The 72,089-nt window shown below is 42.5% G+C and overlaps 2 protein-coding genes and 1 non-coding gene across 3 annotated transcripts; 2 read left to right on the forward strand and 1 right to left on the reverse strand.

Annotated features, from left to right (window-relative positions):
- The first annotated feature begins 17,137 nt into the window (after positions 1 to 17,137).
- LOC132225009 (182 kDa tankyrase-1-binding protein-like) lies at positions 17,138 to 22,504 on the forward strand. The gene has a single exon (XM_059680212.1). The coding sequence runs from the start codon at positions 17,169 to 17,171 to the stop codon at positions 22,407 to 22,409; it is 5,241 nt and encodes a 1,746-aa protein (XP_059536195.1). The 5' UTR covers positions 17,138 to 17,168; the 3' UTR covers positions 22,410 to 22,504.
- A 3,777-nt stretch (positions 22,505 to 26,281) lies between these two features.
- LOC132223475 (ADP-ribosylation factor-like protein 13A) lies at positions 26,282 to 33,340 on the forward strand. The gene is made up of 5 exons (XM_059678645.1): positions 26,282 to 26,298; positions 26,504 to 26,574; positions 31,320 to 31,569; positions 32,450 to 32,549; positions 33,059 to 33,340. The coding sequence occupies exons 1-5, from the start codon at positions 26,282 to 26,284 to the stop codon at positions 33,254 to 33,256; spliced, it is 636 nt and encodes a 211-aa protein (XP_059534628.1). The 3' UTR covers positions 33,257 to 33,340.
- An 8,716-nt stretch (positions 33,341 to 42,056) lies between these two features.
- On the reverse strand, positions 42,057 to 42,190 carry LOC132225382 (small nucleolar RNA SNORA16B/SNORA16A family). The gene has a single exon (XR_009450896.1). It is a non-coding gene; the product is annotated as a small nucleolar RNA SNORA16B/SNORA16A family (small nucleolar RNA).
- Between the last annotated feature and the right edge of the window lie 29,899 nt (positions 42,191 to 72,089).

Consider the following 72,089-nt stretch of genomic DNA (forward strand, 5'->3'; position numbering starts at 1 on the left):
CCTAGTCTCAAGCAGCTCTGTTTCCCAAGATGGCGTGGTCGCCGTGCCTGTGCTGGCCGCCCAGGAGTGTCCGCCCAGGGAGCGGGACTCCCACGCCTAAGACTGCTCAGTTTAGCAGCCCCTTAGAAGACCTGCACAATCTAACTGTCCCTAGCTCATACACACACACCACACGCGTCCACACACTCCTCTATCACTTCCTTGTGCTCTCACACTCTCTCCCTCCCTACCTTCCTGCTGGTCGCCATTTTGGAAGTCTCTCCTATTATAATCGATCTATATTTTTTTTAGTTAAAATTTCTATAATTGAGGCGTCCCAGAGTAGAAACTTTAGATAATTCTTTAGAGATTTTATAGCTTGTTTCCCTTTTGGATTCCACTGAATTAGATCGGGTCAATTTGATTTTAATAAATCATATAGAAGCTGAGTCATTAATGAAAAAATTGGAACCCAGTTGTAACAATATACAGTCAAACCAAGAATCTTCTAAGCTGCTTTCTTGTTTGTTTGTTTGTTTTTTGTTTTGTTTTTTAAGAGGAAAAAATAGGATTCCTCAGAGTTTTTCAGGGTTACTTAGTACCCTATCTTTAGATATTAGATAGCCAAAGTATCGTATTTTTCTGTGTATAAGACACTATTTTTTTCTAAAATTGTTAGACTGAAAATCAAGGGGCATCTTATACACGGAAGTCAGCCTAGGAGTGAGCCCAGCGGGTGTGTAGCTGCCCATAGCTTGTCAAACAGGCTTCCTCCAATCATGAGCCTTATTGTTACTGATTGTCAGCTGATGCCGTGATTGGAGGAGAAAGTGGAGAGTGCACAGATGCAACAGGGACTGGTGTGTTCTGAGCCCATAAAGATGTCAAAAAATAGAAAGATAAATACCGGTAAGTGATTGTCTTACTCTGCAAAATTCAAACTGAATGTAATCAGCTATGCAAAAGAGCATGGAAATAGAGCTGCAGAGAAACAATTTGGACCTCCTCCCACTGAGTGTATGATCAGACAGTGGAGAAAACAGGAAGAACAACTCCTTAAGGTGCCAAAGAAGAAGGAGGACTTAAGAGCAAAACCAGCAAAATGGGCAAACTTGGAGCAGAGGCTTAAGACTTGGATCATGGAGCAGCACCAGAGCGCCTTATGTGTGTCAACCAAGCTTATTCAATGTCAGGCAAGAATGTTTGCAAGCAAAATGAACATTGTTGATTTTACTGGAAAGGCATGGTGCTTCAAGTTCATGAGGAGAGAAGGGTTGGCCATGAGAACAGGAACAAAGTTAGGTCAGAAAATGCTATCAACTTATGAGGGTGATCTCACATATATAGACAGTGAGTGACTCAGAAGACAGCAGTAACAATAAAAGTTGATGAAGAAGAGAGTAGTGATGCAACAGAGGCTGAATAAGGTGTTATGCTACATAAAATCATAGGACTGGTATGTAGACATTACCTGCCATAATTACTAAACAAAAATGTGTTCTCTTTTATATTTAAAATATTGATTTCCTAATTTTGGGTTGGAAAAGTGGGGGGCGTCTTATACATGGAGGCATCTTATACATGAAAAAAATACATTGTTTTACCTGAGGTAAACATAATCAGAACTTGTTCTTTGATATCCATGCCCCTTTATAGCTAGCTGTTGTAATAGGTGTATTGTGTTCTTTTGGGAGTCTAGTAATTTTCTAGAGTCTAAAACTAAATCACCCACATATAGGGTTAGAGTGGAATCTCTAGGAAATTTAACATCATTTAAACCAGCTTTTAGTATCTAAGACAATAGGTGGGACTCTATATCCCTGAGACATTGCTGTCCAAATAAACTTGTAATCTTCTAAGGTGAATGGGTATGCTGAAAAGGCACTGCAGGTATGTATTGCTGAAAAATATTGTCAGTCACAGTAATAGCTAATAATAAGGTATGTGGATTTGGAACCATAGGATGTCTGGGAATAACTAGCTTATTTATAGCTCTGAGACCTTGTACAAATCTCCATCTTTTTCCATTTGGTTTCTTTACTGAAAGGACAGGAAAATTACAGGGGCTCATACATGTAATTTAAGATCTCCCTTTTATATGTTATTTTATTTCTCCTAAACTATCAATAAGAAGTAGGGGAAGTACCTTCTCCTAGTCCTAAGAGCAGCCCTATACTTGTTCCTATTTTTGTTTTTCTAAATCTGATTTGTTTCCTATAATCCTTAAAGTGGACAGACGTCTTTACAGGAGTTTTCCTGTGAACCTTATTTACTAATTCTGTTGGTTTTAGATAAATTAATTGGAATAGGTTAAAATAGTCAGGATTACATGTTCTAACAGTTAAATTTCTTTGTGAACCCGTAGAGTCCTAGAGAAAATTGGGAACAGTTGCTGGTTCTTCTCTGCCTGACACCAGCTTTTTTCCAAAAGGAGCTGTTAGAATTCCTATTCTCAATTTCCCTTAAATTATTAGGGAGTGGTAGGGGAGGAGATAGAAGAGGAAAGAAGAAGGGAGGGGAAGTGAAAGTACAGACAAGGAAGTTCAGAGAGCAAAGGATATAGTGGAGGAAGTTTAGAAGGCAGAGGATTGGGGTGTAGGCATTTATTAGTTTCAGAAGAGTTCAGAGACAGTCTCTAAAATCTTATTAATTTCTTTTTTAAAAAAGATTTTATCTGTGCTTCTCCTAGGAACTTTTAATTTCCAAAGAAATATGCACTTCCCATTCATTCAGTTTAATTTTATAGCCAGAATTTTTCTAATTTTTGCATGCAAAAATTTAATTTATCCAGGCCAGCATGGCTCAATGGTACAGTGTCAATCTATGAACCAGAAGGTCACAGTTTGATTCTGGGCCAGGGCACATGCCTGGGTTTTGGATTAAATACCTGGTGTGGGGCATGCAGGAGGCAGCCAATCAGTGATTCTCTCTCATCATTGATGTTTCTATCTCCCTGTCTCTCTCCATTCCTCCCTTAAGTCAATAAAAGTATATTAAAAATTAATTTAGTCACCCAAAGACAACTATATTTTGGCCGTTTTAAGTTGATATCATTTTAAATTAAATCTTCAGCTTTAATTTATACAATGAAGGATTTGTTCTGTCCCTATGAAACCAATTCCAATGAAAAAGCCTAAGTTAAAAACCAGCCACTCATTTTTCCTCCTGTCTCACTTTAGCCTGGGTTCTTTCAACCTATAACCTGCTGGAGGCTGGTCCATCCTGTTCTTAATATGTTTGCTCCCCTTCTTAGCGCTATGAGGGCCACCTCCCTGAGAAAGGTTGTTTCCCCAGGTGGGGATTTTTCCCTGGAGTTAGGGATTAACAGGACTAAGGAAGGGAATAAATCAGTAAAACCCCTTAACTAAGTGCCAGGCAGGTAGATAATCACCTTAACTACGAACAATCATGCTTAAACTACATAATCTTTACTTAGGGATAATCTCCTTCAATTACTTCCTTGTAGCTTAACATAACAGTAGAGTAGTGACCTTGGAATGGCGATAACTAGCCCTAACCTTTGGAATAGAAAGGATAGGATTAAACTCAACAGAACTAGATGGAGATGGGATTTTTGGCAAAGGTCAGATAAGAAACTATGGACATGAAACAAGGAACTGTAAGAGGTCAAAGGAGGACCCAAAATATACCATGATGTGATTATAGAGGCATGCTTATAGGATCAAATGGTATAAATACAGATGTAACAGGAGAATAAAGAGAGAATCTGGCTATGCTGATCAACTGAACACTGTCTCTGTGTCCTTCATTCTTCGCGAACTCCGTCCACACCTTTGGGAATCCCTGGATCCACTGGGGTTGGACCCCAATGCTGGACCCCAAAAATAACTTTAGTTCCACCTTGGTGATTTAAAAAACAAAACAGCTCAAATAAACTCAGACCCTCTACCACAAGCACGGGAAGGTCCTGGATCCCAGAGACAACTCACCCAAGTTCACCAAATGTGGCAGCATCTGGCGGGCTCGATGAGCCCTTTGCTGCATCCCAGGACCAGGTCTGGCTCTGAGGGGTGGTCCTGAGTGAGCTTCTTTGCAATCCTGTTGCACTACACTAAGTAAATGTCAATGTATGAAACATTTAATACTGTAAAGAATTTTTGTTGAGAACCTGGGATTACGGAAGATGGCGGCGATATAGGCAGATGCGTCCCAGGTCGTGTCCCAGAGCAAATGGAGTGAACAGCTGAAACTAATAACACCCACCCCGAATTGGCGAAATTTCTCAGCTGGTGAGATGGTTTGCAGCCAGGAAGGGCAGAACTCCCCTGGAAAGTGCATAGTACATGGTGCCTTGTTGTGTTGTATTTTGTGCCTTTAAATCAACGCAGCAGATGCAAGCAACAGCAGCCTCCTGAGCACCAAACCCTCTGTCTGAGGAACAGCAGCTGTATGTGAAGCCTCCCCCCACCAGCCAGAAGAGCCACCACAGCTGTGAACAGCACCCGACAGAGGAGCTGCTGCCAACTGAGGAGCAGCTGCCACCGCAACCACCCGAGGAGCAATCACAGTCCAAGGAGACACTGCCACCCAGGGAGCAGTCACTGAACTACTCAACCTCTAGATATGTCAGTGAGATCAAACATGGGTAGACAAAGAAACCCCCAAAGGAAAGAGAAGGAAGACTCTCCAGAAAAGCAGCTAAGTAATACAGAGGCATGCAACATGACAGAAAAAGAATTCAGAATAAGGGTCCTAGAGTGCATAAACTGGATGGAGGAAAAAATCAAAAACTTCTGCAAGAAGCTAGAAGAAACAGATGAAAAAGTCAACTACCTATATAAGAAGCAAGAAGAAACAGATGACAAAATCAACAACTTAAGTAAGACCCAAGAAGAAATGAAGAGTGATTTAGCTGCAATAAAAACACCATTGAAAGTATCAACAGTAGACTAGGAGAAGCGGAGGACAAAGTTAGTGAATTAGAAGACAAGGAAGCAAAACACACCCAAAATGTACTGCAATTGGAGAAAAAAATTAAAAGACAAGAGGAGAGCCTAAGGGAGCTTTGGGACAACATGAAACAAAACAACATACGAATAATAGGGGTGCCAGAACAACAGAAAGATGAGCAAGGATTAGAAAACCTATTCGAAGAAATAATATCAGAAAACTTCCCTGAGGTGGGGAAGAAAAAAGTCACACAAGCCCAGAGAGTCCCAAACAAGGTGAACCCGAAAAGACCCACACCCAGACACATCATAATTACCATGGCAAATGTTCAGGACAAAGAGAGAACCTTACAGGCTGCAAGAGAGAGACGGAATGTTACATACAAGGGATCTCCCATTAGATTATCAAATGGTTTCTCAACAGAAACACATCAGGCCAGAAAAGAATGGACGGAAATTTACAAAGTGATGCAAAGCAAAGGACTGAATCCAAGAATACTCTATCCAGCAAGGCTATCATTCAAAATTAAAGGGGAAATAAGAAGCTCCACACACAAAAAAAGGCTAAGGGAGTTTATCACCACCAAGCCAGCAATGCAAGGAATGCTAAAGGGACTGGTGTAAAAAGAAGAAATAAAAAGCTCAGAAAGAAAACAGCCACACAAGAAAAGAAATGGCTACAAACAAGTACCTTTCAATAATAACTTTAAACGTAAACGGACTAAATGCTCCAACCAAAAGACATCTAGTGGCTGACTGGATAAAAAAACATGACCCATACATCTGCTATCTACAAGAGACCCACCTCATTAGAAGGGACTCACACAGACTGAAAGTGAAAGGATGGAAAAATATCTTTCAGGCAAAAGGAAAGGAAAAGAAAGCTGGGGTAGCAATACTTATATCGGACAAAATAGACCTCAAAGTGAAGGCCATAACAAGACATAAGGAAGGCGACTTCATAATACTAAAGGGATCAATACAACAAGAAGATATGACCCTGGTAAACATATATGCACCCAATGCAGGAGCACCCAAATTCATAAAAAAAAAAACTCCTGGAAGATATCAAAGGAGAGATCAACAACAATACAATCAGAGTAGGGGACTTTAATACACCACTGACAGAACTGGATAAGTCCTCTAGACAAACAATCAGCAAAGAAACAGCAATCCTAAATGACTCACTAGATGAGATGGACTTAATAGACATCTTCATAACACTTCACCCCAAAGCCAGGGAATATACATCTACTCAAGTGCTCATAAGACATATTCAAAAATAGACCATATATTGGGTCACAAGCAAAGTATCCCCAAATTCAAGAAGATTGAAATCATAAAAAGCATCTCCTCAGACCACGATGACATAATATTCGAAATAAACTACAATAAGAAGAACCCAAAATACTCAAACACCTGGAAGCTGAATAGCATGCAATTAAATATTGATTGGGTAACCAGTGAGATCAGTGAAGAAATTAAAAACATCCTGGAAACTAATGACAATGAAAACACAACAATCCAAAACCTATGGGACACAATGAAAGCAGTCCTGAGAGGGAAGTTTATAGCTCTACAGGCCTATCTGAAAAAACAAGAAAAAATGGTAGTAAATCATCTAACTCTACAACTCAAAGAATTAGAAAGACAGCAACAAGAAAACCCCAGAGTGAGCAGAAGGAAGGAGATAATAAAGATTAGAGCAGAAATAAGTGACATAGAGACCAAAAAAACAATACAGAAAATCAATGAAACCAAGAGCTGCTTCTTTGAAAGGATAAACAAGATTGACAAACCTCTAGCCAGACTCACCAAGAAGCAAAGAGAGAGGACCCAAATAAACAAAATCAGAAACGATAGAGGCGAAATAACAACAGACCCCACAGAAATACAAATGATTGTTAAAAAATACTATGGAAAACTCTACTCCAACAAACTAGACAACCTGGAGGAAATGGACAAGTCCCTAGAAAAATACAACATTCCAAAACTCAATCAGGAAGAATCTAAAAATCTCAACAGGCCAATAACTATGGAAGAAATTGAAGCAGTCATCAAAAAGCTTCCATCAAACAAAAGTCCAGGACCAGACGGCTTCACAGGGGAGTTTTACCAAACATTCAAGGAAGAATTAAAACCTATCCTCCTCAGACTACTACAAAAAATTCAAGAGGAAGGAACACTTCCAAGCTCATTCTATGAAGCCAACATCACCCTCATACCAAAACTAGGTAAAGACAAAACAATGAAAGAGAATTAGAGGCCAATATCCCTGATGAACATAGATGCCAAAATCCTCAACAAAATCTTAGGAAATCAGATCCAGCAGTACATCAGAGAGATCATACACCATGACCAAGTAGGATTTATCCCAGGGATGCAAGGATGGTACAATATCCGCAAATCAATAAACGTGATACATCACATAAACAAATTGAAAGAAAAAAAACACATGGTCATATCAATTGATGCAGAAAAAGCATTCGACAAAATTCAACACCCATTTTTGATAAAAACTCTCAGTAAGGCCGGAGTAGAAGGAAATAATAAAAGCCATATATGACAGGCCCACAGCCAACATCATACTCAATGGACAAAAACTAACACCATTTCCCCTGAGAAAAGGAACAAGACAGGGATGCCCCCTCTCACCATTCCTGTTCAACATAGTACTGGAAGTGGTAGCCATTGCAATTCGGCAAGAAGAAGAAATAAAAGGCATCCAAATTGGCAAAGAGGAAGTAAAACTGTCCTTATTTGCAGACGACATGATATTATACATACAAAACCCTAGAGACTCCATCAAAAAGCTACTAGACTTAATACATGAATTTGGCAATGGAGCTGGATACAAAATTAACCCCAAGAAATCTGAGGCATTTCTATACACCAATAGTGAACTTTCAGAAAGAGAGATTATAAAAACAATCCCATTTACCATCGCACGAAAAAAATTAAACTAACTAGGAATAAACTTTTTTTTAATTTTTTTTTTATTTATTGCTTAAAGTATTACAAAGGGTATTACATCTGTGTCCATTTTATCCCCCCGCCCTAGACAGTCCCCTAGCCTCCCCTATCCCCCAGTGTCTTATGTCCATTGGTTATGCTTATATGCATGCATACAAGTCCTTTAGTTGATCTCTTACCCCCCTACCTCCTGCCCCCCAACCCTCCCCGGCCTTCCCGCTGCAGTTTGACAATCTGTTTGAGGCAGCTCTGCCTCTGTATCTATTATTGTTCAAAAGTTTATAATGGTCTCTATTATCCATGAATGAGTGAGATCATGTGGTATTTTTCCTTTATTGACTGGCTTATTTCACTTAGCATAATGCTGTCCAGTTCCATCCATGCTGTTGCAAATGGTAAGAGTTCCTTCCTTTATACAGCAGCATAGTATTCCATCGTGTAGATGTACCACAGTTTTCTAATCCATTCATCTGCTGATGGGCACTTAGGCTGTTTCCAGATCTTAGCTATGGTGAATTGTGTTGATATGAACATAGGGGTGCATATATCCTTTCTGATTGGTGTTTCTGGTTTCTTGGGATCTATTCCTAGAAGTGGGATCACAGGGTCAAATGGGAGTTCCATTTTCAGTTTTTTAAGGAAACTCCATACTGTCTTCCATAGTGGCTGCACCAGTCTGCATTCCCACCAGCAGTGCACAAGTGTTCCTTTTTCTCCACATCCTCTCCAGCACTTGTCGTTTGTTGATTTGTTGATGATAGCCAGTCTGACAGGTGTGAGATGGTACCTCATTTCTGTTTTGATTTGCATCTCTCGGATGATTAGTGACTTTGAGCATGTTTTCATATGTCTCTTGGCTTTCTGAATGTCCTCTTTTGAAAGGTGTCTATTTAGGTCCTTTGCCCATTTTTTGATTGGATTGTTTATCTTCCTTTTGTTAAGTTGTATGAGTTCCCTATAAATTTTGGAGATTAGGCCCTTATCAGATATGACATTGGCAAATATGTTTTCCCACACAGTGGGTTTTCTCGTTGTTTTGTTGATGGTTTCTTTTGCTGTGCAGAAGCTTTTTATTTTGATGTAGTCCCATTTGTTCATTTTCTCTTTAGTTTCAAGTGCCCTAGGAGCTGTATCAGTGAAGAAATTGCCTCGGCATATGTCTCAGATTTTGTTGCCTTTGGATTCTTCTAGAATTTTTATGGTTTCCTGTCGTACATTTAAGTCCTTTATCCAGTTTGAGTTTATTTTTGTGTATGGTGTAAGTTGGTGGTCTAGTTTCATTTTCTTGCATATATCTGTCCAATTTTCCCAACACCATTTATTGAAGAGACTATCTTGGCTCCATTTATGTTCTTGCCTCTTTTGTCAAATATTAATTGAGCATATAGGTTCGGGCCGATTTCTGGGCTCTCTATTCTATTCCATTGATCTATATGCCTATTCTTATGCCAGTACCAGGCAGTTTTGAGAAGAGTGGCTTTGTAATACAACTTGATATCTGGTATTGAGATCCCACCTACTTTGTTCTTTTTCAGGATTGCTGCAGCTATTCGGGGTCTTTTTTTATTCCAGATGAATTTTTGTAAAGTTCATTCAAGATCTCTGAAGTATGCCGTTGGTATTTTAATGGGAAGTGCGTTGAATTTATAGATTGCTTTGGGTAGTATGGACATTTTCATGATGTTTAGTCTACCAATCCACGAAAATGGAATGTTCTTCCATCTGTTTATGTTTCCTCTATATCTTTTTTCAATGTCCTGTAGTTTTCTGAGTAGAGGTCTTTTACCTCTTTAGTTAAGTTTATTCCTAGGTAGCATAATTTTTTGGGTGCGATGGTAAATGGGATTGTTTTTATAATCTCTCTTTCTGAAAGTTCACTATTGGTGTATAGAAATGCCTCAGATTTCTTGGGGTTAATTTTGTATCCTGCTACATTGCCAAATTCATGTATTAAGTCTAGTAGCTTTTTGATGGAGTCTCTAGGGTTTTGTATGTATAATATCATGTCATCTGCAAATAAGGACAGTTTTACTTCCTCTTTGCCAATTTGGATGCCTTTTATTTCTTCTTCTTACCGAATTGCAATGGCTAATATTTCCAGTACTATGTTGAACAGGAGTGGTGAGAGGGGGCATCCTTGTCTTGTTCCTGTTCTTAGGGGAAATGGTGTTAGTTTTTGCCCATTGAGTATGATGTTGGCTGTGGGCCTGTCATATATGGCTTTTATTATGTTGAGGTATGATCCTTCTACTCCCACCTTGCTGAGGGTTTTTATCAAAAATAGGTGTTGAATTTTGTCAAATGTTTTTTCTGCATCAATTGATATGACCATGTGGTTTTTTTCTTTCAATTTGTTTATGTGATGTATCACGTTTATTGATTTGCAGATATTGTACCATCCTTGCATCCCTGGGATAAATCCTACTTGGTCATGGTGTATGATCTTTCTGATGTACTGCTGGATCCGATTTGCTAAGATTTTGTTGAGGATTTTGGCATCTATGTTCATGAGAGATATTGGCCTGTAATTCTCTTTCATTGTTTTGTCTTTACCTGGTTTTGGTATGAGGGTGATGTTGGCTTCATAGAATGAGCTTGGAAGTGTTCCTTCCTCTTGGATTTTTTGTAGTAGTCTGAGGAGGATAGGTTTTAATTCTTCCTTGAATGTTTGGTAAAACTCCCCTGTGAAGCCGTCTGGTCCTGGGCTTTTGTTTGATGGAAGCTTTTTGATGACTGTTTCAATTTCTTCCATAGTTATTGGACTGTTGAGATTTTTAGATTCTTCCTGATTGAGTTTTGGAATATTGTATTTTTCTATGAATTTGTCCATTTCATCCAGGTTGTCTAGTTTGTTGGAGTAGAGTTTTCCATAGTATTTTTTAACAATCATTTGTATTTCTGTGGGGTCTGTTGTTATTTCGCCTCTATTGTTTCTGATTTTGTTTATTTGGGTTCGCTCTCTCTGCTTCTTGGTGAGTTTGGCTAGAGGTTTGTCAATCTTGTTTATCCTTTCAAAGAACCAGCTCTTGGTTTCATTGATTTTCTGTATTGTTTTTTTGGTCTCTATGTCATTTATTTCTGCTCTAATCTTTATTATCTCCTTCCTTCTGCTCACTCTGGGGTTTTCTTGTTGCTGTCTTTCTAATTCTTTGAGTTGTAGAGTTAGATGATTTACTACCATTTTTTCTTGTTTTTTGAGATAGGCCTGTAGAGCTATAAACTTCCCTCTCAGGACTGCTTTCATTGTGTCCCATAGGTTTTGGATTGTTGTGTTTTCATTGTCATTAGTTTCCAGGATGGTTTTAATTTCTTCACTGATCTCACTGGTAACCCAATCAATATTTAATAGCATGCTATTCAGCTTCCAGGTGTTTGAGTATTTTGGTTTGTTTTTATTGTAGTTTATTTCTAATATTATGCCATCATGGTCTGTGAAGATGCTTTTTATGATTTCAATCTTCTTGAATTTGGGGATACTTTGCTTGTGACCCAATATATGGTCTATTTTTGAATATGTCTTATGAGCACTTGAGTAGATGTATATTCCCTGGCTTTGGGGTGAAGTGTTCTGAAGATGTCTATTACGTCCATCTGATGTAGTGAGTCATTTAGGATTGCTGTATCTTTGGTGATTGTTTGTCTAGAGGACTTATCCAGTGCTGTCAGTGGTGTATTAAAGTCCCCTACTATGATTGTATTGTTGTTGATCTCTCCTTTGATATCTTCCAGGAGTTTTTTTATGAATTTGGGTGCTCCTGCATTGGGTGCATATATGTTTACCAGGGTTATATCTTCTTGTTGTATTGATCCCTTTAGTATTATGAAGTGGCCTTCCATATTTCTTGTTATGGCCTTCACTTTGAGGTCTATTTTGTCCGATATAAGTATTGCTACCCCAGCTTTCTTTTCTTTCCTTTTGCCTGAAAGATATTTTTCGATCCCTTCACTTTCAGTCTGTGTGAGTCCCTTCTAATGAGGTGGGTCTCTTGTTGACAGCAGATGTATGGGTCATGTTCTTTTATCCAATCAGCCACTCGATGTTTTTGGTTGGAGCATTTAGTCCGTTTACATTTAAAGTTATTATTGAAAGGTACTTGTTTGTAGCCATTTCTTTTCTGTGTGGCTCGTTTCTTTCTGAGCTTTTTATTTCTTCTTTTTACACCAGTCCCTTTAGCATTCCTTGCATTGCTGGCTTGGTGGTGATAAACTCCCTTAGCCTTTTTTTGTGTGTGGAGCTTCTTATTTCCCCTTCAATTTTGAATGATAGCCTTGCTGGATAGAGTATTCTTGGATTCAGTCCTTTGCTTTGCATCACTTTGTAAATTTCTGTCCATTCTTTTCTGGCCTGATGTGTTTCTGTTGAGAAGTCATTTGATAATCTAATGGGAGATCCCTTGTATGTAACTTTCCGTCTCTCTCTTGCAGCTTGTAAGATTCTCTCTTTGTCTTGAACATTTGCCATGGTAATTATGATGTGTCTTGGTGTGGGTCTTTTCGGGTTCACCTTGTTTGGGACTCTCTGGGCTTGTGTGACTTTTTTCTTCCCCACCTCAGGGAAGTTTTGTGATATTATTTCTTTGAGTAGGTTTTCTAATCCTTGTTCCTCTTTCTGTTGTTCTGGCACCCCTATTATTCGTATGTTGTTTCGTTTCATGTTGTCCCAAAGCTCCCTTAGGCTTTCCTCCTCTCTTTTAATTTTTTTCTCCAATTGCAGTACATTTTGGGTGTGTTTTGCTTCCTTGTCTTCTAATTCACTAATTCGGTCCTCTGCTTCTCCTAGTCTACTGTTGATAATTTCAATAGTGTTTTTTATTGCAGCTATATCACTCTTCATTTCTTCTTGGGTCTTACTTAAGTTGTTGATTTTTTCATCTGTTTCTTCTAGCTTCTTGCATATGTTATTGATTTTTTTCCCCCGTCCAGTTTATGAACTCTAGGACCCTTATTCTTAATTCTTTTTCGGTCATGTTGCATGCCTCTGTATCACTTAGCTGCTTTTCTGGCGAGTCCTCTTTATCTTTCCTTTGGGGGTTTCTTTGTCTACCCATGTTTGATCTCACTGACATATCTAGACGTTGAGTCGTTCCGTGGCTGCTCCCTTGGTGGTAGTAACTCCTTGGGCTGCGGTTGCTCTTTGGGCGGTTGTGGTAGCAGCTGCTTCTCAGTTGGCAGCAGCTCCTCTGGTGGGTGCTGTTCACAGCTGTGGTAGCTCTTCTGGCTGGTAGGGGGTTGTTTCACGTACAGCTGCTGTTCCTCAGACAGAGGGTGTGGTGCTCAGGAGGCTGCTGTTGTTTGGATGTGCTGCGTTGATTTAAAGGCACAAAATACAACACAACAAGGCCTACCTACGAATCAACTTAACTAAAGAGGTAAAAGACCTCTACTCAGAAAACTACAGGACGTTGAAAAAAGATATAGAGGAAGACATAAACAGATGGAAGAACATACCGTGTGCATGGATTGGTAGAATCAACATCATCAAAATGTCCATACTACCCAAAGCAATCTATAAACTCAACACACTTCCCATTAAAATACCAACGGCATACTTCACAGATCTAGAACAAACTCTCCAAAAATTCATCTGGAATAAAACAATCCCCCGAATAGCTGCTGTAATCCTGAAAAAGAACAAAGTAGGTGGGATCTCAATACCAGATATCAAGTTGTATTACAGAGCCACTGTTCTCAAAACTGCCTGGTACTGGCACAAGAATAGGTATATAGATCAATGGAATAGAATAGAGAGCCCAGAAATCAGCCCGAACCTATATGCTCAATTAATATTTGACAAAGGAGGCAAGAACATACAATGGAGCCAAGATAGTCTCTTCAATAAATGGTGTTGGGAAAATTGGACAGATATATGCAAGAAAATGAAACTAGACCACCAACTTACACCATACACAAAAATAAACTCAAAATGGATAAAGGACTTAAATGTATGACAGGAAACCATAAAAATTCTAGAAGAATCCAAAGGCAGCAAAATCTCAGACATACGCCGACGCAATTTCTTCACTGATACAGCTCCTAGGGCACTTGAAACTAAAGAGAAAATGAACAAATGGGACTACATCAAAATAAAAAGCTTCTGCACAGCAAAAGAAACCATCAACAAAACAATGAGAAAACCCACTGTGTCGGAAAACATATTTGCCAATGTCATATCTGATAAGGGCCTAATCTCCAAAATCAATAGGGAACTCATACAACTTAACAAAAGGTAGATAAACAATCCAATCAAAAAATGGGCAAAGGACCTAAATAGACACCTTTCAAAAGAGGATATTCAGAAAGCCAAGAGACATATGAAAACATGCTCAAAGTCACTAATCATCCGAGAGATGCAAATCAAAACAGAAATGAGGTACCATCTCACACCTGTCAGACTGGCTATCATCAACAAATCAACAAACGACAAGTGCTGGAGAGGATGTGGAGAAAAAGGAACACTTGTGCACTGCTGGTGGGAATGCAGACTGGTGCAGCCACTATGGAAGACAGTATGGAGTTTCCTTAAAAAACTGAAAATGGAACTCCCATTTGACCCTGTGATCCCACTTCTAGGAATAGATCCCAAGAAACCAGAAACACCAATCAGAAAGGATATATGCACCCCTATGTTCATATCAACACAATTCACCATAGCTAAGATCTGGAAACAGCCTAAGTGCCCATCAGCAGATGAATGGATTAGAAAACTGTGGTACATCTACACGATGGAATACTATGCTGCTGTAAAAAGGAAGGAACTCTTACTATTTGCAACAGCATGGATGGAAGTGGAGAGCATTATGCTAAGTGAAATAAGCCAGTCAATGAAGGAAAAGTACCACATGATCTCACTAATTCATGGATAATAGAGACCATTATAAACTTTTGAACAATAATAGATACAGAGGCAGAGCTGCCTCAAACAGATTGTCAAACTGCAGTGGGAAGGCCCGGGAGGGTTGGGGGGCAGGAGGGAGGGGGGTAAGAGATCAACCAAATGGCTTGTATGCATGCATATAAGTATAACCAATGGACATAAGACACTGGGGGATAGGGGAGGCTAGGGGACTGTCAAGGGGGGGGGGAAAGGACACATATGTAATACCTTTTGTAATACTTTAAGAAGTAATAATAATAAAAAAAGAAAACCGTGGTACATCTTCACAATGGAATACTACACTCTGGTAAAAAAAAAAAAAAAAAAAAGAAGGAATTCTTGCCATTTCCAAAAGCATAGATGAAACTGGAGAGCATTATTCTAAGTGAAATAAGCCAGTCAGAGAAAGATAAATACCACATGATCTCAGTCGTTTATGGAATATAAGAAACAACACAAACTGATGAACAAACCAGATCCAGAGACAGAGAAGCATCGATCAGACCATCAAACCTCAGAGCGAAGATAGGGAAAGGTGGGGGTAAGGGGGGAGAGATCAACCAAAAGACTTATATGCAAGCATATATGCCTAACCAATGGACACAGCAGGGGGGAAGCATGAGTGGGGGGGATAGGGGGTAATGTGCGGATAAGGACACATATGTAATAACGTAATCAAAAAAAAAAAAAAAGAAAGAAATGGCTGATTCTAAGACTACGGAATACAGATGAGCCTGAAGCCTCTCACAGTGCCAGCAAGAGAGGAAGTTCTCAAAAAAAAATCCACAACACTGGATATATGTCAAAGGGATACAGAAGTCCATTGAAAGAACTCCCAATACAAAAGCTGGAACAACTCGAGCAAGTAAATAAAGTAGTATTGGATTATAACTCAGTCTGTAAAATGAATACCTATTAACCCATACTGTATTAATAAATGATTTAATAAGCAAATGGATGAGACTAGATAAACTTCCCATAGAAGAATCCCAAATAATTTATGGAGATATTCCACCATCAAGGAGATAGAGCACAACTCCCCATTTTAAGAATAGGCTGCACATAGTAACTTTCTTCCAAAGTATACAGCATGAAAAGGAGAATAAAGTAAATCTACTGTGGAAAGGCCTGACAAATACCACCTCAGTCAGTTGATCAAGGTCAATATCATCAGCAATAAGTCATATTGATAGCATGTGCTCATGATATGATGTGATGAGAAGGGCCTTTACCTCTGTGGTTTTCCTCCCCAAAACACATAAATCCAGTGTAATATTGAGAATAATACCAGACAAACACCAAGTGAGGACATTCTACAAAACACCTGACCAGTGCTCCTGTCTAAGTCATCAAAATCAAAGTCTGCACAACTGTCACAACCAAGAGTAAGCTAAGGACACTTGACAAGTAAACATACTGTGGTATCCTAAATGGGATCTTTGGAAAGAAAAAGGACATTAAGTAAAAACTAATAAAATGTGAATAAAGCATGAACTTTAGTAAATAATCACCTATCAACATCAGGTCATTCATTGTAATGAATGTGCCATGTTAGTGTAAGGTATTAAGAATAGGGGGTGGGGCCTAGACACATACCCTGGTTGCAGGCTCAATCCCTGGCCCTGATAGGGGCACATGCAGTAGGCAACCAATCACTGAATCTCTCTCACATCTCTCTCTCTCTCTCTCTCTCTCTCTCTCTCTCTCTCCTCCCTCCCTCTTTCCCACCTTCCCTCTCTCCCGCTCTCCCTTCCATTCTTTCTAAAAATTAATGGAAAAATATCGAGTAAGGATTAACAACAACAAAATAATAGGGAAAACTGGGTTCAGGGAATATGGGAACTCTCTGTAGTGTCTTTGTAATTTTTCTATATATCTAAAACCATTCTAAAATAAAGTTTATTTTTTAAAAGTTCACTAAATAACTTTTTACAGGGATAGGTGGTTACTAGTCTTATTGTGGTGATCACATCATAAAGTATATAAATGTCAAATCACAATGTTGTACACCTGAAACTGATATAATATTGTATGTCAACTTACTTTTTAAAAAGTTCACTGAAAAAAGTAAGTGCGGTATAGTTTGGCTAGAAGAGATGGAAAGGCCAAGAGCAGGGCAGTTTCTCTGATACCCGAGGTCTTCTCACTCACATAGCCTGTAAGACCCTTAACCTAATATATATGACCTCTGAAGCCAGACCACCTGGGTTGCAATTCTGATTTATCACTTACTAGCCAGGTAACCTTGAACCTCATCCTATCTCTCTTTTTAAAATTTACTCTACTATACTGTTAATTGTTACTTTTGTACTCTTTCTACTCATTAAAAAAAATGTTGGGCTGCAGCGGCGGCGGTGGCGGAGAGTGGCGTCGGGCGCCGAGCCCTAGCCGAGAGGAGCCGGATCCCGGGGGAGCCCGTTCTGCCGAATGTGATGAAAGTGTCTGTTCTCAGGGAAGGCACAGCCATGGCTTCCCCACCACCCCGGGAAATGGAGGAGGAGCTGGTATCTGCTGGCTCTGAGCCAGATGACCCTCGGGCCAAACCTCCTGTCAAGCCCAAACCCCCGGCCCTGCCTGCCAAGCCCAGCCTGCTGGTGTCTGTTGGGCCGCGGCCACCCCGGGGTCCTCTGGCTGAGCGGCCTTCTGCCCGGAAGATGATCGTGCTGGCAGGACCCCAGCCCTATGGTGGCAGCAGGCGTCCCCTTCCCTTTGCACCAAGACCGCCGGCCGAGACATCTACTGGAGGAGAAGCCACCCAAGAGGCTGGGAAAGAGGAGGCTGGGAAAGAAGAGATGCCTCCATTGACACCCCCGGCTCGATGTGCTGCCCCAGGGGGTGTGCGGAAGGCCCCCGCCCCCTTCCGTCCAGCCTCTGAGCGCTTTGCAGCCACCACAGTGGAAGAGATTCTGGCCAAGATGGAGCAGCCGCGGAAGGAGGTCCCCACCAGCTCTGACCGCCTCTGGGGCTCCCGCCTCACCTTTAACCACGATGGTAGTTCAAAATACGGCCCCAGGACCTATGGTGTGGCTACTGGTCCTGTGGATGAGGATGGTGGGACCCTCTCCAGGGAATGGTCCCAGGAGGGGTCTGCGAAGTCTCCCACAGAGTGCCCTGAAGAGCACAGCCAGACCCCCGAGGAGAGGAACCCTGCTTTGGACCGGGCCTTCAATGGGGACCTGGCTCAGCCGGCCAGCTCTGAGCCACCTACCGACGTTTCCAAGCCCTGGGTCCCCTCAAGTCCAGGCCCCACCTCAGAGAATGGAGGGTTCACCAGCCCAGGCCTCCCTGCTGAAGTCTCAGGCCCAGCCCCTGGGTCTCCCCAACTTCACTCCCCCCTCCAACACTCGCCCCGCCACTCGCATCTTCCAGAGGCCCACAGCCCCGCAGCTTCTGGGAGAGGGCCTTCTCCCTGCCTCCCTGCGACCCCAGCATCCCCAGTCGTGGTCCTGCCAGATGAGGGCGCCTGCCATGCCTCTAGCCCAGGGCTCCCTGCTTTGGGAGCCCCAGATGCCCCCAGACCCAGTGGCCCGCCCGTGGAAAAGGTCTCGGGGAGCCACAGCCCAGAGCAGCTTCCGGCCACCTCACCCCGGCCTCCGATGGAGGGGGGTGAGTTGCTTGATCCTGATCGGATGTTCCCATCTGGTGAGGAGGTGGCCAGGGGTGACGCAGAGCTCCGCCCCACAGGCCTGGGTCAGCGCCGATTTTCTGAAGGTCTGCTCCGGCTGCCCGACCAAGAACAGAAGCTGGGGGGCTCGCTGGCTGACCTGCTCCAAACCCAGGGGGGCCAGTCAGCCCTGGAGCGTCCCTTTGGGTGTGGGACAGAGTCCAACTGGAGCTTGTCACAGTCCTTTGCATGGACCTTCCCCACTCGGCCTTCGGGTCTAGGGGTGTGGCGGCTGGACTCCCCGCCTCCCTCCCCCATCACTGAAGCCAGTGAGGCCGCAGAGGCTGAGGCTGCAGCTGCAGAGGCTGCGGCTGCGGAGGCCAAGGCTGTGGCTGCGGAGGCTGGGGCCACTGCGGCTGGTGACTTGGCTGCATCCAGTGGGGAGGGAGCGTTCCAGCAGGGCCGAGGGGTCTGGTCAGCTCCAGAGGGACCAGGAAGGCCTGGTTCTGGGGTGCAGACAGATGATTTGGGTATCTCCCCAAACCAAAAGGGTGATGGGGAGAGTCAGCCTCCATCCCCAGCTGATCCCCTCAAGCCTCTGCCAACAACAGGGGGCCCACCTGAACCGGCCTTGCTACAGGCAGAGGAGAGGTGTGAAGAGCAAGAGCCCCTGGCCGGACAAGAGTCCCCACTCCCTCTGGCCACCAGGGAGGCCACCCTGCCCTTCCTGGAGCCGGTCCTGGGGCAGCAGCAGTCAGCACCCCCTGACCAGCCCTGTGTCCTCTTTGCTGACACCCCTGGCCCTGGGAAGGCACGGCCTGCTGAGGAGGAGGCTGTGACCCTGGCCCGGGCTGTGACTACCCAACCCAGGACAGGGGCTCAGGACCCCTGTAGGGCGTCCCCCAAGCCTGCAGGTCCTGAAAGCAACTCCCGCTGGCTGGATGCCCTCCTGGCTTCACCACCTCCCAATGCTGGCAGTGCACGGCGGGGAGCTGGACCTGAGCTGAAGGGCTCACAGACCCCAAGTGCCTGCTCCGAGGGACTCCTCGGCTGGGCCCAGAAAGATCTGCAGAGTGAATTTGGGATTGCAGCAGATACACAGTCCAGCAGTTTTAGCCCTTCCAGCTGGTCCCAAGACACTTCTCAGGACTATGGCCTTAGGGATGCAAGCCCTAGAGGGGACCCAGGCCTTGGAGAGAGGAACTGGTCCAGCAAGAGTGGGCAAGAAGCAGGGGAAGGGAGCGCCAGAGAGTGGGCCAGCAGGTGTGGCATCGTTGGCCATGAGGAGGCGGAGGTCCATGAGGAGGTGGAGGTCGGCAGCCCGCAGGGGAGCGGGGGGCTCCCAGCCCAGGACCTGGTGATTGGAAAGCCAGCCCCGCTTGGCACTCAGCAGAGCCAGGAGCCGGCTGTTCAGGACTGGGAGTTCAGAAAGAGGGATTCCCAGGGCACTTTCTCCAGCCGGGATGTGGAACTCCAGGACCAGGAATTAGGCAAGAGGGATGTGCTGGGTTCTTACAGCAGTCAGGACGCCGGCCTTCAGGGCTGGGAGTTTGGGAAGAGAGACTCTTTGGGGGCTTATGCCAGCCGGGAAGTGGAGGAAGTGAGGAAGAAGGACCACCTGGGCAAGTACAGCAGCCAGGATGCCGACGAGCAGGACCAGGAGTTTGGGAAGAGAGATCCGTCGCTTGGCATCTTTGGCAGCCAGGGTGCTGAGCAGCCGGACCTGGATTTCGGGAAGAGTGCCTGGATGAGGGACTATAGCAGCCATGGCAGCGCCAGGGCCCTCAGCCCCCAGGACCGAGGCTTCGGGGTGAGCGCCGGGAGCACCGCGTTCAGTCCCGAGGAAGCCCTGCAGCAGGATGAGGAGTTTGAGAAGACTCTGAGTGGAGGAGATGGCCTGGGCGAGGCCAGCGGGGACCCAGGCCAGCCAGAGGAGAGAGAGTTGGGGGGCTTGTTCAGACCCGGCAGCCCCCAGAACCAGGACGGAGCACGGGGACCGAGAGCCCAGAGCAGCTGGCAGGACAGCGGTGCCAGCCAGGAGGTTGAAGGGCTGCACAGAAGACAGCAGGCAGGGGACCAGAGCCCAGGCGATGCCAACCCGGAAGACAGGGAAGTGGGGCAGCGAGGCTGGGCTGGAGACTTCAGCCTCGGTGTGGTCTCCCAGCCAGAGGCGGCCTTCAGCCCAGGGCAGCGAGACTGGAGTGGTGACTTCTGCATGGAGGCTACCAAGAGGAGCCATCATTTTGGGATCATTGGCCATGACCGAGTGAGTGGTGCTGGCCCGAGTCCTTCTGGCAAGATGGGAGGTGGCCACTTTGTCTCTCCTGAGAAGACCTCGACTGGGCCCGTGGACTGGACTGACCAGCTGGGCCTCAGGAACTTGGAAGTGTCCAGTTGTGTGGGTTCTGGCGTCTCGAGTGAGGCCAGGGAGGATGCCGTGGGACAGACCGGCTGGTCGGATAACCTGCGGTTGAGAGATGTGGACCTGGCTAGCCGTTTGGAGGCTGGGGGTTCTGAGGAGCCCAGGGAGATGGGAGTTGGGGAGAAGGACTGGACTTCTGATGTCGGGGTGAAGGGCAGAGATTTGGCTGGGGTGGGGGAGGCAGAAGGCCACAGCCAAGCCAGAGAGAGTGGCGTGGGGCAGACCAACTGGTCAGGTGTGGAGGCCGGAGACTTCCTTAAATCAAGGGAGCGTGGAGTGGGACAGGCAAGCTGGACACCAGACCTGGGGCTCAGGAACATGGCCGTGGGGCCAGATAGCAGCTCCAGGGAGCGTGGGGTGGGCCAGGTGGACTGGGGTGACAGTCTGGGCCTGAGGAATTTGGAGGTGCCCTGTGACCTAGAGACTGGCGGTTCTCAGGAGCCACGAGGAGGCGGCGTGGGGCAGATGGACTGGACCCAGGACTTGGGGCTCCGGAATGTGGAGCTCTCTGGGACTCCGAGTGAAGCCAGGGAGCATGGGGTGGGAGAAGTTAGCCAGTGCCAAGAGCTCGGCCTCAGGGACACTGGCATCTTGTGCCCTGGCCAGGAGGCCAGATACCCAGACCCCATGGAGGCCAGGGAGCTGGGGGTTGGCGAGACGAGTGGACCAGAGACCCAGGGCGAAGATGACTCCTCGCTTTCCTTGGAGACCTGCCCTGAAGACCCCGGAATGGAGATGGGAGAAGCCCCTGGCTTCGGAGCCAGCCCCAGCAGCGGCTGCCTGGCCCACTCTCCACCCTGCACCTCCCAGGGCCTGCTGGAGGAGATGCTGGCCATCAGCAGCTCCAAGGCAGCGGCCCGGAGGGACTCGGCAGCTTCTGCTTCGGGCCTGAGGACCCTGTTGGAAGAGGAAGAAACCACGGCAGGTGCTGATAAAGGGGAGCCCCTGGAGCCCCTCAGGGACCGTCTGCCCTCCTGGAGGCCCCAGCCTGATGGTGAAGCCAGCCGGACAGAAGAGGTGGACGGCACCTGGAGCCCTGCAGGGGCCGGGCTGGGCGAGCAGGGTCCGATATACCCCCCTCGGCGACCCTCCCAAGGCCCTCCCCCCAGCTCCTCCAGTCAGGACTTCTCCTTCATCGAGGACACCGAGATCCTCGACAGTGCCGTGTATCGAAGCCGTGCCAGCCTGGGGCGCAAGCGTGGGCACCGGGCCCCGGCCATCCGGCTGGGCGGTACCCTGGGCCTATCGGAGGCGGCAGACTCGGATGCACGCCTGTTCCAGGACTCTACGGAGCCGCAAGCTTCTCGGGGGCCGTCTTCAGATGAGGAGGTGGTGGAGGAGCCTCAGAACCGCAGGACACGGATGTCCCTGGGCACCAAGGGGCTGAAAGTCAACCTCTTTCCTGGCCTGAGCCCGTCAGCCCTGAAGGCCAAGCTGCGCCCCCAGAACCGCTCGGCTGAGGAGGGGGAGCTGGTGGACAGCAAGTCGAGCCAGAAGGAGTTCGCGTTCCAGCGCTCCAAGTCCTGCAAGGTCCCAGGGCTGGGGAAGCCCCTCGCCTTACCTCCGAAGCCAGAGAAGTCCTCAGGGTCAGAAAGATCATCGCCCAGTTGGCTACAAGCCCTGAAGCTGAAGAAGAAGAAGGTCTGAGAAGTCACTGAGGTCCTTCCCATCTGGCAGTCTCAAGCAATGCCCGTTCCTGTGGGGTCCCTGGCCAGGAGATGGCTGGAACCCCTTCTCCCCCATGTCCCAGGCTGTAGCCTCTGTCCCCCTCTGCCTCTGTCTGAGGAGCGTCTGGGGAGACACATTTATGCACTTTGTATCACCTTCCCAACTTCCCTCCACACCTTCCCTCCCGGCCTGGATTCCGTCATTAGTGTCCAAGGTTCTGGTCCTCCCTCCGTGTACCCACCTCCCTCTCTGCTTCCTCCTCCAGCCTCCCTTGGGTTTTGTTTTGATACCAATTTATAACATTTTTTATAAAAGCCTTTGATTTTGTAATGGATGGAACCCAGCCCCACCCCAGGTCTCCCTCTGCCCTGCCAGGTGCCCCATAGAGACCAATAACATTTTGCCACTGAAACAATAAAGTTTTTTTGGAATTGGTAAAAATAAATAAATAAATAAATAAATAAATAAATAAATAAATAAATAAATAAATAAAATGTTTGCTGTGAACATCATCTTGTAAAAGTAGGAATGATAGCCCCCACTTTTTGGTCATTTTGTAATAATGACCAAATTAAATGTGTTAATATGTATAAAGTGCCTAAATGAGTGCTGGCACATTGTAAATTCTATGTCAATACTTTGTAAACTCAAAAAAAATATGATGACTAAAAATTCATTTAGTAATCAGCTGTACATTGTACAAGGTAGGGAGATGTGAGTTTGTTTGCTATGAACCAGGCAGTGGTTGCCATAGATATGTCAGAACATTGACAGCCATTGTTAGGTCACTGCTATATTCTCATAAGTGGGCAACTGTGCTGTGTAGATCTGGCACAAGGGCTAGAAATCTCAACAAATCTTCCTATTACTCTTCACATCTTATGTCTTCCATCCATAAAAAACCAGTAATCTGATCAGTAAGTAACCACCTTAAGGTAAGCAAAATATTATCATTATCTCCATTCTACAGATAAGAAATCTAAAACTGTAGATTGAATTTAGGTGATTTCATCCCAGAGTACCCAGGAGAGGCACTGGAAATGAAAGGATCAATAATCCCTTGTCTAATCATTTTCTTCCTTGGTTATCCCATTAATCCTCCCTTAGGATAAGGGTTTTTTTTTTAATCTTTTTTTGAGAGTATTACAAATGTCCTGGTTTTTCCCCCCTATTGTCCTCCTCCACCCTGTTCCTGCCCCATCCCAGGCCTTCACCACCCTACTGTCTGTGTCCATAGGTAAGATCTTTGGTTAATCTCTTCCCATTCTCCCTCCCCCTTTCCCTCTGAGATTCGTCAGTCTGTTCCATGCTTCCAAACCTCTGATTCTGTTTTATTCACCAGTTTATTTGGTTCATTATTTGGTTCATTTATTTTGATTTTTTTGATTCAATTGTGGATAGATATGTATTTATTGCCATTTTATCATTCATATTTTTTGTTTCTTCTTCCTCTCCTCCTCCTCCTTCTCCGTCTTTCTTCTTCTTCTTCTTCTTCTTCTTCTTCTTCTTCTTCTTCTTCTTCTTCTTCTTCTTCTTCTTCTTCTTCTTCTTCTCCTCCACCTCCTCCTCCTTCTTCTTCTTCTTCAATAATACCCTTCAACATGTCATGTAATACTGGTTTGGTGGTGATGAACTCCTTGACCTTTTTCTTATCTGTGAAGCTCTTTATCTGACCCTCAATTCTAAATGAGAGCTTTGCTGGGTAGAGTAATCTTGGTTGTAGGTCTTTACTATTAATCACTTTGAATATTTCTTGCCACTCTCTTCTGGCCAGCAAAGTTTCTGTTGAGAAATCTGACAGTCATATGGGTGCTCCCTTATAGGTAACTAACTTCTTTTCTCTTGCTGTTTTAAGATTCTTTCTTTGTCTTTAACCCTTGGCATTTTAATTATGATGTGTCTTGGTGTGGGCCTCTTTGGGTTCTTCTTGTTTGGACTCTCTGTGCTTCCTGAACTTGTAAGTCTATTTCTTTCACCAGGTAGGGGAAGTTTTCTATCATTATTTCTTCACATAGGTTTTCAATATCTTGCTTTCTCTTGTCCCCTCTGGCACCCCCATAATTGGAATGTTGGTATGTTTGAAGTTGTCCCAGAGGCTCCTTACACTATCTTCATATTTTTTGATTCTTTTTGCTCTTCTGATTGGGTGTTTTTTGCTTCCTCATATGACAAATTGTTGGTTTGATTCTTGGAATCTTCTTCTCGACTGTCAAATTCCTATAACTTTTTTGTGTGTGTTTTGTTTTGTTTTGTTTGGTGTGTGTGTGTGTGTGTGTGTGTGTGTGTGTGTGTGTGTGTGAATAAGGTGCAAAACTGCCATTCTCTGGAGCATTTTCTCAATCCCTTGAGATTGTGTTTCCTGACAATTGTCAATGGTTTGGTTCAAATAAACTCACAAAAATTCCCTGTAGATTTGCATGTTTCTTATGTTGACAGTTCTAATCTCAATTTGCCATTACCATATAGGCACACTGGGGCACTGTATCAGCCTCTCAAGTGGAGAATATGACTGTGTAAAGTGCCTAGCACAGGGCCTACTATGTATCAAGGACAAATGGTATCTATAATCCCAGTGGATATGGCCACCTAAATGTACAGGTAGAGAATGCCACTGTGTAAATGAATATGCACAAGTAGGTGGAGCCAATGCTCAGGCAGCTGGCTTCTTCCCTGCTCTGCTAGTGGGAATGTGAAATGTTATAGCCACTTGGGAAAACAGTCTGGCACTTGCTCAAAAGTTTAAATGTAAAGTTATATGACCCAGTGACGACACTTCTAAGTATATGTACCCATGAAAACTGAAAACATATGTCCACAAAGTTGTACAAAAATGTCTATAGCAGCATTATTGACAAGAGCCAAATGTCCATAAACTAATGAGTAAACAAAAAGTGGTATATCCATTCAATGGGATATTATTCAGCCATAAAAAGGAACAAAATACTAATATATGCTACAACATGGATGGACCTTGAGGTAATTGTCTAAATTATCCTTTTTACTTAGGTATTCACTTCTGAATATTGTTGCACTTTGAAAACTACTGGAGAGATTATGCAACTCCCTGGGAATCTTTGAGAGTGGGGCACCTGGACTGATGTTTGCAATCTATTAGACTAGTTGATGTCTAAGGTCCCTTACAGCCTAGGAATTTTATGAAATCTATGACAATGGCTCACCAACATTTTTTAAGCAGAGGCAATAAGAGAACCAAGAATAGTAGATAGTTGTCACTTAGAACAGGTTTCCCAATAAATAGGTCCTAGAAATCTCAGCTGGTTCTTCTCCGAAGCTTCACCTCACCCCACCTGAGGTTGAATGAAGATATTCCCAACAGGGATGATCTACGGCTGAAGGGAAGGCCACACCTGATGCCATCGTGCCTGTGTAGGTTGCTTTAACAAGAAACCATCCCATTTTGCAGGAATATGCCAGTAGAATTGAGGATTACCCATCCCTCGCTCTATGACATTTATAGATAAGGGTGGCTAGAATGAAGTAATGGACTTGTGTCAGTACAAGGCTTTCAGTTTATCAGCACCTATGTAGTCATAAACTGAAAGGTTCAATGTTAATGGCGGGGCTGATTTCTTATTTACTTGTTTCCCTTAATATTACAGAACTCAGATGAATCATGTTCAAGATAATGACATCCTGAAGGCCTCAAGTAAATATTGAAGAAACACGAAGGTAATATTGTAATTATTTCCCTAGACCTACTCCACCATTTCCTCCAATTTATCTGCCCACAGTCCCACATGGGACAAATCATGATATATATTTATATATATATTGTTAGGAGAAACGATTATTCTGTCTGCATGCAAGATTGAGGACAAGGTTTGAAGAGAATGGCTAATTCTGCAAGGCAAGTGACTCGGGAAGAAACACATCCTTGGGGACCTTGGGAAGGGATTCCTATATAATCTTCTACCACCTTGGCTGTGCCTTTTATGATACATAGATTGGGACTACTGTAGGAAGATCCCCAAACACCAAAGAAGAATAGACTTCTTTGTTTACCTTAATAACTGTTTTTAAGGCTTTGGCTCATTTTTCTTTTCCATTACTAGGAATGTGACCATCATCATCATCGGTCTGGATAATGCAGGCAAAACTTTACTTACGGAGGCCTTCTGCAGACGTAAGGAACTAGGAGCATTAGACATTGGTTTAGGTCTCTCAAGGTCCCCAGTGACCAATGAAATAATTATTACTTCCTAGCTTTACTTCACAGCCCTCAGGTTGCCACTTTTGAAGATAAGCACTTTCCAACACACATACACAATCCTTTCCTGGGGTATTATCAGCTTGTTTATGTAATGTCTGTCACCGTCTCCCTTTTCAAGATATCCTAATTAAACATCCTCACACAGTGTCAGTATGAATGGATTCAAACTATGTAAAACACTGCAGCCAATTATGAAGGATAGCATGTTTGAAAAAGTGTCTCATTTCAGAGCTCAATTAAAGTGGAATTTGGTCTTAAGAAGTTTAATAACATTAAATACTTTGTGACAGTTAATATAGAGGGTTGGAACTTGTGAAATGTTGTCAATTCAGAGATATGCAAGTTTAATACCAGATCTCCAGTTTAATACATTGACATTTCAAGAAGCAGTTACACAGAATTGAAGGGAGCTACTATTCTAGTTGTGAAGACACAACTAAATGCTAGTCAAAGAGCCCAGCACACAGGCTGGCATAAGATTCTCTCTATTGATGTTTATTAAACAAAAGTAGGGGTATGATGATGTGGCTGAATTTTATATCATTTAGAAGCCTTCAGCAAAGTACAGGAAAGGGCTAACCTGACTCCTCTGCCACTGGTGTACTGGAAACCTGCAGCAATTTTCTTGAACTACAGCAACAGGCTGCTGGCTGATCTCTAGTTGTCTCCCCAGCACTCAGTCAACACAGTTGCCTGAAGGACTTAATACAAAAATCTGATCATGGCACTTTCTTCTGCTCAAAAGCATTTAATACCTCCCCATTGTATTCAAAATAAAATTTAAGTTCCTAGAGGCACACAGGGTCCTCTATAATTTGGTTTCTGACTTCTCTTCCAGCTTCATTTCTCATGCTCTCTGCATGTGACCTGATACAGCCAAAACAAATGACTTGCCATTCCTCTGCCATCATACTGATCTATTTCACATACCTATGCCTGCTATAATGCTGTCCTACTACCTAGCATTTCATCCTCTCCATTATCTACCTGAGTGGGGTCCTGGAATCTATATTTTAAGAACTCTCCAGGTGTTTTTGATGGGCAGCCAGCTTTGGAAAGCACTCTTCCATAATTAGCCATATGCTATTTTGTCTTTGATAATAGTATCTGCTTTCCATTCTGACTTCTAAAGGATAGAGCCTGGAGTTGTGAATTCATTCACAGGGAAGTTTCTAATGGCCAAGAAGCAAAGCTCCACTGATGTCACATTCTAAGGAATGTCTCAGTCCATACAGGACTACTACAGTCAATCTATTAGGCTGCTCTGTACACAATATGCAATAGCTCACCTCTCCTGTTCCTGCAGATGTTTATGATTGCAGATAACAGCCTAGGAAGGAAATACCAATCTATAAGTAGTAACTTGTGTTACTATAAGTAGTAACTTTGAAGCTATAAACTATCTGTGATCTGAAGCCATTATTCTCAATGACAGCATATACTATAACTGTTTTGTCTGGATGAGCATAAGTAGGTGCCCTAAATGAGGGAATTTAGGGCAGTGCCTCTCAAATCTGGCTATACATTTCAATAACCTGGGAAGCTTTTAAAAATGAACATGATGCTTGAGCCCCACCCCAGATCTATGGCATCAAACCTTCAGAGGAGGAGATCTAGTGTCATAGTTTTAAAAGCTCCATAGGTGATCCTTAGCATAGTGAGCACTAAAAGCCAAAAATGAGACTAATGTGGGATGCTTTTACACTTACTTAGTGGGACCTGTAGGCTCAGACACTTTGGACTAGGGGGCGGGGCATGGAATCAATATCTAACAAGGAGCACCAGATGATGCTGAGACACAACAGGCATGGATTTCTTTGCTCTTTAGGGTAGTGGGTCTCAAACTTTAAAGTGCAGAAGTATCACCTACAGATTTTGTTAAATATAGCAGTTTGTTAAACATGCAAATACTTGGGTTGCAGCATAGAGATTCTGATTCAATTGGTGTAGGGTAGGACTTTATCATCGCCAAGTAACTCAGAAGCCAACAGTACCGGGACTGTTGTGTTTTATGGGATATAGAAATGAATTAGACTCATTACCTGTCCTCAGGGAGTTTATGAATTAATAGAGGAGATAAGAGAAATGTAAAGTGTCAGGGAACAACGACTTCTCACAGCTTCTAGGGTTGCCAAAATAGATTGCATTATTGAAGGAATTGGTAAGGTTTCAAGTAAAAATAACTAAGGAAAATGTTTTGATTAGACAGGGGAAAATAACTTAAAGCTTGCCTTCATGCTGGAAACAAATTAAAACTATCTTTATTCGCTTATTATTTTAAGTAGTCTAATGCGAGACATAGCAAATATCACATCAAAGTTGTGACTGAAAATTTTATGTTATCTGAAAGCTATAATTAAAAAGAGCATTGACTAACATGAAAACAGAAGTTATAAGATCACATTAAAATGTAATAATGAAAATATATGTATATAGATATATGTAAATGTCTATATAATCATACATTACCAACGATCTGAAAGCATCTTACTAACTTCTCAGCTAAATGATTCATTCTGGCAATCCTAATGAAAATGTCACAAGTAGATCTGAGATTAGAAATAGAAAGCTACTGATTCTGGTCTTAGAACTCCCGAGTCCGAGTATAGAGAATCTATAAAATCATTTTTCTGCTTATGTGGGCAGAAATCTAGGTCAGAACTTTCAGTTCAACAGACTGGAATTTGTAGAAAGATTGTCCTTTTGAACTGCACTTCAATGGGGGCAGAATAGGTATGGAATGCCCTATGGCAGTGGTCGGCAAACTCATTAGTCAACAGAGCCAAATATCAACAGCACAACGATTGAAATTTCTTTTGAGAGCCAAATTTTTTAAACTTAAACTATATAGGTAGGTACATTGTTATTAACTTAATTAGGGTACTCCTAAGCTGGCCTTTGCTAAAATAATAATAAAGCCACCAACACAAAATAATTACAATTCTTAAATTGATGACAAAAATACCTGCAGGATTTGCAGCTGGTTGGAAAAATACAGGTAAATTTATGCTTCGAGTAGGTAGTTTTGTCACCCACGCTCGATTTGCGGACGCGACTAGCACTAACCACTGCACAATGAGACTGCTGACTGACTGGCTCACTCAACTCGTGCATGAATCGCGCGCCTCCCTTGCGATGCGTATCCCTCGGCACGCCTGCGCCATGTCTCCCATCGCCCGACCAACACCCCCCACTTCTTCTAACACCACTCCTTCAAAATAGACTCTCCCAGGCCGAAAACCGACTTCTGCTCATGGGCCACGAAGTTTCAATTGCACTGTACGTGCGCGCCCACACGTGGTATTTTGTGGAAGAGCCACACTCAAGGGGCCAAAGAGCCACATGTGGCTTGTGAGCCGCAGTTTGCCGACCACTGCCCTATGGGATTATGATCTGGCCATGGCCTTGACAGGGCAAGTGTATCTAAATTTGGCATGGTTTCTTAGAAGACATATGAAAAGTACTTCATACTTACCCACAATAACAGGCACCATAAACATGTATTGAACACCTACTGAGTGTAAACGAATGCAAAGCCCCTCCCTCATTATTTTAGTTGGGAAGCCATGGCATGCACAGAGGGAGGTGAATGACCAGCTTAACAGACCATGTGCTCAATGAGGGAGAGAAAGTGGAGTTGGGGTGGTCAGATAAGCTTCCCTAAAGAAGCCTTCCTGAGCCTTGAAAAAAGGGTAGGAGAGAAGAGCCTCCTGCTCATTCATTTATTCATTCATTCATCAAATTCACTCAACAAATATTTATTGAGCACCTCTGCCCTTGGCATTGTGAATGTAGCAGTGAATAAAATTGAAAGGGTCCCTGTCCTATTGCAGTGTATAATCCAGATTAGTAAACCGTTGAATTTATAACACTGTCATATGTACTATTATAGTGATAAGCCCAGAAGAAAGGCACCTTACCCAGATTTGGGGGTGGGGGTGTGAGTTAGGAAAAAATTTCTAGAGGAAACAAGATCTAAATAGATGTTTGAAAATAGGTATTAACCAAGGAAAGAGCAATGTAAGAAATGTTCTAAGCTGCGAAAATAGCATCTTGTGAAGGCCCAGGGCACAAAAGAGCGTGACATTCTTGTGTAGTGGGGGGAGAGTGAGCCAAGGAGCAGAGGGAAGAAAAGACTGGGTGTGTACCAGGGACACCGTGGACACAAGACAGGGTAGAGATAGCGCTGGCAGGTTAGGAGGCAGAGGAGTCTGTATTCTCTCCTGGGAGCAGTGGCCACTCACTGAAAGTTGCTGAGCCAGGAGAGGGTTGCCTGGGCAAAGTGCTGGTTTAGGAAAATGAATCCATGAGTGAACAGGATGGCAAGATGCCTCAGTAGCATTCCTCAGGGCAGGCTCTAGTCAACATTTTTTTGAACATATATTTTCTTGATTTTTTACAGAGAGGAAGGGAGAGGGATAGAGAGTTAGAAACATCGATCAGCTGCCTCCTGCACACCCCCCACTGGGGACGTGCCTGCAACCAAGGCGCATGCCCTTGACCGGAATCGAACCTGGGACCCTTCAGTCTGCAGGTCGACGCTCTATCCACTGAGCCAAACCAACTATGGCTCTAGTCAACATTTGTTTAACAAATTCTTTCATCTAACTATATTCCTCTGCTTTGTGGTTGCTTCTCCTCTCTTCCCTTATGCACAGTACTGCCTAGCAAGATAGACCGTTCTATGAACTCTAAACTGACTACAGTTCTGCTAGATGAATATGAAATTGCTATCTGTGACCTGAATGGAGATCTGAAGGGACGAGAAATCTGGCCCGACTACTATGCACAAGCACATGGGATTGTTTTTGTCCTGGATTCCAGCGACTTAGGACGCATGCAAGAAGTGAAGACCACTTTATCAAATCTTCTGTCTGATGCAAGAGTGGCAGGAAAACCCATTCTATTGTAAGCCTCTGCCTTTGTGCTCAATTTTCCCTTCCCATTTTGTGCCTTCAGAAGACAAGTAGACAAAGGAAGAGCTGGGTGGTCCCTTTGTCACATCCAGCTAGATCTCCTCTTCCTTTCAGCTCAGTGTGTGTGTGGAGGGGGTAACCCAGTCCTCTGGGGTCTGTTTTTAAGAGCTACTTTCTACCACACGCTGCCATGGGTGAAAATGTTACCTAATTGTGCAAATGTAATTTTGAAAGCAAGCATCAAAGGGAAATGGAGAGTAATATCGGGATTTCCTACCTCCATCCCTTGACTCTTCCTGAAGATTGTCTTCCTGAATTTCTTTCTCTTTCTCTGCTTCAGTCTCTACCCCTGAAACCACCCCTATTTTGTATAATTGATGCCAATGTCCTCCTCCCTTCCCAGACTGCCCAAGAGTCATGTAACGAGCACTGATTCCAGGGTGATACTTCGGATGGCCCAATCAATCATCACCCCCACTCCCTTTTTGCATTTTTTGTTCCTCATTAGCATCCCCAACTCAAGTATGAACAGAGTTTGGCAGAGGCTGTTTAAAAACTCCAAATCTGTTCGTATCCCAGTTAGCAATTCTAATTAAAGTTTTATGGCATAGTGTAGAGATGAAGTGAGAAATTCGATCTGGGGATGATCTTGAATTCAAGTTATATGTGTTATTCTTTCCGTCATTGAGAATTGGCTAGAAAAATGTCTGGTTCATCTCATTGTGCATGTCTTTAAAGCTAGTTCTTGAATATGTAGCAACTGTACCATAATAGGTTCTCCCCCTATTTCCCTTCTTTTCTTGCCCTTTGCCTCTATTTATGTTTTACTCTTCCTCTCTTCTTCCTACCCTCTCTCCTGTGCCCTGCTCTAGATTGGCAAATAAACAAGACCGGCATAATGCCCTCTCACCTGGTGATATTATTAAATATCTGGAAGGGATAATGAATGACAACAAGTTCATTTGCCTTCTGGTAAGTGTCAACCCCTCCCCTCTTTTGCCCTCTCAAGCCCAACTGATGCATACCTTGCACCACTCCATAATCAGCCCCATATGCTAGATCTCAGGCAAAGCCTCTTCCTGCCAGGTGATGCCTATAGTGGTGATTTCTGACTCGATGATGACAATATCCCACTCCTAACTACCCTCACATATGTTTTCTTATTAGACTTCAAAATGGCTCTGTAAAGCTGGAAGCTTCAATATCCTCATTTTATGGATGAGGCTCAAAAACTCTGAGTTCCTTGCCCAAAGTCACATATCTAAGACATTACAGCACAACCACTTTATTGAATGACCTTAGCTTTTGTAGCTTTTATTTACATTCTCAGCTGTGAATACTGAGTTCTCCTAGGAAGTCTTAAAGCCTCTCTAGGCACTGCAGAGCTTATGTGTACCTCTGCTCCTTAGCTGAGAGTGGGAGGGACTTTGATCCCCAGTGGCCTCAGGTTCCTGAGCTGGAGTCTTCTCTTTTGGTCACAGAAACCCTGCTCAGCTATCCACAACTTCCAAAGAAGTCACGATGAGCCCCTACTTGAAGGGCTGCGCTGGCTGGTAACTGCCACTCAGAATAAACAGGAAGAGCTGTGTTCTCACCAACAATCACGCACTTCAAGTATCGCAAACTCCAAGGAGGACACCACAGGCATCAAGGATGAAAGTACATCATCCAGGTACTGAGCTGCCTCTATTAGGTTGATAAGACCCAGCTGGCATGGCTCAGTGGTTGAGAGTCTACTCATGAACCGGGAGGTCACAGTTCGATTCCCGGTCAGGGCACATGCCCGGGTTGAGGGCTCGATCTCCAGTGTGGGGCATGCAGAAGGCAGCCAAACAATGATTTTCTCTTATCTTTGATGTTTCTCTCTCTCTCTCTCTCTTGCTCTCCCTTCCTCTCTAAAATCAATAATAAAATATAATTTTAAAAAAGAACAGATGCAGGAATCAATATTCAACATAAGCAGGGAGTTCTGGGAGGTGCTTGGATTCTGTACGGTTCTGAGCAAGTCTTTCAAGATCAGTTGGCTCAAATGGGGCTAGGTCAGTGACCATAAACTTTCCAGCATTGTTAGGTATACCCTCCCCCTGGCACAACTTGAGTGATCACATTAGTGGGATGAGTTGCAGAAAGGTAAAGCCAAACTATCAACATTAGAGCTTCTCCAAAACATGATTTTTATTCCCCAATTTGCCATGTGGAGAAGAAAAGGAACACAAGCCCCTTAAGGAACTTCTAGGCAATATTTTCTATATGAATGTCCTGGAGCCACCCCGCATTCTCTACTTGCAGTTCTCTGACCCAATAATAAGGAAATATGGGGGAGAAGAGGAATATGAAAGCGAAAAATAAGAAAACAGGAGGTGATCAAGGTTTTGAGGAATAAAAGGCTAAAATGTCTTGCTCTATTGTCCGTTTCATTGTTCAAATACATATGCAGGAATGGGGTAACAGGTGCATTTACTTAAGGAGCTTGAAGTGTGTCTATTTTCACTATTGCTTTGTCCTTTCTATGTTCCCCAGGTTCCCTACCAATGTAGAAATGACAGAAGAAAAAGAAGAGCCCCGAGGAAAACATTCCATGGAAACTAGGCCTCTAAAGTCAATCCTAAAGGTAAATGACTCTTTAAATGTTATTGCCACAGGGACCAATCTCTAAACTGTTGGGCACCAACTGACTTTTCCCCCTTCATCTTCTTGCTGTACAGAAAGGAGGCTTAAGATTAACACCTAAAAAGAATTTATCAGTGACATTTGCCTTAGATGAACCCATGGAGGAAGGTGAATGTTCTAAGGTAAATGGAGCTCAAAACACTACTGATCTTCACTACAAGTATAGAGCTGACTTTCACTTCCCAAAAACTTACACCAATGATGAAGATGATTACGATGATTACAACTGTGAAGATGACGACGATGACTTTTTTTGAAGGTAATGCTAGATCAGTGGTTAGTCAGAGAAGAAAAAATACAGGTGTCCCAAAAAATGTATATTCACTTTGAATAATGATTAATTCCAATGGGTTAAATCTGAAAAGAAAGAAACATCAATTGAGCTCTCAGCTGTTAAGTGTGTATACATTTTGGGGGGACACTCTATATAGAGACCTTCTTCTCACAGTTTATAAAACATTCCTATTTTGAGTCTGAAACTCTTTTCTCATACTATGGTTGGTGGTCAGGAGAAGTGGATGAAGGACAGGGAGAGTCCTTGGGTACCACCACTTAGTACTCCAATATGATGGCTCAGCACTGGCTAACACAAGATCTTTGTCTGAATGGGTATAGGTTATCTTAAAAGTTACAATTTCCAGTGGTGGAGGTACAAATTGGCACAATCTTTATGGAGAGTACTTTGGTTGTCTTCTCCCTTTTGTTCTCACTCTTTCAATATATTACTGATAACTTTAAAAATGTGGAAACACTGTGAACCAATCATCTCATTTATTGATGTATATCCAAAGATAATTACACAAGTACCCCAAAAAAGGATGCTTGAGATTGTCCAATTACAGTATTAGGTACAATAGCTAAACGTTATAAACAAGCTAAATGTCTAACAATGCAAAACAACTAAATAAAGTAGGGTACATCTACACAATGGAATACTATACAGACATTAAAAGGGCTGTTGTTGACATATTTACTGCCATGGAAAGTTTTCCACAACCTGATGTTTTGTTAGAGAAAAAGGCAAGTCAGAGGATAGCATGCGAAGCATGATGTTTACACATGCATAGAATATCTGGAGAAAAATCACTAAAACAATAGCAGTGGTTTTCTCTAGGTGTGATATACTAGGAGAGAAGTAAAAGGCCTAGGTGCCTTTGTTTTTTTGTTTTATTGGAAATTTTCTTTTTATAACAAGCTAGATGATTTTTCCCAATATAATAAAGGTATTAAAGAAAAATAACTGTGAGGACTTGAAGGCCTATTGTTCTTAATTTCCCTTCATTCTCAGTGTTTGCTGGGACCTCAGTCACTGCGATGGTCAAGTATCAATATTATAATCTCATCTTTGCTCTCCAAGGGATCTGGCCCTCAGGCTACCCCAGAGTCTTGGATTGTTATATCTATACAGAGGGGCCTGAACTTGGCCAGGGACACTGAAGAGGAGAGAGGCACTGATCTGACATGAGGGGTGAAGATGAGAGCTGAGTAGAAGGAATCTGGTGGAAGAATAGAGGAAGTGTTTTTCTAGATATCTGAAATTAGCCCTAAATCTCTGTACAAAATTGAAATCCATTTTTCTTTTCTATAACCTCAGAACCCAGACCGAAAAAGAGAATGCTTACCTGGTCTGTAGAGGAGATGATGCTGGAAGATGCTTATGAAGACATCTTTGAAACCTATGGTTAGTATTCCTTAAAGGAAGGGGATAAGGGAGAAAGCTAGAGTGAGAGAAAGTCTGAGTCCAGGCCGGAGGGTGGGTGCCTGGTGAGGTGGAGTCTACACTCCCTTAGAAAGTGGCCAATACCATCCTAACCTGGAGTGGTCTGGGAAGGCAGGATACCTGGAGCTTAGCTTTCCTTGCAGTGACTGGCTGTTTTCTGTCTCTTTGACTTTTAACAGAGTACTAAAGAAAAAAACGGAGGGACACAAAAAGAAAAAGCCAATACCCCTCCCTCCATAAATACACTCATCTCCATAACCATTAGGACGATTTCAGTTTTTTTATTTCTATTTAACTAATACCTCTACAGTCCCATATAACTCCACCTACACTAACATCGAATTCCTGAGAAATCCCACCCTTCCAGTACGTCTATCTATCCATCAAATGAATCTTACCCCCATGGAGAGGCTCAAGAACAGCGGGCATCCATTGGAGAATGACAACAACCTTGACAAAGAATAGAGACCTGACATCTTTGCGCCCAGATGCTGCCGAGGAAGTCTATGAACAGCGTGTCCTGGCTGACCGACTGAAATTGAGTCTTAGAGGTACAGGGCCAGTTTAGAATTACATTTTCCTCCTACAGTTTTTAGATATAATGGGACTGGTAGACATAAATAGAATTCTTCTGCTGAGAATATAGTCATTTTTCATCATGCCTCCAAAAACAACTCAGTTTTAAACTCCCAGCCACTGTCAGTGAAGTCTGGCAACAACTCTTTTGCTGTCCCTTCAGGAACAGCGACAGCCGCCTCTCCTAACATTTTGGTTAGGTATGCCCAAACTGTACAAACTTGAACACACTCAACCCTCTATGCCAACAAGAGTAGTGGTAGTGGAGGTAATCAGTATTCTCACAACACTGATTATTTTCACTATCAGTATTAAAGCCACTGTTAACGTAAAAAAAACCATTGAAACCTGTAAAGAATTTTTGTGAGTTTATTTGAGCCAAACTGTCAACATATGCCGGGAAGCAGAACCTCAACGAATTGAGATAATGCTCCGGATTATGGCAGGGTTACGTCCGTATTTATACATGAAATTCATTGGTGACAGATTTAAGGAGGTGGGATTAAGCGAATCGGGGAAACCTCTGTGATAGGATAAAAAGTAAAATGATGGACACATACTTAGGTGGGTGCAGGAACAATTAAGAAGAAATCTGTGGTATCTGTCCTGGGCCCAGCACACCTGACTGTGCCCCAGGGGCTCCATAAAAAGGGAAGTCACAAGTTACCCAGACATCCCAAAAACATGTTATCATAGATGCAAAAAGACAGATAGGCTCAGTTAGGGTAAAGGTTGACCTTATCAGTGAAGATATCAGCTTAGGACGTAACTGCCCACCATAACCGCTTTTAGCTAAGGTTTAATTTCAGACCATCCTTTGTGCTTACTTTAGGTCTCCAAGTCTGCAAAACTGCCATGCAGGCCTCTCCTGAGCTTGTCAGTTCAGCATGTGGCCCCTTTTAGTCCACACCACCACTTATTGAGTGGCTTATAAATGTCAGGCACAGCACTAAGTTCTCCACATTCATTATCATATTCATCACAACCCTTGGGGGTAGGCATTATACCTGCCTGCATTTTACAGATAAGGACAGAGATGTGAAATAATTGCCCAAGGTCCCAGAGCCTGTAAGAAGCAGAGCAAAGAACTAAACCCAGATCTGACTCTAGAGATGCTTTGGCCAGAAAGATCTGTTTATACATTTCTCAAACTCCATCCGGAAAGATAAAACTGTATTCATGAAAAATGCTTAAACTTAGCCATGCCCATGTCAGAAGAATTACGTTGATAGCAATGAGTAGTAGTCATAGACACGGCTGACTGGGCACTTCCGTTTTGCCTGGCGATGAGCTAAGTACTTTACATACTACATTAATGTCTTTCATCTTCACAAGCCTATGAGGTAGTTCTATTCTCATCATCTTAGAGACCCAGAAACTGATGTTCAGAGAGGTCAAATCATTTGTCCCAAGGCACCCACTAGGAAGCAGCAGGACTGGTTTGCAAACTAAGGTCCAACTCCATAATTCATTGCCTTAACTCCTTCTTGATACAGTTTCACCAGGCAGTATAAAACATCTAGCCCATAATTGTTTCTGAGAGATAAAAACTGCCAGGGTTCTTGTCCCAGCGTCAAGAAGGGTTCAGGAATCTGGAGAAGGCTGTGCATAGAGTAAATCGAGTCCAGGGACTGATAAAGAGTCCGGAGACAAGATATAATTTTGAAAGGCATTGGGGGTCAGAGGAGCTTAGCTAAAGGAGCTAAGAAGTTAAGGTCTTAAGTCTAAGGTCTTAGGTTCTCTCCTCCTCCCCAGGACCCCATGCTTTTTATTAACACAACTTGTCCTGAGGCGAGGCAGATATATACACTTCAAAGGGTCAGGGTTTGGTACAGAGTCCATTGTCAGAATGGGGGAATTAGCCTAGGCTGTTCAGGTGTTTTAGCCAGTAGGAGGCAATAACATGTAGATTAAGATGCCTTTTAGCTGTCTGGCAGCCACAATCAATATAATGAATCCTATTCAGGTTTGGGGAAATGCCTTAAAGCCATTCCCAGATGCAGCCCTGCTGAACATGCTGGAATTGGTCTCTGGCAAAAAACCTGGAGAGTCGGACACTAAGTCTGTGTCATTTCCTATTATGCATTGCAATATGGCCTCATCTCCAAGGGAACCACCCCAGGAACCTTGTGGATCTGACCAGATTCTGACCAGGACTCAGCCTATTAGTCATAGAGCTGGAAGGAATGTTATAGCGCCTCTAGTCCAGTGGTTCTCAACCTTCATAATGCCACGACCCTTTAATACAGTTCCTCATGTTGTCGTGACCCCCAACCATAAAATTATTTTTGTTGCTACTTCATCACTGTAATTTTGCTACTGTAAACAATATGTAATTATATATGTGTTTTCTGATGGTCTTAGGCGACCCCTGTGAAAGGGTCATTCGACCCCCAAAGGGGTCGTGACCCACAGGTTGAGAACCGCTGCTCTAGTCCAACCCAGTTGTTAACCAGGTGAGTAACTTGGGGTACAGAGAGGTTCACTTGCCCAAGACTTTACAGCTGATCACTGACAGCTGCTCCTAAAATTCAGGTCTATCCTCTCTATCCAAATATAGTCCTGAATCACTTAATGAGGGTGATACATTTTGAGAAATACATGGCTAGGCAATTTTGTCATTGTACAAACATCGTCGGGTGTACTTACACAAACCTAGGTGGTATAACCCACCAGTACTTATGATGTAGCCTATTGCTTCTAGGTTAAAAACCTGTATATCATGTTACTGTACTGAATACTTTAAGCAATTGTAACACAGTGGTAACTATTTGTGTATCTAAACATAGCTAAACATAGAAAAGGTACAGTAAAAATACTTTATAAAAGATAAAGTGTGTGTGTGTACATGCATGCACACACACATTGTGGGGGACAGGGGAAGGCTATGGAGGAAAGCACTGTCTGCGAGAGAAAAGACATTAGGAGGAGCGAGTAAGGAATGGAGAAAGGGAAAATAGAGAAGGGGAGAGAAAGGAAGAGCATAGATCAAAAGAGATGCAGAGAAATAAAGCTTGAGAGGAGAAATAATAAAAGGAAGAGGTGAAAGAGAGAGAGGGAATGAGGGAAACAGAGGGTTGGCGGGTGGGGGGTGGTGATCTCCCAGGCTCTCTTCCTCCCCCTGGCCCACTCCAGGCCTAAGCCTGGGGCAGGAACATGGTGGTTAGAAAACATGCTGAGTCTTCTCATCTATTTAAACCACCCAGAACTACCAGGAAATCCAACATCTTAGTAGGGTTCAGCCTTTCCTTTCAACATTGCAAACAAACTTTTTTCTTACACTCCATATAATCTGCTGTCATATATTCAATCTATTATTGACCCAAACATCATTATGTAGTACATGATCTACATCTTCCCTGTGTCTTCTCTGGCCACTCTTTACCTATCTACATCCCTGCAATTTCCCCAATAGTATCACTGACCATGCTGACAATCATTCTCACCCAGGGATACAACAAATATCTACTAAAGAAGAATTTTATGAGACAAGAGACTGTAATTCAACAAACTAAGGTTTTCAAGAAGATTGGGCCATCCACATTTCTTTATGGCATGTGTGTTTATGAAGCAGGCATACTTTTTAGACCCAGAGGGAAGGGGAAGTGTAACTAAAAGGGGGATAGGAGTGCGATCTGTGAATGTGGGCAGGATGAATTTAGTGTGAAACAACCTCTGACCAAACTGAATTTCAGTATATTAAGACACTTCCCTTTGTACAATGTATGTGTCAACCAAACTTTTCTACATGGAATCCATTAATCACAAGAAGTTACTTAAAGACTATTCCCCAAATACAGCCAGCATGCTCTTATTTATTTTTGAATGAATCTGATTTTGTTACTGCAGGCTGTTACTGTATTGTAGAACCCCTTATCAAGCTAGCTGATCTGGGAATTTCTCCAAGTGAAGACAGGAATAAGAGTACCTTACCTACCTCATAGGCTTGTTGTGAGGATCAAAGGGGACAATACATATCAAAATGCTTAGCATAGAGCTTGGCACATAATGAGGACCTCATTCCATATTAGTTACTATTATTTTGATTAGGAGGAGGAGATTAGATAGCTACACCTCTTTTCTGGGAGAAGGATCCTCTTTTTTGCAAAGAACAACACAAAGAGAGATGTCTTAGATCAGTGGTTCTCAACCTTCCTAATGCCGCGACCCTTTAATACAGTTCCTCATGTTGTGGTGGCCCCCAATTTCATTGTTACAAATTGAACATAATTAAAGCATAGTGATTAATCACAAAAACAACATGCAACTATATATGTGTTTTCCGATGGTCTTAGGCGACCCCTGTGAAAGGGTCGTTCAACCCCCAAAGGGGTCGCGACCCACAGGTTGAGAACCGCTATCTTAGTTTCTAAGATACAAAGAGCACAGAGAATCTAGGGTACCTATAATCACTGCCAACCACTGCCTCTCATCCTTGTCCTTGAGAATCCGAAATGTGCCAAAGAGCTCTTACAAATCTGTTTCAGCATGGCAGCTGAGAGACCAAGATTAACAATAGTTTATTGAGCCCAGAGAGCATATTTTCTTTCAGGTAAGTGGTTGCCTTGGAGTTTCTCTCCTTTCATTGTCAAAGTCTTGGCCTCCTTCCTCAGGACTTTTAGGGACTAGCTCCTGTCAGAGTCACTTCAAACATATGAACCTGGCCCATCATTCAATAACCCACACATGGCTTTGGGTACCTGTCCATTTTGTTTTACAAGACAGGCCTGGACTTTCAGACTAGAGAAGTCAATACAGGAGGTCCTCAGGTTACTTCGGAGATCCGTTCCTATGGCGCGATGTAATGCGATTTTTGCCATAAGTTGGAACCCATCTACATAAGCACCTACATCACTCATGTGGAGCACATACACAGCAGTAATAAAGTGAAACAATAAAAAAAAATTTAAAAGAAAGATAACAATTCCTGACCTTTACTTGTGGTAAATAAATAATAGAAAACATAAAGCACATATGTACATGCGTCAAAATGACAGAACTTTTTTTTTTAATAAATAAATGGGAGATGGCGACCTAACTCCAAAACGATATACGTTGAGTCCAACGTAACCCAAGGACTGCCTGCATACATAGGTAGATGGGTCTCTCCGCTCTGAATGGTTTTCAACTCTTCAACTCTGGTCACCACTCTACATTCACATGTTGTTTCTACCAATCCTGTGGTACTCTATTATCAGGCTTGGTATCCACTATGATCTTCAGGGCATGGGTCATATAGTTAGTACACAGTAAGGGGTAAGGAAGAATTGTGATAATTTAGGGTTGGAGCATGCAAACCAGTAGTAGCTAACCTAGTATAAATCCCCTGTAGATATGAATATTTTGTCCTAGGGCCTACCAGCTGTGTTTTGAATATCACTCTTCCCTCCTAGAAACCTATCATAACCACTTGTTTTCAAGGCAGTTGCTACTGGCAAGACTTAAGCAAATGCAACAAACACAACACCACTCTTCTCAAGAGAATTGTACCGACTAGTATTCTTTTTTTTTTTGATTGTGGTTTCCTGAAATGTTGCAGATTGGTTACAGCAAACAGAACGGTGACCGTCAAGGAAAACTGTCACTCTGGTCTCCTTTTTGAGCGCAGCAGCTACGTGGAAGCAGCTGTACAACTAGTATTCTTTTAAAAAATATTTTTTTGTTGATTTCAGAGACAAAAGGAGAGGGAGAGAGAGATAGAAACATCAGTAATGAGAAGGAATCATTGATTGGCTGCCTCCTGCATGCCCCCCACTGCCCCACTGGGATCAAACCTGAAACCCCAGCATGTTCCTGACTGGGAATCGAACCATGACCTCTTGGCTCACAGGTCAACCCTCAACCATTGAGCTATGCAGGCTGGGCCGAGCTAGCATTCTTAACTATAAAATGCCATTGACCATGGGTGGGGTAGATGTCAAGCCTGGAATCACTGTTTTGTCATCACTCACCTCTATAAACATTTTTGGTGGGGGCTTCAGGGATCTTTATTAAGTGATGCTTTAGTCTCAGTCTGCTAGGGACAGGGAATGGGGGTGACCTCACTTCCCCCAGGTTGTCCCAGACTTGGTGTCTAGGAGGAAGGAAGTGTGATCTCCTCTGAGGACAGCCTGGGAAGCTAAGCTAATGCTGGAGTGGGGGACAGCAGAGCTGAGATCCCCACCCCATACCCTCAGGGGGAGGGGCAGAAGTAGTCCAGGTCAAAGCCACCCACCCACAGCCCTAATGCTGCTCCATTCACTGACCTAAGCTATTCATGATCTTTGTTCCCACAGTCAACTCTACACTCCAAAATCTAGCCCCATGCTCAGGCCTTCATTCCTGAGAGAGGGCAAAGAAGGGAGCCCATCAGGATGTGGGCCCCTGACTGGACAGCTTTAAGGGGCCTTTCCTTTCTCTAGATAGTCAGGAGGGTGGTGGCCTCAAACTGCACACCCTCTCCTCTTACTGGCATCCCACTCTGTCCCAGCACAGAAGCCAAGAGCACAAAGAACAGTGACTGTGGTGAAAAGGAAAATGCGGGGGCTTGCAACCTAGTTCAGTATCTGGTTAAAACTGTAGTCTTACATCCCCACTCTGACTTGGGCGGAGCCGCAGAGCCTAACCCTAGGGTCCCGCCACAGCTGACTTGGGAGGAGCTGCAGGGACCCTCAGGGGCTGCCACAGGAGGAGATACATAGGTCAGAGTCTCTCCATGAGTTCAGTTCAGGCTTTGGATATGAAATTCCTCTGGATTAGCAGATCTGCGAAATAAAGGTTAAACTTTCCTCCCTCAGAGTGCTGGCTGATCCTTCTCCTGTGCATTCTACCACAACATTTGGTGCATTGGCTGAGAAACATCAGTTGAGCTGGTTCTTAGGCCACTGCTGATGAAAGCAGACTTTGGGGCACTCACTTCAGGTTCTGGGACCCAAGGAAAGCATGCCACCGGCACATTCACTGGTTCCTGAACTCACGGGGCCCAGAGGGACTGCGGTGACTCCAGTGGACCCAAAAGAGGCAGGAAACACCTTTCTGGGACTTCCTGGGAGGAAGTCAAAATCAGATGTCTGCAACTAAGTTTTTCCCTGGGGAAATGGGTCCGCATTCTGGCCTGTCCTATGGGACAGAAGAGGTAGCTGGCCCCTACCAAGGTAATTATTTACCTCAGGATAGCTCGGATCATCTGGAGGAACAGCTTTATTCACCATCTCTGGAACTTCCCGGGAGGTAAGTCAAAACTCGGACTGGATAAGGGTCCGAGTCTGGCCTGCCTTTGAAAAAGGTAGAAGAGAAGCATTCCTAGGCAGTTTTCTACTGCTTTTGTTCAGGGACTTGTTCTGTATCTCTGCACAATTGAAAGTGATTTTGTGAATGCTGGGGATTCTGTGGTGTAAATGTGGTGCACACTGGTATAAAAGTGTTTATTTACTGATGTTTATTTCTGTTTTATTTTGTTTTTAACCCTTCTTTTTATTTTGTTACCTGTATTGTTTTATTTTTTTATTTTTATTTTTTAAATATATTCTTTATTTTTCTTATAATTAAATCTTTATTGTTCAGATTATTACATTTGTTCCTCTTTTTTTCCCCCATAACTCCCCTCCTCCCAGTTCCCACCCCACCCTCCGCCCTCACTCCCCACCCACTGTCCTCATCCATAGGTGCACGATTTTTGTCCAGTCTCTTCCCGCATCTCCCACACCCCTTTCCCCCCCAAGAATAGTCAGTCCATTCCCTTTCTATGTCCCTGATTCTATTATAATCAACAGTTCAGTCTGTTCATCAGATTATTCATTCACTTGATTCTTAGATTCACTTGTCGATAGATGCATATTTGTTGTTCATCATTTGTATCTTTACCTTTTTCTTCTTCTTCCTCTTCTTAAAGGATACCTTTCGGCATTTCATATAATCCTGGTTTGGTGGTGATGAACTCCTTTAGCTTTTCCTTATCTGTGAAGCTCTTTATCTGACCTTCAATTCTGAATGATAGCTTTGCTGGATAAAGTAATCTTGGTGGTAGGTTCTTGCTATTCATCACTTTGAATATTTCTTGCCACTCCCTTCTGGCATGCAAAGTTTCTGTTGAGAAATCCACTGACAGTCGTATGGGTATTCCCTTGTAGGTAACTGAGTTTCTTTCTCTTGGTGCTTTTAAGATTCTCTCTTTGTCTTTTGCTCTTGGCATTTTAATTATGATGTGTCTTGGTGTGGTCCTCTTTGGATTTTTTTGTTTGGGGTTCTCTGCGCTTCCTGGACCTGTAAGTCTATTTCTTTCACCAGGTGGGGGAAGTTTTCTGTCATTATTTCTTCAAATAGGTTTTCAGTATCTTGCTCTCTCTCATCTTCTGGCACCCATATAATTCTGATGTTGGTACGCTTGAAGCTGTCCCAGAGGCTCCTTACACTATCTTCATATTTTCGGATTCTTTTTTCATTTTGCTTTTCCGGTTGGGTGTTTTTTACTTCTTCGCATTTCAAATCTTTGACTTGATTCTTGCGCACCTCTGGTCTGCTGTTGGGAGTCTGTATAATATTCTTTATTTCAGTCAGTGTATGCTTAATTTCTAGTTGGTCCTTTACCACAACATCCAGGGTCTCATTAGATTTCTTGTAGATCTCATTAAGTTTATCGGCAGTTTCTAGAAACTTATTGAAAGACCTTAAAAGTTTGGTTTTGAGCTCTATATCCGCCATTTGTGTCCTGTTTCTTTGTCTCCGCATTTTTTATGCTTTCTTGGTGCACCCCCTAGTGGTCTTTGTGCGCAGTCTTGTTGTAGTTAAGCCTTGATTGTTGTAGGTAATACTGGGGGGGATTTGACCTCCAGGCCAACTGGCTGTGAGAATCAGCTGTGTCTGTAGTGGGAGAACTTCTGTCCTCTAGGGAGGTGCTAATCTAGCCTTTGCCTGAGGCTATCCGAAAAATGTCTCTGAGCAGGGCTTTGGTGGGGCGGGTCCCAGGGGATCAACAGGGCTGGTGGAGTGAGCAGTTATGGCTGTTCTCAGTCCCATCCCCAGGGGCTCTGCCTCTCAGAGTCCCAGCAACTACTGCAAACCTTGGAGAGAAAGCTGCCCTCGAGCTCCGACCTATGCCAGACAGTCCCGCTTCTCCTGTTTGTGTCTGGGTCCCTAGAGACTTGCCCGGATCTGGAGCTCAGAGCCTAAGACTCCCTCCCGATTGAAACAGACAACCGAGCCCTCAGCCTCCAGCCCACTCCTCTCGCACCTCCGCACCTTAGTGTTTCACTTCCGCACCGCTCCTCCTCTGAGTCTCGGTATGCTTTTCTCTTTCTTTCTAGTTGTGGAATTTCCACTCAGCCAGCCTTCCTGTGGTTCTGGGTGATGTCCGTTCAGTCTTTTAGTTGTATTTTTGAAGTGGTTGTGTGAGACAGCAATCTCTGGTGTTTACCTATGCCGCCATCTTGGTTTCTCTCTCGAAGTTACTATTTTTTATTTGGTAAAGCTTCCCATATAATTTCAAGCATACTAAAATAAATAGGCCTCAGTATTTTAAAAACTTTTATAAGGAGATAGAATAAATCCTTGAGATATTCCAGAGCCCACTGGAATAACTCAAAGTCATCTCGGTTAAAACAATTTCTTATAATTTAAACTTTTGGAAGGTTGTCAAACAAACTTAACCAAAAAATTATAACATAAATTTTGTAAACCTGGGTAAAAGAAACCTATTTTTATGGTAATAACTTTAAAAGCTGTCAATCAAACAAAGTAGTTTTAATATTAAATATTTTGTCCAGACTACAGAATTCAGCTTAATTTATATAAGTATTTAATCTCCTCAGGGCAATAAAAGATTAAACTCTAGTAATGCCATCAGGAGGCTGAAAATGCACCACACATAATATATAGATGAACACATATCACATAAAAACCATACACATAATTTGAATTACTAACTTTTGCAGAGAAAATGCAATTTTTTTCATTTGCCCTTGAGAATTCTTAAGAAGACGAAGAGGGGAGGGAACATCCCAATTACCAAGCAGGAAGATCTGTTTAGACTTGCAATAGAAATTTCAAGGGCTATAAATGACCTGTGGAAACTAAGATTTAGCTCCAGCCTGGCTGATGTGGTTCAGTGGTTGGGCATGGACCCATAAACCAGAAGGTCATGGTTCAATTTCTGGTGAGGGCACATGCCTGGGTTATGGGGTTGATCCCAGGTGGGGGACTTGCGGGAGGCAGCTGATGGATGATTCTTTCATTATTGATGTTTCTGTCCCTCTCCCTTTCTTTCTGAAATCAATAAAAACATACATTAAGGGGGGGGGAAGACTGATCATCTCAGGTGTTGATAAGGATGTAATTAAACTGGAATTCTCAAAAAAAAAAAAAAAAGGAAGTCTTGCCTCCAATCTAAAGAACAATAGAGAGCTGAGCTGGATTTTTTTCTTTATAAACATAAAGCTTTCACCACCTTTTACAAAGGTTTCTACAACTTTCACAAACCTTATTATTTATTCAGAAATAACTATCCTTAAGAAAAGAAATATGCCGAAACCGGTTTGGCTCAGTGGATAGAGCGTCGGCCTGCAGACTGAAAGGTCCCAGGTTTGATTCCGGTCAAGGGCATGTACCTGGGTTGCGGGCACATCCCCAGTAGGAGATGTGCAGGAGGCGGGTGATCGATGTTTCTCTCCCATCGATGTTTCTAACTCTCTATCTCTTTCCCTTCCTCTCTGTAAAAAGTCAATAAAATATATTAAAAAAAAAAAGAAATAACTATTCTTCGAACAACTCACTTTCTTCCTTTTCCCTTAAAAATGAATCTCCATACCTTATGCCTTCTATTACTAAAACTATATAATTTTTTAAATTATAATTTCTAACTTTTAGAAACCTTTATTTCCAATGACAACCAAAAAAGTAAGCAACCAGTATCCCTTAGATTGATTTTTCTAAACACATTTCATAACCTTTAGAAATATGGGTTCCTCTATTGGCAAACACAATTTCAAGAAACACATCTCCAACAAAGCAACAGTTCCAAATTTACTTGACAGGCCCTATGAAACATGAACCAAAAGCAGGTGAACCCAAGATTTGATTAGCAATCAATGTTTTAGTATTTCATATTATTTTAAAATATCTATATATTCAATAACTTTTATTAAAATTACTAACTTAGAAAGGAATAGCTGAAATAAGTTAAATTTATTTACTGAGATGTGGCTGTTTGTGTGGTTTTTTAACTTCAACAATTGTGTTGCCACCCAAATGTTGATGATGGACTGATAAATCCATTTACTGATTTTTGGAATGTCTCTTACCATTTGGTACATTTTTTTGGTTAACAAACAGCACATAGCTTAGGGTAGCCTCTGAGAGCCATAAAGGTTTGGATATATGTAACCTATCCATTTCCCTTGGTAATGGTAAAACAGGTCTACCTGTAGCCTCAGCTAAATAATGTCCTTTTGCTTCCATGGTGGTAGCTTGAGAATGTCCTGACATTTTGATAATTAACAATTGATTAAATTTCTGAATTACATCTAATAGATCTGCAACCTATTTTCCATCCTTTATGGGCCATCTTAGAAAATTAAGCCTTGTTGTTTTTGCAACATTCTAAAGTTGTGGCCTATACCAAAGGCATAACTACTACCAGTGTAAATATTGGCTATTGACAAGCCTGAGTTACGTCTTTATTCTGCAAAGAAAGTAGTATACTTTCTGGATTAAGACTATTGCATTCAGTTTAAGTGCAATTAGGTGAAGAAGGGAAGAGCCAGTTGGCTGACAAAAATGTTGAATGTGATGAGAATTCAGTGGAGATTTAATAAAATGAGGAACATAAACAAAGGAGAGCCCATAACTATCTTTTGTTTGTTTGTTTGTCTGTCATGCAGGGAGGATGGCCTTTGGATACTGAGTCTAGTTGGTGACTATAATAGCCAAAGGTCTATGATGATCTATATTTTTCTTTCTATTTATTCATTCATTTTTAAATTTATTTTTAATTACAGTTGACATACAATATTGTATTAGTTTCAAGTGTACAACATAGTGATTAGACATTTATATACCTTATGAAATGATCACCCTGATAAGTCTACTACCATCTGACACCATACATAGTTATTATAATATTTTTTTCACATTTTTTTTATTGCTTAAAGTATTACAAAAAGTATTACATATGTCTCCTTTTTTCCCCCCCCGCCCTTGACAATCCCCTGGCCTCCCCTACCCCCCAGTGTCTTATGTCTATTGGTTATGCTTATATGCATGCATACAAGTTCTTTGGTTGATCTCTTACCCACCCACCTCCTGCCCTCCCACCCTTCCCGGCCTTCCTGCTATAGTTTGACAGTCTGTTCGAGGCAGCACTGCCTCTGTATCTATTTTTGTTCATAAGTTTAAAATGGTCTTTATTATCCATGAATGAGTGAGATCATGTGGTATTTTTCCTTCATTGACTGGCTTATTTCACTTAGCATAATGCTCTCCAGTTCCCTCCATGACGTTGCAAATGGTAAGAGTTCCTTCTTTTTTATAGCAGCATAGTATTCCATCGTGTAGATGTACCACAGTTTTCTAATCCAGTCATCTACTGATGGGCACTTAGGCTGTTTCCAGATCTTAGCTATGGTTAATTGTGCTGCTATGAACACAGGGGTGCATATATCCTTTGTGATTGGTGTTTCTGGTTTCCTGGGATATATTCCTAGAAGTGAGATCACAGGGTCAAATGGGAGTTCCATTTGTAGTTTTTTGAGGAAAATCCATACTGTCTTCCATAGTGGCTGCACCAGTCTGCATTCCCACCAGCAGTGCACAAGTGTTCCTTTTTCTCCACATCCTCTCCAGCACTTGTCATTTGTTGATTTGTTGATGATAGCCAGTCTGACAGGTGTGAGATGGTACCTCATTGTTGTTTTGATTTGCATCTCTCGGATGATTAGTGACTTTGAGCATGTTTTCATATGTCTCTTGGCTTTCTGAATGTCCTCTTTTGAAAGGTGTCTATTTAGGTCCTTTGCCCATTTTTTGATTGGATTGTTTATCTTCGTTTTGTTAAGCTATATGAGTTCCCTATAAATTTTGGAGATTAGGCCCTTATCAGATATGACATTGGCAAATATGTTTTCCCACACAGTGGGCTTCTTTTGCTGTTTTGTTGATGGTTTCTTTTGCTGTGCAGAAGCTTTTTATTTTGATGTAGTCCCATTTGTTCATTTTCTCTTTAGTTTCCAATGCCTTAGGAGCTGTATTGGTGAAAAAATTGCTTCGGCATATGTCTGAGATTTTGTTGCCTTTGCATTTTTCTAGTATTTGTATGGTTTCCCGTCGTATATTTAAGTCCTTTATCCATTTTGAGTTTATTTTTGTGTATGGTGTAAGTTGGTGGTCTAGTTTCATTTTCTTGCATGTATCTGTCCAATTTTCCCAACACCATTTATTGAAGAGACTATCTTGACTCCATTGTATGTTCTTGCCTCCTTTGTCAAATATTAATTGAGCGTATTGTTTGGGGCTGATTTCTGGGCTCTCTATTCTAGTCCATTGATCTATATGTATGTTCTGGTGCCAGTACCAGGCAGTTTTGAGAACAGTGGCTTTGTAATACAGCTTGATATCTGGTATTGAGATCCCACCTACTTTGTTCTTTCTCAGGATCACTGCAGCTATTCAGGGTCGTTTTTTATTCCAGATGAATTTTTGGAGAGTACGTTCTAGGTCTGTGAAATATGCCATTGGTATTTTAATGGGAAGTGTGTTGAATTTATAGATTGCTTTGGGCAGTATGGACATTTTGATGATGTTGATTCTACCAATCCAAGAACAGGGTATGTTCTTCCATCTCTTTATGTCTTCCTCTATCTCTTTTTTCAACGTCCTGTAGTTTTCTGAGAAGAGGTCTTTTACCTCTTTAGTAAAGTTTATTGCTAGGTAGCTTAATTTTTTTGGTGCGATGGAAAATGGGATTGCTTTTTTAGTCTCCCTTTCTGCACATTCACTATTGGTGTATAGAAATGCCATAGATTTCTTGGCGTTAATTTTGTATCCTGCTACATTGCCGAATTACCCATAATTCAGGTATCTAGATCATATATCAAAAATATGGGTAATTTGGACTCCCAGGGATTGATTCATTTAAAATAATAATTTTTCTTCTGTTTGACACAGCATAGAAATAACCTTGGTTATGCCTAGAGATCCTTGCCAAATCATACCATACTTTATTTCACCAAATTAGGTGAAAGCAAATGTATATGTGTCACACAGGTAAGCTTTCCAGTTCTCTGATGAGTCAAAAATCAGAGGTCTTGCCACTTTGGACTCTCCCTGAACTCTGCAAGGAAGATGAAGATGGCTTGTTAATTACGCATGAATATGCTGAGGTTAATCTGAAATGCAAAGTCAAGTTAGATAAAATGACTCCATCAAAACCACTACTATTTAAGCAATAAAATAAAATTTAATAAATAAATAAATAAATAAATAAATAAAATAAAAACACTACTACCAGCACCTTCTACTAGACCTATTTTCTATGTTGATAATCTGTTTCTCTAATTTTCCCTCCTCCTCATTTAGGATTCCTACCTGTCTTCACTTCAATTTGGGAACATGCCTCTAACATCCTTATTTCCTGCTTACTATACTTGGATTTCTAACTTCTAAATAAGTTGGCATTTCTACTCAATACTTGATTATACTTCTTTTAAAATATTTTTTATTGATTTCAGAGAGGAAAAGAGAAGGAAAGAGATAGAAACATCAACGAGAGAAAATCATTGATCAGCTGCCTTCTCTAGGCCCCCTGGCAGAAATGGAACCCGAACCCAGGCATGTGCCCTGATCAGGAATCAAACTGTGACCTCCTGGATCATAGGTCAATGCTCAACCACTGAGCTTCACAGAACAGGCACTTGATTACATGTTTTGTTTTGTGGTTTGATCTTGATGTTCTTTATCCTAGACTAGACAGTGAAATTATGATGACTCTGCCATAGTGCCTTGGCAGAAGAATCTTACTGTGAGAGCCTGTTGTTGTGTCATGCTCTCTTGAAACTAACTGATGTTTATTAAGTAAAAAGTACATTTACCCCAGCTTGTCCAGGAAGAGGGTTGGATCGCTTGAGGGTTGCAAACTCTAAAATCAGCTTCAATAATCTGGGATTGCTGCCTGTTAGCACTCTACTTTATCCCATTTATTTCAACACATGCTGTCGCAATATGAGATAAAAACATTTGAATTTGTATGCTTTATTTATCTATATAATTGATGAAGTCACCAACAAATGTTAGGCACAGAGAACAAAAGTGAACTAGCTATAAATAACTATAAATGCAGGGAGACAATGCTGATGATGGACAGAGATAAGTAGAAGTTTCCCATCTGAACAGAGGTGTCCTCCTTACTAGGAAAAGTTCTTAGTGGTGGTAACATTTTCAGTGTTTTGATAGTGCCCAAAATAATTTCCTGAATTATTTATTGAATAGCTTTAAAATAGTTAAAGATTTATTCATCTTTTGAATAGGTATGAACTATATAGCTAGAGCAGCCGTGGGCAAACTACGGCCCGCGGGCTGGATCCGCCCCTTTTGAAATGAATAAAACTATTGAAATATGAGACTGTACCCTTTTATGTAATGATGGTTACTTTGAATTTATATTAGTTCACACAAACACTCCATCCATGCTTTTGTTCCGGCCCTCCAGTCCAGTTTAAGAACCCATTGTGGCCCTGGAGTCAAAAAGTTTGCCCACCCCTGAGCTAGAGTGAATTTACAGCATTCCAAATTTCCTTCTAGCTTTCTGGTTCTATTGTCCTATTTGCTTTGTCAATGGAAACAGTCTAGTGAATATAAATCAGATTGCCAATGCTGTCCATTTTGGTGTAACATAAGCATTATAATTCATTTATCATCAAAAATTGAAGATGTGTAGAAAAATAAAAGCAATGAAAAAAACATTCAAGCAGATCTTTCTGCTTACAGCAAGGTAAACAACCATTGTTACAAAAAACAATTTGTACCCAAGAGATTCATGCAACAAAACATAGCCAGAGTAAACTTTGGATTTTTATCGAAAACCATATGAAGTATTATCTCTATCTTCCACAGAGATAGAAAAAAATATGTTGTTTTTTTAAAAAATATAGAGTTTCTGAGACAAATATCTGATAAATGTGTCAAAGACAACTTCCTGGTGATTTTTAACTTAGCTATCTTGGGTTTTTGTCCTTTTTGTCTATTTTCAAAAATAAAATTTCTTGCATATGAATTACAATTATCTCTGTGTATAAGGCTTAAAAGTTCAAGAGCAAATAATGGTGTCATATTCATCTCTATTTTTATATTATATTAAATATATGACTTAATAAATGTAATGTTTGTTGAATAAGTAATCATCCAGCTGATAAAAAATAAATTATAATCAAATCATTAATGCCGGAACTGGTTTGGCTCAGTGGATAGAGTGTCGGCCTGCGGACTGAAAGGTCCCTGGTTCAATTCCGGTCAAGGGCGTGTACCTGGGTTGCGGGCACATTCCCAGTAGGAGATGTGCAGGAGGCAGCTGATCTATGTTTCTCTCTCATCGATGTTTCTAACTCTCTATCTCTCTCTCTCCTTTCCTCTCTGTAAAAAATCAATAAAATATATTTAAAAAAAATCATTAATGAACTACTATATCCTCATTCCATTAGGAATCCTGGGCACTATCAAAACACTGAAAATGTTACCACCACTAAGAACTTTTCCTAGTAAGGAGGACACCTCTGCTCAGATGGGAAACTTCTACTTATCTCTGTCCATCATCAGCATTGTCTCCCTGCATTTATAGTTATTTATAGTTAGTCCTAATTTTAAAGTTTAGTCCACAATGACTCTTCATATATTTCTTTCGCCCCTACTTGAGTCCACTTGGTTCTTACTTTGGAGTGTTCTCGTTCACCTCATTCTAATCTAGCCATTGCTATCCTGCAGCTATGGAGGACTAAGCAGTTTTACAGCTACTGAAATTTATGAATTTTTATTGGGATTATCTTGATGTCAAGCTATGTTTCAGAAATGCATTCCTAAAGCTTAAAGTCTGTTGTGTGCTACCTTAAAGGGATCTTTCTTTCTTAAATTAGTAGGCCTATCCTTCCCTTAATTCTTCATTTGAATCCCAGTTATTTTGTTTGGTCCCTGCTTACAGATTCTGAATATCCATGTGAGAAACAAGCTTTCTGGGGTTTTCTAATATTACTCTAAACCCTACCATTGACCAGCTGGCTACTTTTCCTGTCCTTTGGAAATCTCTGCCAATAATCCCCTATTCCATTTTCTTCTACCAACTCTTCTTCCTCCACAAAGAATATAAGATGGGTAGTTGTAATTGAATTTGGTCAGGACTTCTTTCCTCTCACCTGAAAGCAGGGGATTGACCTTTCCCACTCTAAAATCTATCTCTAAGCTTGTGATTCCTTCATGCATCCTTTCAGTCTTTGTGACAGTTGAAAACTGTCATATTTTTCAGGAAAACTGCAAAAGGAATGACAAAATTACGGTTACTAGGAGATGCAAATGGCTGCCTTTTCAACTCTCCTGCTTTGGAGCTTTTATCATGAGGCTAAAAGCCATAAAGACAAAGAGGATATTAATTGCACATAAAATGAGAGACATAAAAGCCAGGCTGAACTATAACTTCCAGTTCCCCCTGACCTTAGTTATGCAACATACACTTGATGCAACTGGGCTCTGTGAGCCAGAAATTAAGACAAATGTCCTGTCAAGGAGTTGGAATATTTGAAACCTTAACTGCCCCTGAAAATCCAACTCCATGAAGAATATAGGACAGGTATTATTTTCTCTATTTGTCAGATAAGAAAATGGAAGCCTAGAAAGATTCATTGGAGGAATCCAAGGGAAAACGTACCCCAGGTGATAGAGCCCACATGTCCTGTTTCCTAGGCTAGTGTTCTTTCAACTACACATTCAGTCTCTGTCACCTCTGAACGGGCCTTGAAAACTGCACAGCTAATGAACTTCCAAGTCACATCTCTCCTTCAAGTGTTCATTACATTTCTAAATCAAAATGCATAATTATATTATAGAAATAATTAACATTATGTGGAAAAAATCATTACTCTCAAAGTTTCAATCAGCAGTAAATTGTGCCTCAGATAAACTTCATGAGCTGGGATATTGCCACTATACAAAGATATATTAAAAGTTGATGCAAAAGAAAAAGTTGATGTAAAAATCATTTGAATAGGAAAAAATTTGTGAATGGACATTTTAATATGGCAATTTATTACTTCCACCACTTTTGTACAATGTTTCACGGCCTGAATTAACTTTTTTAAAAGCTGACTTTCCTAGTTCCACTTGATGAAATTTCTTGCACCACGATAATCATCTCTACTTAACCTTATTGTGACATTTGAAAAAACACACATTCTGACTATGTGAATTCCTTGAGAATTACCTTGTTGCCTAGGCAGAAGTGTGAACTGTCACGTTTTTTAAAAAGGAAGGGAGTGTTCTTGTGCAAAAGCAGTACTGATCCATCTGCAGTGCTTGACAGGACTGAACTACTAAGTGTTGACAAGGAGTCAAATGGTCAGCAAATCCTGCTGATGGTTACTTTTGATTTTGAGTGTGTATTTTCTTGCAGTTTGTAATGGTCCAACAGTATACCCACACTCAGCCTCTGAGACAGTTATGGATGTCTCCAAGGCATCTGTAGCTGGAGTCTGGAGTGTTACTTATGGCAGTAGCACAAGGAGAAGCTAAGTGGAGCACTTCTATGAGCTTGGCCTTATTGGTACCTTCTGCCTGTGCTTACATATTATAAATGCATAGTAATCAGTATATTAGTAAAGAAGAAGAAGAACAAAGTATTCATATATATAAAAATTGATTTCAGAGAGGAAGGGAGAGGGAGAGAAAGAGACAGAAGCATCAATGATGAGAGAGAATCATTGATCGGCTGCCTCCTGCAAGTCCCACACTGGGGACCGAGCATGCAACCCGGGTATATGCCCTGACCGGTAATCGATCTGAGACCTAGTGACTTATAGGTTGACATTCAACCACTAAGCCACACTGGCTGGGCCAAAGTCAATTATTTATACTGTACTTTTGTATCACATTCAGATTACAAATGACAGATGATGAAATGGTGTTAGATTAAGTAGTAACAATAAGTGTTGATTACTATTTGGAGAAATTTATTACTGAAAGGAAGGACAATAGAAGGGAAATATTCTAAGGGAGAAGCAGAGTTCAGGGAAGATGAGAATTAGGGTGGGAAACAGGCATGCGTAGAGGCTAATAATGGAAAGAAATCAGAGAAGTTAAAATTACAAAAGAGAGACAGAAATTGATAATGTCTAAGATTTTACACTTATTTTATTCTTCCAGTCTGTTCCTCTCTCCTCATTCACTCTCATGCCACTATCTTTCCCAGCTCATAAAATTCCATCCCTCCAGCCCTAGTGGGTTTGGCTTAGTGGATAAAGCATCGGCTTGGGGACTGAAGGATTCCGGGTTTGATTCCTGTCAAGGGCACATGCGCAGGTTGTGGGCTCAATCCCCAGTGTGGGTGTGCAGAAGGCAGCCTATCAATGATGCTCTCTTATCATTGATGTTTGTATATATCTCTCTCTCCCTTCCTCTTTAAACAATAAAAATATAAATAAGTAAGTAAATAAATAACTAAAATTCCATCCCTTCAGTTTCTCAAGTCAAAAATCTAGAAGACTTAAAACCCATTAGTAAAACCTGTCAATCGATATCCAAAGTAAAATCCAAAGCCAACCACTATATATAGCTACTTCCTTGCATCCAGGCTACCCACATCTCACATTTGCAATATCCTCCTAATTGGGCTATGTGTTTTTACTTCTGCATTCCTTCATAATTCATTTTCCACACTGGAACTAAAATTATCTTTTAAAAATTACATAACTCCCATGTCTACTTTTTAAAGCATTACAATGGAACTCATAGCCTATAGTCTGCAGGGCCCTATCTGATACAATCATTACCTCTTCAACCTCATCTTACATGAGTCTCCCAAGTGTTCACTAGACTTGAACACACTGACCTTACTTCCGTTCATGGAGTGTCAAGTTCATTTCTACTCCTGACACATGCATTTGTGATTCCCTCAGCTTTTCCCATATCTAGCTCCTTGGGTCTCAGCTCAAATGCCATTACCAAAGACAGACCTTTCTGGATCAGCATGTCTAAAATAGTCCATCACACCCAAATCACCTTCTTGCATATCTCCTTATTTCAGTTCCTTTATGATACATACCACCTCCATTAGATGGTAAGTTCCATGAGACATTGATTTTCATCTATCTCCTTTGCTAATGTAATCTCAGCTCCTAAAACACTGCCTAGCAACTATAAATGTCTATTGAATAAATCAGTGAATGGGAGAATAAGTGCATAAAACAAGTTAGTTGAGGAAGCCAAGACTATATCATCGATAAAATAGGAAGAATAATATCATATCTTCTGAAACATAAGAAAAAGAAGTTAGTGAGCCATGGGAAAATGAATAGGTGGAGCTCAGAGGATTTTTTAGGGCCGTGAAACTACGGCCCTAAAAAAATGATATGATATGAAAATGGTGGATACTTGTCATTATACATTTGTCAAAACCCATAGAAAGTGCAACAAGACTGAACCTCCTGTAAACTATAAACTTTAGGTAATAATGGCATCTCGATGTAGGATGTAGGTTCATTGATTGTAACAAATATCTCACTCCGGTGAGGGATGTTGATAACGGGGAGGCTGTCTGTGGGGGGGGGGGGGGGATCAGGAGGTTATATGGGAAATCTCTGTACTTTCTGCTCAATTTTGCTGTGAATCTAAAATTATTCTAAAAATAGTCTATTTTGAAAGTTTTAGTAACTCAAAAAAGAGAGAGAGAGAAAAGAAATATAAGTTAGGAAGAATAAGAATAGATTTAGAGGTAGGAGATTCATACAAGTTATTTGAAGATCAGCCAATAGGGTATTCTGTCAATTAATTCCTTTTTGTACAGCAATACATAATATGTTCAACATTTCTCTGATTTATATTTTCTGACACAGCTATGTTGCCATCATGTTTAACTCTAGATTCTCTTATATGAGGTTTCCCTTACCTATTAGTTACTCCATCTATCTGATATATGTGACATACTTTACACTTTGAAGAACATTCGCTTTAATGAAAAAGGTGAAAATAAGAGAGATGACATAACAGATCCTTTCTGTTATCTGCTAACATCATACCATGTGCCCCTTTTCATCTTGCATCTGTAAACAGAGGTGAAAAAACTATCAGCTTGGACTTATTTGGTACTTAACGCTCATGAAAAACCTATGCACTCATTAAACACATCCTTGATTAGATGTTGCCACCAAGAACTTCACCCCACATGTTCCCTTCATGTTCTCAATCTAAATTCTAGCATTCTCCTTTCCTCTTATTTTTCCTTGTCAATGTAAGAAACATCCAAACTGCAGAGAATTTTTATACGCATTTATTTGAGCCAAAACTGATGACAATTGCAAGGAAGCAAGATCTCAAATGCTCCAGAGAATGAGTTTTGACGTTTCTCTTGTGCACTTGAAATTACAGTGGGAACATAAGGAAGGTTATATGAAGGTAGGAGAAAGCAAGGTGGGGATTGGATTACAGGACCGTTAACAAGATTATGTGCTCTCTTGAAGATATATTAATCTAAATGCACAGAAATAATGGCAGGGCTTGCTTAAGGCAAAAATAAGCCTTTTAGTAAAGTAGTTATATGCCTGGGGTGTGACTAACCACCAGGAACTGCCCAGTAAGGAATTTATGATCAGATCACTGAGAGGTTAATTTCCGTAGAATCCCATTTTCTATCCAGATTTCCTTCACAAAATTTACAATTTTCAGAATATGATACCTCATTTGAGCCATATTCCATTTTCACAGTTTCTGACCATGAGATCATGCTTATCTTTTCTCTAAACTTTCTGAAAATTGCCTTGATAAATGAATAAGGCAGTATATGAACATGGCCTATCTATCTTTTGCTTTTTATTTCAATCCTTCTATACCCAGTTTCTATCTATCACTTACACGATACTAAAATTCAGGTTTCCAGACTTCTAGTCCATTACTGTTATCATTATACCACACTTGGCAAAGCAGATTAATAGTTGTTTTAGCCCCCTCCTCTTAGATTTTCAATCTTTTGAGCATCTGTAAGAAAACTAGTTACCACATCACCACACTGTGAGTTCTCTTGGCATAAGAGAGAAAAATATATATGTATGTATAGAGAGATGATAGATAGGTAGCTAGATAGATAGACAGACATATCTCACATCTCAGGGTTTCCATGGCTACCCACTTAATCCCATGTGACTCAATGTAAAGTTAGACTCATGGCTAAGATTTATTACAACAAAGGATACAGAGCAAGAACAGCAGGAAAATGATATCCCTAGGTAAAGGGTAGAGAGATGAAAAATAAGCTTCTTGTTCTCTCTCTCTCTGTGGGGGTTGCATGAATGCTTATTAAAAACATCTCCAACTGCAAAGTGCAGGGATGTGTGAGAGATGTCCTTGCCCAGCGAAGCCCAAATGAGTCTAAGAGTTCACAGTTCTTAAAGGAGCTGTTCTTGTAGGCATGTACCTGCCATGGGGTCAGCCATGGTGCGGACCCCAAAGCAGTCACCAGGTGCACATCATGAATCTTCATATTTGCTTTAAGCATGCTGACAAACGGCTCATCCACTGCCTAAGGAATACAGATAACATTACCCTGTTACTTTGTAAATATTCCAGTAGTTTCGTTCTCAGAGTCATTGCCATGGTTACAAAAGTAAGTAAGATTTGAATAAAACAGATCTGAGTTTTACACACACACACACACACACACACACACACACACACACACACACACTGAGCTCTATGTATGAGCATATTCTTTAATCTTCAAAATAATCTTAGAAATGGGTATGACAGTTATGGGTATGACAGTTTCCCCAGTTTATAGGTGGGGAAACCAAGATATAGACAGGTTAAACATGAATAAGTAATCGTTAAAGGATAAGTAACCAAGTCACACAGCTAGTACATTTTAAAGCTGAAATCTGAGCTCCTGCTCTTCTCACTGAGTCATACTTTAAGGTCAGCTGAGCTGAGAACAAGTAAATGAGGACCTGACAGATTGAAACAAAGGCATTCAGAAGCCTCTCTGAATCCAAAGTGTTTGTAGAAGTTCATGATGGCCCCTGAAGTTCAACTGATGTTGAGTGAAATGCTCTTCTGAGTCACTTATAAAGGAATGAGTTTGTTCTCCCACCAGACACCTAGTGTGTTTTTTAATCCCTCGAGTAATGTGGTTCCTCCAGGAACAACTCAAACTTTGGCATCCCTTTTTTCAAGAGTTGCAGAGTTCCCACTACAGTTCACTATTCTATATGCAGCTTTCTAAAACTGCCTGTAGGCTATGAAGCAAGACCAGTGGGTGAAGGAGGAAGGGAGATTTAATTTAAGGCTTGTTTGCTCATCTAAAAACAAAATAACTGGGTTATACATTGAATGTGTCATCTGTTTAAAGCAAATTATCCCCAGTCCTTTGGTTTAAAGCAAAAGTCTCCTAGCTACAGACAGGGCTAAATCTCACCACATCCTGTTTTATTGTAAATAAAGTTTTATTGGAACACAGCTGCATCCATTTTTTAATGTATTGTCTATGATTGCTTTCATGACACAACAGGAGATTTGAAATGTTGGGATAAAAAGCATATGTCCCACAAAGTCTAAAATATTGACTATCTGAACTTTTATAGGAAAAGGTTAGTCCCTAATTTAAGGAAGAAAATCTCTCTGCCTATAGAGCTCTATGGGACTGTCTCCTGAGGCCCTCAGCCCATAAATCACTTTTTAGAGGTTTCTTCTTGGCAACAAAACAAGACATGTGCTTTGTATTTGGCTGGCAAATTCTCTTAATTATCTCAGTTTGCCTAGACTCGGTTTTCAACCTTGGCTGCACATTAGAATCACCTGGGAATCTTTTTAAAATCCTGATTTCTGGGCCTCATCCTCCGGAAATTCTGTGTCTTTGTTATGGGGTGGGGCCACAACATTAGTAACAAAGAAACAGAATTTCCGGAGTATGAGGTCCAGAAATCAGGATTTTAAAAAGATTCCCAGGTGATTCTAATGTGCAGCCAAGGTTGAGAATCACTGGCCTAGAGAGCCTTTGCTAAAGGGTCCTTAGTGATTTAACCTACTGATAAAGAATGTACTTTTATTTACTTTGCCTTTATAAAGTTCATTTGCAATTTTAGAATTAAACTTTGCTTTTCTCTTATTGCTTTTTAAAAAATACTTTCATTTCAGAGAGGAAGGGAGAGGGAGAGAAATAGAAATATTCATCGGCTGCCTCCAGCACGCCACCTACTGGGGATCGAGCCTGCCACCTGGGCATGTGCCCTTGACTGGAATCGAACCCAGGATCCTTCAATCCACAGGCCGACTCTCTCTCCACTGAGCAAACTGGCTAGGGTATCTGTACCTTTTTATAAGATTAAATGAAAGGAAGGCCCAATGGGGCACCAAAATAAAGAATCTGAGACATAGCTAATTTAATTGATCTACTTTATATTAAGAGAAGTTTTCAAAAGGCTTTTCTCGGTATTCAATTATTTCTAAATTGCTTCTCCTATCATAAAAAAAAATCAAGAAGAAATTAGCTAAGGTTGGCATTCTTTCTAATTAAGTCTAATTATCTTTGTGATAGAGGTGGTCAGCCTTGTCAAATTATCTCTTTAAAAAAGATAGTTAATTCCCACCCTAACACATAACCTACAAAAATCCCAGAGGCCCTCAAAAACCAGTAAACTCACCCTACCTGTATTGAGCTAAACTATCCTTGGAGAAGCCTCATTGGTACTAGGAGCCAAATAAATCTTGAGACTGAGCTTATCTATAGCTAGATAAATTCCATTCAACAATTGGCCATCTAAAAAACAAACCTCTCCTGAGTACCAGAATCAATTCAAATAACCACTACCATACTGACCAGTTTAATACAATTAATCTTTCTCTTGACCTCAGAACTAGTTTCTGTAAAAATACTTATTCCTACTCAGGGAAACAAAAGGTTTCCTGATTTTCATAGTCTGAGTTGTTAAGCAATTACCTACACATTCTTCTCTACTTAAAGCAACCAGAGTCCCATTATTAACAGCCACCATGAGTACTTTTCATTTATGGAAGCACAACCAGTGTCTTGGAGTGACTATGTTAAAGTGATATACAAATCTAATATCTTGTCCTAACACATTCAGAAAATCTGCTTTCTGTCCTTGTCTATTAAATCAAATACAAAAACAAACACAAGAAATGAGTACGTTCTCTATTTCTATAGCAGCCAAGCAAGACAAAGTCATACAAAATCATAATGCCAAGATGAGAGAGATAAACGTATAAAGGACTTAAGAAAGCAAATATTAATTTTGAAAATGATTAAAATAAAACTATAATCACATCTCATTTTATTCATCTACAGCTGTTTGTTTAACATCTAAAATGTGCAACACAAAAGCCCATTTCAATATTCAAATTAATAAAAGACAAACCAATCCTATCTATTAAAAGAGAAACATGGTAATTAGCGTACGACCGCTACCCTTCCCATTGGCTAATCAGGGCGATATGCAAATTAACTGCCAGCCAAGATGGCGGCCGGCAGCCAGGCAGCTTAAACTAGACATGAGGCTTGCTTGCTTCAGTGATGGAGGACTGAAACATTCCCCTCCTGCCTTGCCGGCCTCTGAGCTTGCAGTTTGAAACATTGTTACAAATATAGAAGCTAAACAAAACCCCAGAAACCAGCTTTCAGCCGGCCGGGATCTCACAGCTGGAGTTGATACAGTGTTTCGATTATAGAACCTAAACAAACCGGATACCTGCTTTCAGCATCTGAGGCCTCAGAGCTGGAGCCAGAGCTAAAGCTGGTCCAGAATGAAAAAGAAAAAAGAAAAAAAGGAGCGGTTGGGAGCTTCAGTCACCTGCCAGCCTGAAAACAGCCCTCAGCCCCTCACCCAGACTGGCCAGGCACCCCAGTGGGGACCCCCACCCTGAAGGGTGTGTGACCAGCTGCAAACAGCCATTATCCCCTCATCCAGGCTGGCCAGGCACCCCAGTGGGGACCCCCACCCTGATCCAGGACACCCTTCAGGGAAAACCAGCCAGCCCCCACCCGTGCACCAGGACTCTATTCTATATAGTAAAAGGGTAATATGCCTCCCAGCACCAGGATCAGCGTGACAGGGGGCAGCGCCCAAACCCCCTGATCGCCTTGTGGCTCTGTGTGTGACAGGGGGCAGGGCCACAACCTCCCTATCCGCCCTGCTCTGTTCCTGACAGGGGAAGGCTCCCCAACCCCCTGATCGGCCCTGCTCTGTGCCTGATAGGGGGGAGCTCCCCAACCCTCTGATTACCCTGCGGCTCTGTGCATGACAGGGGGCGGCGCCCCAACTCCCCAATCGGCCCTGCTCTGAGCCCGACCAGGGGCTGCACTTAGGGATTATGCCTGCCCTCTGCCACCCGGGAGCAGGCCTAAGCCAGCAGGTCGTTATCTCCCGAGGGGTCCCAGACTGGGAGAGGGCACAGGCCGGGCTGAGGGACCCTCCCTTCCCCCCGAGTGCACAAATTTTTGTGCACCGGCCTCTTGTTTTAAATATTTCTACTGACTAGTGGTAATTTAAAGTTTGAGAATAGGTTGAGATCATTTCGGCCCCAAGACCTCTAATCATTCGTTTTACTGGATAAAACTGCGTTTGTGCCAGCAAGCCGGGCTTCTTACCCATTTAAAGTTTAATGACTAGTGGTAATTTAAACTGTAACATAGAGAAAACTATAAGAAAAATATATGAAATTTCTAATATCAGCTTGATGTTTTGCTATTAAGGATGTGTCTAGTTAATGTGAATAATAAAGAATTTCATATTATCATCCTATCTAATAATAGACAAATAGGGTAATTAACCGTACCTCTGACACGCTTCCCATTGGCTAATCAGGGCAATATGCAAATTAACTGCCAACCAAGATGGCAGTTAACCGTCAACATAGATGGCGGTTAATTTTCATACATAGGCGCCTAGCAATGGAGTGAAGCTGGCTGGTCTGGGACAGGAGCAGCGAGCGAAGGCAGGCGAGGCAGCAAAGAGCAAAGAGGAGGGCCGGGGTGCTTCTTAGCTAAGCACCCCGGCCTGCAAGGCCCGCCCCCAGAAGCTTCAGCAGCCGGTCTTGCCTTGTGGTCCGGGAACCTCCCATCAGCGGTCTGGGCTGCAAGGCAAGGCCCACCATCAGAAGCCCCAGCAGTGGGTCTTGCCTTGCGCCTTGGAACCGCCCATCAGCGGGTCCGGGCTGCAAGGAAAGGTCCTCCCCCAGAAGCCCCAGCAGCGGGTCTTGCCTTGCAGCCTTGGAACCGCCCATCAGCCAGTCCAGGGCTGCAAGGAAAGGCCCTCCACCAGAAGCCCCAGCTACTTTAAAAATAGAAGGATCTCCTTTTAAACCAATCTGTTTAGATTCAGGATTAGTAAAACAGTATGGAACTAATGAAATACAGTGATAGGAATTATGAAGTGTGACACTGATGGTTCTGGGCATGTGAAGGGTGAGGGACAGAAGGGTACACACAGTCTTCCCTTCAGTTCTGCTGGAGAGATGAGCTTTGAGGGCTGGAGCTGCTCCATGCCCAGAGGAGGTGGGTGTGGTCATTGGCTCTGTTTCAGAACTTCTTGCCAACCAAAGACCTTATCCAACCCACAGGAACCTTTTTACTCCAAAAAACAGAAACAGCCAGTTCCCAATGGGCATGGGAAAACCAGTGTACCCTCCTGTGCACGGTGTCCTGATGGGGTGACGGGGGAGGTGGGCGAGGGGAGCAGTGCAGAATTGTTAGGCAGCTGGAGTGGGAGTAAAAAGGCCATGAAATGTCCACAGTCCTGGCTGTGCCCACGGCCTGGGCTGCTCCTCCAGGCCCTGGCTGAGGGATTAGGGCTGATTCTCTTGGGAAGGGAATATTCCATGGGTGGAAGATTTACAGGCTCAGAGTGGGCTATGTGTTAGTTTCGGGCAAATCCCTCAGCATTCCTGCTGCCAAGCCCTCAAAGGAATGAGGCAGAGGCACCCCTCACCCCCAAGACCCCTTCGTGGACATTTTAGCATCTACGTGGTTTTTAATCCCTTCAGGGAGACCTTCTATCCTGCAGTCTCATCCCACCTCATTGTTGCTGTTTGTCTGCCAGCTTGGTCGAGCATCAAGGGGAAAGGGGGTTTATACTCACTGAAAGACTACTGATGCTACCGGGAAACCAACCTATTTACTGTACAGTTGTAAATATCATACCCTTTATATCCTATATATTGGCTTCTTTTAAATAAATTGAAATGTCTTAGAAAAAAAGAAGAAAAAAAGGCAAGGCAGGGTGGGACCCAGAAGACCCATAAGCCGGCCTGATATGGTAGTAACTCTATCAGTAAGCACTCTGAAAGTCAGTGGCATAAATGCACCAATTAAAGGACAGATGATGAGGGTGAATCAAAAACAAAACCCACTTTATATATAAAGACATATATAGATTAAAAGTAAATGAATTAAGCTTCAGCCTGTTTTGCTCAGTGATAGAGCATTAGCCTGTGGACTGAAGGGTCCCAGGTTCGATTCCAGACAAGGACATGTACCTCAGTTGCTGGCTTGATCCCCAGTCCCTATCAAAGCATGTGCAGGAGGCAACCAATCAATGTGTCTCTCCCTTTCCCTTCACTCTCTCTAAAATTCAATGGAAAAATATCCTTGGGTGAAGATTAACAAAAACAAAGTAAATGGATTAAGTAACATTAAAGAGATTATAAGAAAAATATATTCCAAATTTTGTTAGTTGTATAATGGTTAAGTTTAAATTATTAACACATAAGAAATTGGGTGAAAGGTACATATAATATGCTGTAGTATTTTATAGTTTTTTTAGATGTATGAGATTATTTCAAATTAAAACATTAAAAAATTAAAAATTAATAAAATATTAATTGAAATGTATCTGCAATACATGAAAAAATCTCCTAATGGCTTCTAGCATAATTTATTAAATTGTGTTAAAATTTACAAGGGTTCAATTAAAAAATATCTTAATTCTAAATGATATAATAGACAATATATAATAGTGCAGTTATAAGCACTTATCTGAAAATACAAAGTTAAAGAAGTGAATTTAAAGAAGGGATTAGCCAAAGAAAATATGTGCACAACCCAAGGACACAGACAACAGTATGGTGATGGCCAGAGAGAAGTGGGGGGCAAGAGCTGGGTAGAGGGGGCAAAAGGGGGGAAATAGAGACACCCTATATCAGATCTAATAAAAGAGAAACATGGTAATTAGCCATACCTCCACTACCCTTCCCATTGGCTAATCAGGGTGATATGCAAATTAACTGCCAGCCAAGATGGCAGTGGGCAGCCAGGCAGCTTGAAGCTAACATGAGGCTTGCTTGCTTCAGTGACGGAGGAAGCCAACGTTCCCCGCCTGCCGCTGCCAGCCTCTGAGCTTGCAGTTTGAAACATTGTTACAAATATAGAAGCTAAACAAAACCCCAGAAACCTGCTTTGAGCCAGCCGGGACCTCAGAGCTGGAGTTGAAACAGTGTTTCGATTATAGAACCTAAACAAACCAGATACCTGCTTTTAGCAGCTGAGGCCTCAGAGCTAGAGCCAAGCCTCAGAGCTAAACCTGGCCCAGAATTAAAAAGAAAAGAAAAAAAGGAGCGGTTGGGAACTTCAGTCACCCACCAGCCAGAAAACAGCCCTCAGACCCTCACCCAGACTGGCCAGGCATCCCAGTGGGGACCCCCACCCTGAAGGGTGTGTGACCAGCTGCAAACAGCCATCAGCCCCTCACCCAGGCTGGCCAGGCACCCAAGCGGGACCCCCACCCTGATCTAGGACACCCTTCAGGGCAAACCAGCTGGCCCCCACCCATGCACCAGGCCTCTATCCTATATAGTAAAAGGGTAATATGCCTCCCAGCACTGGGATCAGCGGAGCCACGAGGCCTCCCGGAACCAGAATCAGCGTGACAGGGGGCAGCGCCCAAACCACCTGATCGCCCTGCAGCTCTGTGTGTGACAGGGTGCGGTGCCCCAACCGCCTGATCCGCCCTGCTCTGTGTGTGACAGGGTGTGGTGCCCCAACGCCCCTGATGGGCCCTGCTCTGTGAGTGACAGGGAGCAGCGCCCCAACCCCAAATTGGCCCTGCTCTGTGCATGACAGGGGGTGGCGCTGCAATCTCCCCAATGACCCTGCCTTGAGTGTGACAGGGGGCGGTGCCCTAACCCCCCAATCAGCCCTACCCTGAGCGTGACTGAGGGTGGCATTGCAACCTCCCGATCAGCCGTGCAAGACAGGGGGCGGTGCCTCACCTCCCCAATCAGCCCTGCTCTGAGCCCGACCAGGGGCTGCACCTAGGGATTGGGCCTGCCCTCTGCCACCGGGGAGCAGGCCTAAGCCAGCAGGTCGTTATCTCCCGAGGGGTCCCAGACTGTGAGAGGGCACAGGCCGGGCTGAGGGACCCCCCCCCCCTGAGTGCATAAATTTTTGTGCACCGGGCCTCTAGTAATAATAATAAAAGGCTAAAATGCACATTGACTGATGGGCAGAATGACCGATTGCTATGATGCGAACTGGCCACCAGGGGGCAGACACTCAATGCAGGAGCTGCCCCCTGGTGGTCAGTGCACTCCCATATGGGGAGTACCACTCAACCAGAAGCTGGTTCATGGCTGGCCAGCACAGTGGTGGTGGCAGGAGCCTCTCCCACCTCCGTTGCAGCATTAAGAATGTCCAACTAATGGTTTAGACCCGATCCCTTGGGGGCCAAAGCCTTTAGTTGGACATCCCCGAGGGTTCCCTGGCTGCTAGAAGGATGTCTGACTGCAAGCTTAGGCCTGATCCCCTGGGGAGTGGGCCTAAGTCGACAGGTGGACATCTCCCAAGGGGTCATGGACTGTGAATGGGCGCAGGCTGGGCTGAGGGACCCCCCTCTCCCGAGTGCACAAATTTTTGTGCGCTGGGCCTCTAGTAACTATATAAATGCAGTGTAAGTTCATAGACTCCCATAAATTCTTGTAACCTAAATATGTGACTATGGCATCTTTACTAAAAAGGGTAATATGCTAATTAGACCAGATAGACCAGACATCTTCTGGACATCCTTCCAGACAAAGCCACGGTGGCAGAGGCCAAGGCAGAGGTGGTTAGAGGTGATCAGGCATGTAGGCAGAGCAGTTAGGGGCGATCAGGCCAGCAGGGGGGCAGTTAGGGACATCAGGCAGGAAGCAGAGGCAGTTAGGAGCCTGTGGTCCCACATTGCAAGAGGGTGCAGGCTGGGCTCAGGGACACCCCCACCCATGCATAAATTTTGTGCACCAGGCCACTAGTATAAAATAAGTAAGCATTTGAGTTGTGTGCATATGTGTGTGTGTACAAGTGTACAAAGATGGGTGGCTGTGCCAGATCAAAAAAATAAGGTCTTCCTTTTCAAGAAAAAACTATTTGGTGTGTGAATATATATATATACATGAAGGAGTTAATGATACATATTTAAGTGAATAGTACACTCATGATAATCCATATGCACTAGCGTCAACTTAATTTTAAGGGACAGGTATGATCTTGATAAGCAGAGAGGCAGAAATGAGCATTGTATGTTCAAGGGACAATTAGGTCACAGAGCAAGTGATTACAGAAATCTTTCAATCAAATGGAACTAAAATGAAAGACAGGTGTGTACTTATTTACAAACTAGAGGCCCAATGCATGAAATTAGTACAAGAGTAAGCCTTCCTTCCCCCAGCTGCATACACCAGCTTCCCCCTGGCATCCAGGTCCTGGGCTTCCCTCCAACTGCCAGCACCTGGAACCCTGGCTCTCCTCGCAGAGGGAGGCCCTGCCCACCTACCACAATATGCTGGTCAGTGGCCTAGGCCTCCCTCTGCAGGGCAATCATGGGGCTATGGCTGGGCCCCAACCAATTGCACCACACATGCCTTGGCTGACCTGGCGCTAGGGGTGTCATAGTGTGGTCCCAGATGGTTGTCCAGATGGTCATCCAGATGATTGTCCCACTGTTTGGCCATTTGATCGATTTGCATATTACACTTTTATTATATAAGACTAGAGGCCCGGTGCATGAAATTTGTGTATGGAGGGGGTGTCCTTCAGCCCAGCCTACACGCTCTACAATCTGGGACCCCTTGGGGGATTGAGCCTAAACTGCCATTGGACATCCCTCTCACAATCTGGGACTACTGGCTCCTAACTGGCCTGCCTGATTGCCCCTAACCATCCCCTGCTGGCCTGATTGATGCCTAACTGCTCCCTGCCAGCTCGATTGTCCCCAACTGCCCTCCCCTGCTGGCCCGATTACCCCCAACTGCTCTCCCCTGCCAGCCCGATTGCCCCTCACTGCCCTCCCCTGCCAGCTTGATCACCCCCAACTGCCCTCCCCTACAGGCCTGCTCACCCTCAACAGTCTTCCCCTGCTGGCCTGGTCACCCACAACTGCCTTCCCCTGCCGGCCATCTTGTGGTGGCCATCTTGTGATGACATCACACGAGGGCATGACACCACCTAGTCTTTTATTATATAGGATATATAGGATGTTAAATTAAAAGGAAAAGAATAAGATTTTTTCATAAACACACTTCTAATAGGTGTAAAGAGTCTTTGAGACAACAGTTGCAATTTTCTTTGTTGTTCTCTTTTAAAGGGAACCCAATTCCAGCTCTGATATTCTGATTCTCTTCCTAGTGAGAAAAGTTTTTCCATTCATATCACCAAAGGCTACTCTTAGAGGACACAGCTGACAAGGATTTAATTCTTGAGAGTAAATATGGGTAAATCTTGTTCAAAATTCATTGTAATGGCAAATCTCTGAAATCAAATCAGAAAGTTGGAAGTTTACCACAAACTTTCATTGCATTTAATCAATGTTGGAGGTATGTGAAGATTGTAAATAATTCATTTAGCACATTGCTCTTTTTTTATTCATAATTTTGATACTATGTTACAATATATAGTGCTGGGCTCAAGAGCAGGTCTACCTAGTGCAATCCCCTGGTTTACACCATATGTGATTTCTATAGACACCACTGATTTTACAACTTAGAGAAGCAATAAATAATAAATTTAATAAATCCTCTATTAAAATATAATATATTGGATTTATACTTACAATGAAGAAAATTGCAAAAAGCTATTATTCCTACTTCAGCAATGTGAACAATCCAAGGAAGCTGTGAAATCATAACTTTTGAAATTCTTCAGAGAGCTCAAAACACAAATAAAACAAAATTAAATAATATCCATAAAGTGAGAAGTACTTCCAAGTTAAGATGGAGCTCATGACTACTTTTATTTTTAGCAGGCAGGGGAGGCAGACAGTCAGACATAGATTAGGAAAGAGAAGACAGCAAGAGTGTTTTTTAAAGTGTTTTGATGACAAAATATAGGCAGACATGATAGCTCATCTAGAAGCAACAAATAGAGTAAATGTGGCATCATGTCCTGCCCACCCACCAACTCTGCCATGGGCTTTTACTGAGAAAGTATGCTAAAGGCACGCCAAGGCCAGAGAGCTGAGATAAACCATTCTGATAAACTCTAGCCCTTACTGAGTGTACTCCAGCTCTCTTCAGACTGGCAGCAGATCAGCCACATTGAGATTCCCCTGAGTACTGGGTGAAAGGGGTAGGCATTTATAAGGCAAAGAGAACAACCTGCAGATCCAAAGACTGTTAACAAAGTTGTCAAGTAATAAAAGAACTTCAGAGCCACACCACTGCTCAAATTTCCAGAAAAACATAATCTCATCCTGAAAAACAATTTAATCCATTGGTAAACAGAATCTAAATAAAATTGAAGCAAAGCCAAAATAGTTAAGAAAAACAAATGGGAAAATGGCCAAGTTGTTGAAATTAACAAAAAAGTACCTCTAAAAAATATATAATGTTGAAGGATCTAGTGGAAAACAGTAGACAACATACATTAACAGGAGGGGACTCTCATTTGATACATGGAAAATGGAAACATAAAATAAAATAAATGGGAATGTTTTCAGTGAAAACTACAATATTAAAGAGGAAGTATAAATTTGATGAGCCTTAGAGCAGGTGAACAGAGCAAAGTAAAATATCATTGAATTTGAATAAAGGTTAAAGAAAAGCAAACCAAGCAAATGAGATCTGTGGGATAATATTATATGATATAACATGTGTAATTAGAGGCCCAGAGAGAAGCAAAGAAAGAATAAGGCAGAAGAAATATTTGACAGGAAAGCAGCTGGAACTTTTTAAAATGAGAAATGGTATCAAACCATAGAACTAAGAACCTCAGCTACACTCATCCTACCTAATAATAGACAAACATGGTAATTGACTGTACCTTCGCTATTCCTCCCATTGGCTAATCAGCATGATATGCAAATTAACTGCCAACAAAGATGGCGACTAACTTGCATCCTGCAGGCAGAGCAGGACAGTGCGAGCCACCAGCACGCTGCCATCCAGGGCAGCCCCAGAAGACCAAGAAGCCGGCCTGCTTTGCCGTCCCTGGCGGCAGGGCAGGGTGGGACCCAGAAGACCCAGAAGCCAGCCTGATATGATAGTAATGTGCTGGGCTGCATATCTGGTGCTTAGGCCAGACGGGTCATGCTGTGCTGTCTGTTCCTAAAACACATAGATAGGAAGGTACTGACATCAGGCCAGGCCTTGAGATATGGTCTCATGGCCCCTTCCCAGCATGCAGGCCTTCTTTCTCAGAAGGCCCGGAAGTCTCATTCCAAATTTGGGAGACAAAAGACTGGAAAAAGTATGAATAAAAAGAGTTTCCTCCATATTGGGGGCCCAGAATTTGAAAGACACATTTTTCTCTGGGCCTCCACAAAATTTAATAACAAAATGTAACTCCTGTAATCTACACTGCAGTTCAGCCTCTGCTCCAGCAGGGTGCTGTAACTGTAGTCGCTGGCCATGGAAGTTGGCACTGCAGTTCAGCCTCTGCTTTGGCAGGGTGCTGTAACTGTAGTCAGCTGGGCAGTTTAATAAAGGCTCTTAAATTTAAATTCTGAGTCGGTGGTCTATCTCGCTGAGTCAACCCATAACAGTAACTCTATCAGTAAGCACTCTGAAAGTCAGTGGCATAAATGCACCAATTAAAGGACAGATTATGAGGGTGAATCAAAAACAAAACCCACTTTAAATATAAAGACACATATAGATTAAAAGTAAATGAATTAAGCTTCAGCCTGTTTTGCTCAGTGGATAGAGCATTAGCCCGTGGACTGAAGGGTCCCAGGTTCGATTCCAGACAAGGACATGTACCTCAATTGCTGGCTTGATCCCCAGTCCTATCAAAGCATGTGCAGGAGGCAACCAATCAATGTGTCTCTCCCTTTCCCTTCACTCTCTCTAAAATTCAATGGAAAAATATCCTTGGGTGAAGATTAACAAAAACAAAGTAAATGGATTAAGTAACATTA

The sequence above is a fragment of the Myotis daubentonii genome, chromosome X (assembly GCF_963259705.1).
Source record: "Myotis daubentonii chromosome X, mMyoDau2.1, whole genome shotgun sequence".
In the NCBI taxonomy this organism is placed as follows: domain Eukaryota; kingdom Metazoa; phylum Chordata; class Mammalia; order Chiroptera; family Vespertilionidae; genus Myotis; species Myotis daubentonii.

Excerpts from the sequence above, each read along its gene's own strand:
- LOC132225009 (XM_059680212.1), top strand. The coding sequence starts at position 17,169 with ATGAAAGTGTCTGTTCTCAGGGAAGGCACAGCCATGGCTTCCCCACCA.
- LOC132223475 (XM_059678645.1), top strand. Across the intron at positions 26,575-31,319 it reads TACGGAGGCCTTCTGCAGAC|TACTGCCTAGCAAGATAGAC; the intron begins GTAAGGAACTAG and ends CCTTATGCACAG. Across the intron at positions 32,550-33,058 it reads ACAAGTTCATTTGCCTTCTG|AAACCCTGCTCAGCTATCCA; the intron begins GTAAGTGTCAAC and ends TTTTGGTCACAG.